Source organism: Miscanthus floridulus, chromosome 3 (genome assembly GCF_019320115.1).
Source record: "Miscanthus floridulus cultivar M001 chromosome 3, ASM1932011v1, whole genome shotgun sequence".
Lineage (NCBI taxonomy): Eukaryota > Viridiplantae > Streptophyta > Magnoliopsida > Poales > Poaceae > Miscanthus > Miscanthus floridulus.
The window spans coordinates 145,876,315-145,945,728 of NC_089582.1; the positions used below are offsets into that span (position 1 = coordinate 145,876,315).

Consider the following 69,414-nt stretch of genomic DNA (forward strand, 5'->3'; position numbering starts at 1 on the left):
TTTGCTAGCAATGTAAAGATCCTCTTGTTGGATAAGAGTCTCTTCTCTAGATTCTAGCTCGGCTTAGACACTCTCTAAATTCTCCATTAGCTTAGTGATGAATAATTTGGTCTTTTCATCCAAATTTTTAGTTATCATGTTTATTTCTTCATCACTAGATTCATCATTACTAGAGTTATCACTAATATCACTACTAGAGATATCACTAGGAGGTGGAGGAGATTTGGCCTTTGATCTGGATTTTACCTTCTCACGCTTTGCCATAAGACAAATGTGAGGGGAGTAGTAGTTACATCGAACATGTCATTGAAGAGCCTTTGTGTAGGGGATGACTTGTGAATAGTAATAGTTACAACCTTCTCATCCTCTTCACTTGTGCTCTCTTTAGTTGAGTCTCATTCATGCCCAATGTGAGTCTCTCCCATGTACTTCTTGCTATTTCTATGGCCAGCCTTCTCCTCTTTATTGTCATTCTTATATTTGTTGTCCTTAATCTCATATGGACACTTGGCAATAAAGTGATCAGTGCTTTCATAATTGTAGCATGCCCTCTTTTTCTTGTTTAAAAAGCTTCTCTTCACTACCTTGTAGTCTTGCTTCTTTAGACCCTTGTGATACCTCTTCATAAAGAGAGCAACATCATCAACTTTCTCATATTGATCATCATCATTTTTACTTTCACTTGAAGATGATGTGGTCTCAACTCTTTCTTGAACTTGCTTGCTTACTTTGGGCTTGCTAGTTGAAGCTTGTTGGTTGATCTTGGACTTGCTTGTAGAGCCTTGCTTGCTTGATTTATTGGCCTTGATCTTGATGCCCTCTAGCTTTGCTTGCAATTCTCCAAGTTTATTCCTCTCATTTGCTTCTTCCCTTTGCATGTCAAAAGGTCAAGATCCTCCCAAGTATATCATTTTATGTGAAGTACTCAAACTTCTTCTTGTCTCTAATTAGAGTGACTTCGGTCTCATTTTTAGATGAATAAGCTTCCAACATAATCTTGACAACTTTGTGGTCATCTAGCTCATCACAACTATAGCCTCTAATCTTGCCCACCATTGTTATCAACCTATTAAACATCTCTTGTGGTCCCTCTCCATCCAAAATCACAAACCGGTTGAGCTTTGATATCAACAAATCAATTCTTGCGTTTCTCACTTTGTCAACCCCTTCATGTGCTAGGTGCAAAGTGTCCCATATTTATTTGGCAACATCAACTTCAATCACTCTATTGTACTCATCACCATCCAAGGCACACTAAGCAACACACTTGCGGCTTGACCATTGAGGTGAATGATTCTCATCTCTTCTAGTGTTGGATTCTTGGGATCAACCGGTGGTTCAAATCCATTACAAACAATCTCCCAAATGCTGGTGTGAAGACCTATAAGATAGGCTCTCATCAAGTGCTTGCACTTGGCAAAGTTAGTCTCATTGAAATGAGGTAACTTGTCCGCGGGTACATTGATGAAAGACCTCCGATCATGGTTAGTCATAGAAATAGAAGAATAGTTAAAAGATACGACGGCATATTTGTTGTTGTCGGCATTGCCCTTTCCTTTCTTCTCCTTCTTGTTCTCCTTTGACACTTGGTATGACTCATCATCATCTGCATCTTTAGAACTACTTGATATGCTTGATGATGCACTTATTGCCTTCTCTTCTTTTTTTATCTTCTTCCTAGCTTCTCTTCTTTTTTTCTTGCTTCTCTCTTGAGCCTTCTTTCTTCTTTCCTTTGCTTCTTCTCCTCTAACCGTTGCTCCTCCTCCTTCTTCTTCTCTCTTGCTTCTCTTTTTAGCTTTCTTTCTTCTTTCCTTCTCTCATTCTCATTGAGAGCTTCTTCGGCATTGGTAGCCTCAAGATGTGGTAGCGTTGTGTTGCTTGTTGTCGACGTGCTCAGCTCGCTGCTGTCCATGTTGACATCCACCCGTTTCACGCCACTAGTTCCTCCTCCGGGCTCCATACCTCACGCGGTGAAGCGTATATGAGGTAACATGCTCTAACACCACTTATAGGATTTCTGGTTGGCCTAGAGGGGGTGAATAGGCTTATCAAAATAAACACTTAAACTTTTATCAAATTCACCCAGCGACACTACCGCTCTAGAGGACGGCACTGCCGAACTGCGGCACTACCGAGCCAAAATAGCGGCACTGCCGCACTTACAGATAACTTCGAATCATAGTTTAAAATCCGTGAACGAAACATTAGATCAGAGAAATTTCCTAGCTTACTGCAGGTATGACAATCATAGATCAAGAGCTAGAAGTGGTAGGAACACCACATACAAGTAGATTGACTAAAAACTCTAGAAATCACCTCAACCACAATATGTCATGTAACTAATATGAATCAAGCACAAGTGACACAAAGATTTATCTCGTAGTTCGGCTCGCCACCAAGGCTTGTCTACCTCTATGTTGTTGAGGTTAGCCACTAAGGCTTAGGGATTTCTAACCCTTCCTCATTCTCAAGTCAAGAGACTTAACCCTTGAGATGAGGGGTGAATTTACTAACTTCAATAGATGATTACAAACCCCCCTGGGGCTGCCACATAAGTTGGCAAGCTCCACGGGCGACGCTCTAACCGGCTAGGAGCCAAGCTCCAAGAGTAACAAACACAACCGCTGGCCAAAACGTGAACTAAATGCTCTTTAGAGTTGGAGAATCAATGGAGCTGCTCTCTAATCGAGTTTTGGACCCTTTTTCCTCAAGGATTGATGGGAAAATCAATGGATTTGCTTGAGAGCTTGAGGTCAACAATGAAGAGAGAGAGAGAGAGCTCCTGCTCTGTTTTAGATGTGCTGAAGTGAGGAAGAAGAGGCAGAGAGTCGTTGAAAGGTATATATACCCCCAGCCCCAACGATCACCGCACCCAAGGGGTCGGGCGAGACAGAGCCCGCAGCCTCGAGTTCGGGCGAGACAGGGCCCGCGACTTTGGGCGAGACAGAACCCGCGTCCTTGGGGTCGGGCGAGATAGAACCCGCGGCCTCGAGGTCGGGTGAGGCGGAGCCCGCGACCTTAGGATCGAGCGATACCTTTTAATACTTCTCGAGCCATCCGGGAAAGTCAGCGTGGACACTAACTTCCTTGTGCCGTGACTCAAGTGCGGCAGTGCCGCACCACGCAAGATAACAAGGGTAATAATGAAGTGTAGACTGTCTTGGTTGTGAATCTAAGGATGCATGTGGTTGTTTGAGCACTTGGTAGCACATATTAGCTTAAGCATTGTGTCCTCCTTTATAGTACGATTTTTCCTATACTCAAATTCAAAATATAAAAGAATTTAAACCTCCTTTGAGTTTGAAGCCATCTATATTTGTAATTGGGGGCTCCTCCGTTTCGTGTAGCATCCTCGAATATAAATTCTCTGCTTGTGATCTCGATAAATCTCATTAGTTCTATAATTACGTGGTTATTATCACCAAAACCCATAATTAGGGCTTGATTGCACTTTCAGCGGCCACGGTGGAGCACGTTGCGCAAGCACAGAGAACGTGCGGCGAGTGAAAATGACGTTTTTTGAAACTGCTCGAGACGACAGCCGAACTAATAGAGTTGAGACGAATGTGGACATTCTAGTTGGGCCATTCGAACCATCGTGGCCCACGGTAACATAAGCGTCTGGACACCCTGCGGAGAGCATTTCCGTAGTTTTATCTTTCTCATGGTGAGTATACTCTACTAGGAAGATACGTGCGCTCCGTTGCGCGTGCGTAGATGAGGGAAAACCGAAACCGAAAAAGAAAAGCAAAGAAAAAATGAAAAAGAGAAAAATGGAAAGAGGGAAAAATAAAATAAAATAAAAATAACAAAAAACAAAAACGTCGCATCAGCTACAGTATCAACAGTGCCGAAGCCCTGAGAGGCCAGGAATTCCTGGCTATTAAAGAAAGTAGTTATGACCTCGTGTAACTCTCTTGATCTTTTTTTTTTTGGGAATGTAACTCTCTTGATCCGTGAACAAGGGAATAGGAAAATCACTCGCCAGTCACCAACTATTGAGTCTCGATCAGTCTACCATCGTCCGACTCCATCATCATCGAGCAGAGAAAGAAAAGGCCGAGTTTTTTTTTTCTTCTCCAATTTTCACCAAGCTGGGGTTGGGACACGAGTCGCGCCGTAGCCCAGAACCACATCCCCTCCCCTCCCCTCCCCTCGAAAGCAACCTCGCTCGCTTCGTTCCCTTCCCTCCTGACTGAAGCCTCTGAGCCTGGCAGCTTCGCGATAAGACTATAAATCCAACGGGCTCTCGCGATAAGCCAATCCTCTCCCTTCCCAGGGCCATAGCGGCGACTGACTGGGGCGTGCGAGGCATTCCTTCCTCTGCGCTTCGCCGGCGACGGCGACGAATAGGTGCGCCGCCCCCCTTTCCTTTCCGTTCCTGCCGTACGGGGCTGGGCTGGGCGACGGGCGACGCCGGGCCGCGGCCGTGCGGGGGTGGCGCCGGAGCGGCAGGATGGGGATTCGTTTCCTGCCGTCAGGCAGCTGCGTCGTTTCTGTAGGCAGTGTGAGATGTTTTGTTTGTTCTTTGGTTGGGTAGCCATGTACATTTCGTCGGGAGTCCTGTTTGGCTCCAATATCACACCATGTTCATGCTCATTGTTCACAATTGCTAGCTTTCATTCATAGCAAGTCCTGTGTCATCAAACTTTCTAGGGCCTAGGGGTGAGGTGTAGATTGAATTCAGTTTGCGCTTTGCCTGTATGAACATATAAGCCGCTTCTCCCTGAGGCTGAACATAGACCAAGAGAGCCTTTTTTTGTTTGGTACCTATTCGACGTGTTATGCTTGAAATGCTACTCTTGTGCAGTGAAGCAATGATGCCTTATGCTTAAAGTTCCATGCAATAATTATTTTTCAATTTTTATTTGGTACTTGCTTTCGGCAATTGCTGTAGGTGGAATGGCCTATCTATCTATACAATCCCACAACATGATGGTGTTAAGAAGGACCTCCTTTGCATTATTTTCTCTAACGACTTGCCTCTGCTCCACAGGGTTCTGAAGGGACCAAGATTCTGGACACCTCACTCCCTTGATTCAGAATGACTCCAGTGAGTCATTGCTCCATTGGCAGTATCGGCCTGTTTCACATCAGAAGCTTCAGGACTAGCCGAGAAATCCAAATTAGAAAATTCCAGGGCACAGCGAGGTCTTCGAGAGTAGCATCGCCGTCGCCTCGGAGACTGCTGCAGCCGCAGACAGCGTTCCACCTGATCAGTATCTACAAGAGAAGAAGCTGGTCCTCTGCCCAGAGGCCAAGAACCTTGTCCGCAGCGACAGTGGGGACTGATATCACGGTGGAGGATCAGAATCCGTCTCCTTCGGGAGAAATCTCCGATGAAAACTCTGAGGCTGCACCTGACGCCGTTGAAGCGAGCGAGCAGGCCGAGGCTAGCATTGGACAAGCTTCTTCTCCTCGCAAGTTGGGACGCAACATTCGGAAGAGCGAGATGCCTCCGCTGAATGAGGAGGATCTGGTGCCTGGCGCATCTTTTACTGGGAAGGTGATGTCTATCAAGCCATTTGGAGTTTTCGTTGACATTGGAGCATACACAGAAGGCCTTGTTCATATCTCCAGAGTAAGTGATGGGTTCGTGAAAGATATATCTTCCCTCTTCACTGTTGGACAAGAGGTGTCAGTCAGGTTGCTTGAAGCAAATAAGGAAACGAAGCGTATCTCTCTGACGATGAGGGAAGATGATGACTACGTCAAGCCTAAAAAGGAAACACCTAAGGCTGCAAACGGTGGGCGCAGTGCCACCGCAACTCCAAGGCAAACAAGGGAAAGGCAGGAAGCCAAGGAGACGGTCGAGCCAAAATATTTACCTGGTCAGTCTCTGAATGGAACTGTGAAAAGTACGACGAGAGCAGGGACATTTGTGACATTGCCTGATGGGAGTGAAGGATTCCTTCCCAGAGAAGAGGAAGCATTAGCATTGTTTACCCTTATTGGACAATCTGCAATGGAAGTTGGTAAACAGATAAGGGTTAAAGTACTGAATGTAGCACAAGGTCAGGTCACTTTGACGATGAAAGGGGTGGAAGATGATGAAGACGATCTGAAGACGCTAAACATGGAGCTTAAGCGGGACTGGTCCAGAGGGACCAATGCGTTTGAGTTAGCTTTCCGTAGGAACAAGGAGATCTCTGCATTCTTGGATCAGAGGGAAAAGACAAAAGTGCCAGAAGCACAAGCAGCTGCTGAGGAAAGTAGCGAAGAATTGAGCTCTGTGTCAGAAGTAGCAACTGATGTTCCTGCTCCTGTATCTGATGCCTCTTCTCAGGTGGGAATCGAGGATTCTACTTCTGTGGCAAATGCTGCTGAGAACCAAACTGTAGAATCTGAAAGCTCACCTGTAATTAGTGTTGAACTGTCCTCCAACGGGGTCCCAGATAGCACTAGTGTGTCTTCAGTTTCAGAAACTGCAGAGAAACCTGCTGAACCTGAAGAATCTTCAGCAGTTGAAGAGGTCCTTGTAACTGCAAGTAGCGAGGTGGAGAAAGAACCAGCTGCTGCTGCTGCGGGAGTTGCACAAACAAGCACCACGACAGGTCTGTAGTAATTTTATCAGTGAGTCAGTGATGGTATCCCCTAAAGGCTTTGGCATGCAATATTCTGATAAGCCACGCCTTACCTGCGAAAGCCTCTTGAAGAAGCAACGCTGCCTAATTAGAATAGAATAGGGGGTGCTATAATAGATTACAAGAAACCTGTTCAAGCTACTGTTTTTTTTTTCCAGTTACTCTCATTTTAATTTTTTGTTACATGTGTTTCACCATTGGTACCAATCCTTGAGTTCTGCCCCTGGTAGCCAAAAGGGTTGATCTGGTTGTTATTTTTCATCTCACCTTCTAATGTATTCTGTAGATCAATCATTTCTCCACATTTGCAAAAAAAAAAATTGATTTATCTTTCTTGTGACATGTCAGCTGCATAGTTTTGCTCATACTACTTTTATAAGACAAAAAACATGTTACTTGTCTGCTAATGCTTTAAATGGAGACAAGACTGACTTCGCGATGGTATATGAAGCCCTATAGCTTGGCCAACCACTGTTTTTCTTGAAATAAGTAATTTCTTGGTTCAAAATTTTATTTCTGTCAATTTTTGTTATTTGGACAATGTAACCCTGAAACATAATTCTGTAACTTGTCTATTGAATTTGTGCCAATTAAGATGAATCTTGAGTTTTCATTTCTTATAATTACTCCATTCTCCTTTGTGGACATGCTGTACCCTGCATTTTCCTTAGGTAAAGTTCATCGCATATTGCAATTTGTTGACAAACCATTGCTGAGACAGCACAAGGAAGATTTTGATCATCTTTTCTGCACTTGAGCAGCCACTATTTCTCCTGCCCTTGTCAAGCAATTGCGTGAAGCAACTGGAGCAGGCATGATGGACTGCAAAAAGGCTCTTGCTGAAACGGCGGGTGACATTGATAAAGCTCAAGAATTCCTACGAAAGAAAGGGTTGGCGGCTGCTGACAAGAGGGCCGGCAGAGCAACAGCTGAGGGAAGAGTTGGCTCTTACATACATGACAGCAGAATCGGGGTCCTTATTGAAGTGAATTGTGAGACTGACTTTGTGTCCCGAGGCGACATCTTCAAAGAGTTAGTTGATGATCTTGCCATGCAAGTTGCTGCCTGCCCTCAAGTACAGTACATCTCTATTGATGACGTCCCTGAGGAGTTTGTGAAGAAGGAGACCGAGCTGGAGATGCAGAGGGAGGATCTTTTGTCAAAGCCCGAGCAGATACGGGCTAAGATCGTTGAAGGGCGTGTAAAGAAGAGGCTTGGAGAATTTGCATTGTTTGAACAGCCATTCATCAAGAATGATAAGGTCACAATAAGTGAGTGGCTGAAGCAAACTATAGCTACAACCGGAGAGAATATGAAGGTCAAGAGATTTGCCCGATACAACCTAGGTGAAGGGTTGGAGAAGAAAAGCCAAGATTTTGCTGCTGAAGTTGCAGCCCAGACAGCAGTGAAGGCGCCGCCATCTGCTCCTCCAAAGGATGACAAGCCTGCTGAAACAACAGAATCCGCTGAGAAGTAATCTCCCTCCTCATGCTTCTTCATTCCTGTGTGCTTCTGTTTAGGAGTGTGTGCACAAGATGTGCATCGGTGTGTGTTTAGGCGTTTCTCACTGAAAACTATACTGTTATGCCTCTTAGAGACAACACCACTTACATTTGACACACATGTTTCCAGGAAGCCGGCTGTTGCAGTTTCAGCTTCATTGGTAAAGCAACTCCGAGATGAAACCGGTGCTGGTATGATGGACTGCAAGAAAGCTTTGGCTGAGTCTGATGGTGACCTTCAGAAGGCTCAGGAATTCCTCAGGAAGAAGGGCCTCTCATCTGCAGACAAGAAATCTTCTCGGCTAGCTGCTGAAGGACTGATTGGCTCTTACATCCACGACAACCGCATCGGATGCATGATTGAGGTCAACTCCGAGACCGACTTTGTGGCTCGCAACGAGAAGTTCAAGGAGCTCGTGAATGACCTTGCAATGCAAGTGGTGGCATGCCCACAGGTCGACTATGTCTCAGTGGACGACATCCCAGAGAGCATCATCAGCAAAGAGAAGGAGATTGAGATGCAGAGGGACGACCTGCAGTCGAAACCAGAGAACATCAGGGAGAAGATCGTCGAAGGGCGGATAGCAAAGAGGCTCGGAGTGATGGCCCTCCTGGAGCAGCCCTATATCAAGGATGACAGCAAGACAGTGAAGGATCTCGTGAAGGAGATGATCGCGTCGCTCGGGGAGAACATCAAGGTGCGGAGGTTTGTCCGGTACACCCTGGGTGAGAACTGAATAATGTGAGGTGGCGATCTCCGTCAGTGTCACAGTCCTGACATGAGAAGTTGGGCACATTTTGGTTCAAGGAGGTGCATAGCTGTTGTTAGTCTGTACTCAATTCCATCTGTAATTCCGTATCACATGTTACTGCTGTTCCTCGTTAAAAAGAGTGAACTTTAGTACATACTTTGTAGATGATATAAGAGGGGTCAATATGTCCATCAAAGCATTTACAGCATTACGGCAAATTAAATTTTCTATCTTTTCTTGTCCTTCGTTCCAAAGTTCCTCGCAACCCTTTTATTTTACAACAGATGGGGTTCTCTTTGTAGTAAGTCAGTGGTCCGTGCCTGTGCATGCATCGGTTATACTATTTAGCAACTTGTAATGTAAATGCTGAATTCTGCTTTTCTCAATCATGTTGCCCTTTACTGACATTTTGTTGTGTTCCTCGTTCTGAAATAGGCCTAGGTTGATGTCAGGATATTATTATTCAGGCATCGCGCATTTCTGAATATTTCTGGAGATGGTCTTGGCCAATGTCAAGTCTTCCTCATGTGGTTCCATGAAGGCCACGTCATCGTCAGCATACAGTGACGTGCAGGCAGATATTCCTTCCCCGCGTGCCACCGAGGAGTATCTGGAATCATGTTTTTCAATTCAATGCCCTTGATTCAGTTCAATTTGTAACGACTGTTTTGGTCAAAATGCAAATCGAACATGGTTCAATTAAGTTTGTTTTTTAACGGGATTTGATAACGTCCGGACGTTTAATCGGGCGCTAGTGCCAGATGGTGCCCGCACGACGAGCGAGCGAGAGCCTCAACAACGGGCCTGTGCCGCCCCGGACGTTGCCCACGCCGTCCAGAACATCGTCCGCGCTGTCAGCCGCTTTCCACGCCACATTTCATGTGCTACACCCTATTTACTTTTGAAACACTCAGATGCAAGAGTTGCAACATATAAAAAAAGACAAATAAAATAGTTGAAACATGCGTCTAAAACACTTGCAAAAACACCTGAAAAACATTTGAAACTATTACAAACATATGCAACGTCTAGATAAAACACTTGCAACAGGCATATGAAACACTTGAAATACTTGAAACATACGTTTGCGACATGTATGTAAATGCAACATCTAGATCTACTTTTACAACATCTAGATGAAAACGCTTGCAACATATGTCTGATACAGATGAAACATTTGGAACATACACTCGAAACATACGTGCATAGCCATTGCAACATAGACAACATCCCGGTCTGCTTTTGCAACACCGATACGAAACACTTGCCTCTGAAACACCTAAACACATATATTTGTAACATGCGCTTTCAACAAATATCTCTTTGTTGATTCGGTATAGAGCTCGCGTGTCGGAGAGCAAATTCTCCAGTTTTAATTAGCTCAATAGACTTTGCTGCTTGTTCCAAGTTAGTTCAGCTGCTCTCAACTCTGATGGTCACATGTTTGAGTCAGTCGGTTAGCTCAACGTCTAGTACACAAGATGCTCCTTATTAGAGTTTATGAAAATCAAAATATTTCTTTGTTTGCGTCGTTTTTTTTCAAGAACTGCCAAATATGATCATTGCTTTTTCTGCAGTCCTGGGATCAATTCTGTGCCAAGATTACCAATTCTCTCGCTCAAAAATTTGAATCATGTTTCTGTAGGTCCAGCTCCTAGGGAGCCATAGATTTCTGGTTTCTTGAACTAGTGTTGTCCCCATTACAATGTGCATTCAGTACTATTCAGAACTAGTGTTGTCTACTTGTCCTGGTTTCCTCCTAAACACGAGCAAGCGCACAGATACAGGTAGCTTGGCCAAATTATGTCATATATGCATCTACATGTATCAATTCTATATGTGATTTTTTTTTTTCAAATTATTTCATATGCATCTACACAGTTACAGGTAGCTTGGCCAAATTATGTCAGAACCAGTGGTGCTTGATTTTTTTGTTTAACGAACCTGATGCTATATCGATTCGTGTGTTCTAGTTGACATCTCAATCTTGCATTTACTATCAATATATGATTTTTCCCTCTAGTGTGACTTTTTTTTTCTTTTTCTGTTTTTCATAATAGCGATTCAGGGAGATATTCATGAAAATAAAAAACAAAAATGTTTGCTTTATTTGGCTCAAGCGGCAGATTAGGCATGTCTCTTCCCCGTATTAATTAGCACTAGAGTAGTTTACTTTGGTATGTCTTAGCTGCTAATAGTGTTTTTTCTTGTGTTTACTTGTAGTGCACTTGGTGGAAGCAATGTTGATTAGAGGCACTTGAATTCAAGAGTGTTTCATTCAGGTTCGGCTACTTTATGTACCAATGCCAGCTATTACACTATGTACAGTTCCTTTGTTACTTCAATGTCTCCTTAACTAGTTGAATACTCAGCGCGTTGCCGCGGGATCTTAGAGACGCCAATTTGATAGAAGTTCATGTTGGATGGCCAGAAGAACTTGGTCTTTCATCTATTCTAATTAAAGAGACCAACATAAAAATAAGAGGTAAAAAAGGTGATTGGACATGAGGAATAGAAGAGGCCGATGGTTGTTGGCCTTTGCGTCAGAGGGAGGAGCAAAGGGACTCCATGTCAGGTGAAGAGGATGTTGGGGGATGGGACTCCATGTACATGGAGAATGGTCTGCTAAGTACATACACATACATGCGAGGGGTGGCGTCGTGGCAATAAACAGCTAGCTGCAGCTTGGTGTTAGAAGCCTGTTTGTTCAGGTACTCGTTGGCGATGGCGGCGTGGAGCGCGTGCGGTCACGTTGATGTCGAGGTTGTGGCGAGTCATGAGTGCACGTGGCAGATCTTCCCCGTCTTGGCGTTGTTGATGCCAATGCTGAAGAAGTCCACCGGAATCCGCTGCGAGTAAAAGCCGAACTCCTCAGCGTCCATGAACTGTGGACACAGCCTCACGTTGGCCTCCCTGATCTTCCTCCTGGCCACCGCCTTTGGCGTGGCCGTGCAGCGCCTTGCTATTGGAAGCTTCGTGGCGATGCAGTCGACGGTTGCCATGTGTACCGCTCCACGGCGACCTGTCCTTCTATCACCTACCATTGGAAGTTTCGTGGCGATCTGATGAAGGTCACGGACACCACCTGCAAGCGCAAGTAAGAAGATGCCATGCATTAGCATTACAACTCGATCGATCTGCTATCTGCACTACAGATGACCGGAAGCATGATCCTCATCTGCTCATGGAGCTCATGATCAGATCGTGCTAAATTGAAAGATGACTGACGTGGCTAGCTGAGAGAAATAGAAGTTAATGATACCTACTGGGTTCCATATATATATGTTATATAGATTCTGCTAAGCCTATATGACATATATATATAGATTCCATCTATATATGTTATATACATTCTGTTAATGATACCTAGTGGGTCTCCTAAATATTTTGTTAAAAAACTCAGAGGTTCAAGTTCCAATGCAAGAGAAGTACACTATAATGTGATGCTACTTTTTATGTTGATTCTAGCCTAACCATCGGTAACAGAAGCACACTTCACTGGTCTGCAGTCTATTTTAGTGCTTCATGTCATTTTAGTAGACTCACACAGTTTGAGGCAATGCACAATCCATTTGAGATGGCGCTTGTCTGAAATCCTGCTGTCTATTTTAGTAGCGTAACATACTAGCAGCAACAGCAGTTTGCACCTGCGTGGCTCTAGTTTAATTATGAGAAAATTTGATCAGTTCACTTTCCTTAGTGCAATTTGATCAGTTTGCACCTGTTGTCTATGTTATATGTATTTTGGCCATATAGAAGTGCATTTTCCAGAGGCAGACATGTCATGAGAGATCACCATTTTCATTAATTTGTGTTACTGCAGATGTTTCAGTAGAAGCAGTGCATGATTTGAAATAATTCTGGTAACTTTGGGCAGTACTTGGCTAGATGCCAGAAGACATTGGATGTAAGGATGGTCAATTTCGAGATGAGTGAAGTATATGATTATGACTTCACCATTTTCTATTAGATGTAAGGATGTAGAAGAATTTGTATGAATGCTACTAGTAGTTGGTTCGATATCAGATAATACTTTTGCATTAATTAGATTTGATTTAAGGTGTGAGATATGTCTGTATTTGTATGGTGTGAGAGACTTGTTCCTGAGATTTTTCATGATTTTGTGGCTCTGACATTGATATGTAGTGACTTTCTTATATTATTCACCTCCTTTTGTTTTTTTTTCCTGATTTTTAAGACGTAGTTTCTCAATTATCTGTATTGGAGTGGTCACTTAGCTTCAATTGTGCGAATTCTCAATAAAACAGCACTCCCTGACAGCAGCAGGGAAATTCCCCCAACGTGGATATGTACCCAGGATTGGAGGCGGGAATGAGAGAACCAAAAAAAAATCCACGTCGGGGGGCAATCATCCCTGGGCTAATTGGCCCCTGCTGCCAAAGTAGGCCTTATAGGGGGTCCACTAATTATATATATGGGATTATGAATGCTAGCTTGCTGCTTCGTTATGGGATTCAAGCTCAGCAGTCAGCACTATCTACGGTATCTGGTAAAAGGAAATAAACAGCAGCAATCCGCGATTACAGTAATCTGCAACGACGAATGGAAGGAAGAAGGAATAATCGGCAATGATCGGGGTGCACTAGCAGTCTCGCACGGCATCTCTTGGATCGTGTGGTGGTACGACGCCGTGGGATCGGAAGGAAGGTTATTATATGGAAAGAAAGAAGACAAAAAAAGAAAAGAAAAGAAACGGGACGATAACCGGGGTTATACGTTCTTCCTTGCCCATTCAACACGAAGCGTGTCTTTCTGATTCGTCTTTCCCATCTCATCCATGGTAATAATGTCAGCTGCAGCAGTAGGCTGTAGGCGCCATGCGGGTTGCAATGATCTGCAGCTTGGTGTTGTTTGCAGCCGCCACCATGAACGCCAGCCACCCAGCAGCAGCAGCAGCACCCGCATCAGCAGCAGCAGACTACAAGACGTACATCATCCTCCTAAGCCACGCCGGGACGGCGTGGTCACGGACGATGCCGCCCGCCTGGAGTGGTACGCGTCGTACCTCCCCGACGAGTTCACAGCCCATGGCGAGCCCCGTATCATCCTGACGCACAATTACTTGTTCGACGGCTTCGTCGCCAGGCTCACCAACGACGAGCTGCAAGCCATGTCTAGGAAGCCGGGATTCGGGCGCTCCTTCCCGGCGCAAAAGTTGTACCCGCAAAATGGAAAATTTTTAAATGAATAATTGGAAATCTGGTTGATGCTTAATAAAGGGAATTTGGTGTTCTGCCCCTGTTCTATGCTGTAACGGTGATTTTTTGTGATTTTACCCTCGCGATTTTGAAACGAAACCCCTGTAACAATAAAAACAAAATATACTCACGCGAAAAGATTAGAATGCCCTCGTCTTATAGCCTTTCCCATGGCTTTCACACCTGTTCGTTCGTCTTCTCGGTGCTCAAACACGGGGAGGCTACGGTTTCATTCATTCATCCGTGCCGTGAGCAGGCCGGCGGCCTCTGGCGGCGGACAGCAGGCACGGCACTCCGGCGGCGCTAGGGAGGCGCGTGGCCTGCCACCGGCGAGTGCGCTGGCGGCGCTCGGACAGTACGTGTTTAGAACTGTCGATTTTCCATTTTTTTTTTCGTGCATTCTGTTTGATGTTATTGAATTGCTGGCCCCGTTCGTTCCATTAATAGTTGCAAGCAATCCGCAAGGCAGTGGTGCTCTACTGCTCTCTCGTTCGAAGTGCAGCATTCAGAATTGATACATTGAGGAATTCTGGAGCTTTCAAACAGATGCGGTTTATACTGATGAACTTATTTGTGCATTCTAGATGCACTAGTGATTGTAGTGTGATTGCTGTTGCATTAATGCATTAGGATTGTTTCCCTTTCTACATTCAATGTTGTTGGATACTTCACCATGTTCGTTTGCTCGTATCTGACTTATAAGCCATGGCTTATCAGTCAATGAACGGTATTTTTCTCTTACACCAAATAAGTACTTTCAGCCATGGCTTATAAGTCAAACCAGCGCAAACGAACAGGACGATTGCGATTATTGTTGCATCGAATTGTTGGGGATAAGAACTTCTTTAGGCAAAACAAACTAATTCTATCTTGCCCCTTTTGGGAATACACTCATTTAGAAACTTATAATGTACTTTCTGTAGTTGGCGGTGTATTGTCCCTCGCTGTCAGGCATATTTGTATGGCATTGGACAGCCCTGTCGTCAAATAATATTAGCTAGGCAAAATATTGGCTTGGAGACTTTTCTTGTGAAGGTATTTCCAATATGAATACAGTAGGAGGCATAATCGTGTATTGCACCACAACCACATCATGTTCGAAATAATCGTTTACTGGTATATTCCTTTAATGCAGGGGCAATAATTTGATGTGGATCTTGAAGAAGTAATGCTTATGGAGGCAATTTGGCTCTCTATACAAGTACGTCAAAAAAAAATCACTCATCAGTTGTAAATTTAGTCTGTTCTGAGAGGATGTTTGCCATGTCACAGTAATGAGCTTTTCTCTTTCTTTCTAATGGTGATAGTTTTTCGATCTTCATTAGAATGATATCACTGTTTCATTTCTTTATCTGTATGCCTCTTCATGCTGCATTCATAATCAAATGATGCAACATCCTTTTTGAGGCCTGTTCTGTGCTTAGAATTTGGTTTCTCACTTAAACTTACATTGGTACCTATTTTCATGTTGGATACACCTCCATTTATGTAATGGGTAAAAGCAAGATTAATCACCTTGTCAAAATTATGAGTCCACTTGTCCATTTTGTGGATCTTTGTTTCTTTGAACAGGAAGTCTTCTAAATATTATCAACATAGTTCTGTACTGTAATTCTGAAGTCCAACCAAAAAAATATTTGCAACACTCCATTGATTATTTTAAGTGATCATTTTTTCTTGCTCATTTAAAGTAGTCTTTTTACATAATCCATTGTTCCACCTATTTTTTTTTTAGCATTGCATCTACTGTGCAGCACTCGATCTACTTTTGAAACATCCAGATGCAAGAGTTGCAACATATAAAAGAAGACAAATAAAACAGTTGAAACATGTGTCTGAAACACTTGCAAAAACACTTGAAAACTATTGCAAACATATGCAACATCTAGACAAAACACTTGCAACGGGCGTATGAAACACCAGAAACACTTGAAACATACGCTTGCAACATGCATGTAAATGCAACATCTAGATCTACTTTTGCAACATCCAGATGAAAACACTTGCAAATACAGATGAAACAATTGGAACATACACTCGAAACATATGTGCATAGCAATTGCAACATGGGCAACATCCTGATCTACTTTTATAACATCGATACGAAACACTTGCAATATACATCTGAAACACCTGAAACATATATTTGCAACATGCGCTTTCAGCAAACATCCCCTTGTTGCTTAGGAATGGAGACTCGTCGGCGTGTGGAGTTCACCGGTATCGAGCTCGCCGGTGGCGCGGAGCTCACCCCTCTAGTGGAGAAGGTTGCGACAGGTCCGGTGGAGAAGGTCGTGCGATGGTCGGTGAGCGCAGTGGAGAGGGAGGAAGGCGGGCGGCGGAGCTCGGGTGCAGCAGAGAGGGAGGATGGCGGTCGCCGGGCGCGTTTGAGAACTCACCCACCTCCCTCTAGTGGCTTAGCTGTGTTTTTGACTAATTATATTTTCTAAATGGAAGATTATGTGCTCATTAACTGTTAGCAACCGAGTAGCTGTGGTAGAGAAAGGAGGAGAATCAGAGAATCAGTAGGGTTGGGAGGAAGAGGAACAGTAGAGAATGGAGGAGTTCAGAGGAAGAAGATGACCTTGGTCACTGTATTCTGATGTTTTATGCCTTGTCTCGCTCCTGGTCTTGGCATTTGTAGTTTCCCATCCAAGCAATGTATGGACTGGCGCAAGGCCCGTGGCCCCATGTGAAGGCCCAACTGTAGTTGATCCCTAACATTCCCCTGTTCTTAAGCTTCGGCTTGCCCCAAGCCGATGGAAATTTTCGGTACCACCCGGATCCCATGGCACTTGCAAGTCCTTAATGCTGAATAGCGATCTGCCATCACACCAGACCTGGGTATCTGACATCCCTTTCTGTATTTTCCAGTCCACTGGATTGATGCGTGCTGCGACCAGCTTCAATAGAAGCTCATTCTTTTTGGCCGAGGAGACTGGAAATGAAGCCAGATGCCAGATGCCATAGATTAAACTATCATCATCACACTTGCCACAGCTGTGTCCATATGTATCAACATGTAGTAAGTGCAACTGAAACACCCTCCTGCAAGCTGCTACCCAATCCTGCCGAACCAAACCATCATAATCCTGCTGACCAGTATGCAAACCAACTAGTTTCTTTGTACTCTGTTGGGTCTCTCCAGCAGCTACCTTTTTACTGTATGCTTCAGTATAGAAGGAAAACGAGAAGTGATCTCTTTTTTCGAATCTAGCAAAAGCTTCAGCAGATGGATGAGAAGCATAGTCGTTGTTATTCTCACTCATAAAATCAATTGAAACCAAGGCTTCAATATCACTTCCGTCACCAGATTCACCACCATTCCCAGTACTTATCCGAATTATAAGACCATATGGATTGGACAAATTCCCAGAAATTCCAGACCACCACCCCAGCAGTCCTGCACCAGCATGATCTCTGATTGCTGCGACCTTGTAGCGCTCCTCATCCATAGCCATATTTAAGTCAGAGATAGCTCTGCCTACAGTGTCATTTTTTGTTGTAGCAGCAATAACCAGCCTCAGTTTATGAGCACTCATACAGTCTTCTCTACAAACAGCAGCCTGGAGTTGCAGCTGCATAAATATAAGATGGCACTGTGCCACTGTTTGTTGTAATTCCGACTTGAATCTCTTGGGTCATAGAGTTCCAGTCCATATGTCAAGCCCTGTCCAAGTGTAGATGATGATGGCCTTGCAAGCACGTATTCTATTCCACTTGGATAGTACTGAAAGAACAACTGTACACTTGTGGTGACTGTCATGATAGCAACAGCATAGCTCAGTAAACACATCGGAGGCTGTCTTTGTATGGTTCCCTGAATACTTCTACTATCAAGGAATAGGAGCAATGTATACGGTAATGAATCACCATTGGAACCATAGTGTGGCTTGAGCTTGAACAAAGGGCCTGGATCAAATGACATCCAAGGAAGTTGTGGCAAGATGCAGCATGTCACAATTCCAAACCTCTGTCCTACCACTTGGAGCATAGCAGCAATATGTTTCCACCAAAAGGACACCCAAGGAGGAACAACTGACCGTGATAGCTTCAAGAGTACAGGAGCTGCATAACCAGAGAAAGATGGCCAAGGAAGTGGCCGGAGTTGGACGCTATCACCGAGGATTGAAAGATGCAATGTATTCTGAGTGAGCAGTCCCTCAAACACCTTCCGAACAGCAGCTTTTTCAAATGCAAAAACATGATAGAACAACATCGACTGAGTATGCAGAGCTAGAGATGGTGGTGTACATGGGCATGGTGGAGTTAACTGCTTCCTTAGCTCCCACCAATAGGAGCACTAGCTGACTCAACAACACAACACTGATAGCAATGAAGAGCGGTATTTGAACAAATTGACCGTGGGCAGGTGGCAGCCATGGTTGAGATAACTCACAAGTGAGAATATGCATTCTGGTGCTCCCAACCCAAAGTAGAACCACAAGGAGATCAAGTTGACTTGAACCACCACACTTCCGTTGCATGAGAGAATTGTTTTGTGGCACTCAAAATTCAAAACTCGATACTCCACTAGCAACAGCACCAGAGGTACTTCCTCGGTCTTCTGATAATAATGGTGAACTGAAGATGATATCAGAAAGGACACCTCCTGCAGGGATATGAATTATATGACTGGTGCCACCACTATGGACTGCAGCAACAAGAGCTTCTAGCTTCTCAGGCTTTTCATCATCACATTCACCGAAATCAATTACATCAACATAGCAAGGACTGCAAACTGTACCAACACGAGCCATATGTTCAGATATTTCTAGATATGTCTTGGCGGCTCCAGAAATCCAGCATATAACCCTTTGATGTGAATGCCATGGCTGATAAGCTATACTGTGATGAACTAGAATGTGTACACTAAAAGCACCTCTGTCACTACATCTTCCATGATTAAATATTTTCAGCATGCTAAGAATAGATGCAGTCATCACCTCAGGATCAAGCAAGCATATACCAAGAGGTACAGGAATAACAACTAATCTCTCTGGTCTCATCAAGCATTTCCAAGACTCTACAAATGCAGCAAGCACACACCTGATTTGTTGTTGAATTGATACATACCATGGGGGCTTCCAGAGTCAGACAGAGAGACACATGACAGAGTACCTCTCAACCATGTCGAGCGACGGCCATGTTAGAGGACGCAGCCCAGCCTCACAGCTCACCAACCGGAGTTCTGAAGGTGGAGGCCATGGCCTGTGCTGCCTGCATAGCACTGCAGCCCAGCTGCAACTGAATGGAAGCGAGAAACAGCTCTGTGTGAGGATGAGGCAATTCATCAAACACCTGTTGGACAAGGTGCTGGGAACCTCATCCTCCTCCTCGGGCACCACCATCTGCAGGAGAGAGGAAGCCGGGGAGGGGACGCTGAGCTCGGCACGCCACTCACGGAGCATCCGGTGGACCTGCTCCTCGAGGACAGCTGCATAGCGGAGGGAAGGTTGGGCGCGGCCTTGACGTAGTGCTCCTCCGGGATGTGGTCGTCGTGAGCGGAGCCCGACCCGACGAAGGTGACCCCGGGGTCAGCGATGAACCGGTGCAGCGCCTCCGGGACGACGTCGGGGCGGACGAGGTGGAGGCGGGTGGCCGTGGCTCGGTGCGGCGGCGCCAGGTCGCGGTGGAAGACTGGGTGCACAATCACGGACGGGGTGCGGAACAAGGCGTACTCAGCACTGGGGCCGACCACGCAGGCGCGCTCGAGCCGGTCCACGGCGGCGCGGTCGCGGTCGATGGCGCCGTCGAACTCGAGGTCGCTGGCGACGAGCGGGTCGGAGTAGGACCTGAGCGTGGCGGTGGAAGGAATGGGCGCGGGCGTGGGCGAGGTGACGACCGAGGCAGCGGCGGTGGAAGGCGCGGGCGTGGTGGTGATCGAAGGGAGTGACGGTGGACGGTGCGGGTGCGACCGATGCGGCGGCAGAGGGCACGGGAGCTGGCGCGACCGAGGCGGCGGCGGAAGACGTGGGCGCGGTCGTGACCGAGGCGGCGGCGGCGGAAGACGTGGGCGCGGTCATGACCGAAGCGGCGGCAGACGGCGCGGCCGTGGGGCGCGACCGACGCGGCCAAGTCGGCGAATCGCCGATCCAAGTGCCGGTCTGCTCGGCGAGGAGGGGCTTTTTACATTTTTACCATTGCTAGATCGACGCTCATCTAATTATCACGGTTTAGGATGATACTTATAATTTTATCATATTAGATAAGTTTGAGTTCTTAATTCTACCACATTTACGCATGTGGCAAGCCACGCCAGTTCAACACGCCGGCGCCCAGTTAGCATGAGCATGTGAAATGTCGTTGCTACCCCTGTCCACGCGGCACCTGTCACTTCCAGGTGGACCCCACTCGTCGGCTTCGTCTTCCAGCTACGCGACCTCCCGTGCCCGGCGCAGTCGCCGCCCCTGGCTCCGGTACCGCGACCAGATCCCGGCTCCCTCACCACCCCTGGCCCTGACCCTGGCCAAGATCCCGACGCCCGCGTCGCCCTCGGACCTAGACCCGGCAGCCCCACCGTCATATCCGCTCACGCGCCTCGCGGCGTGGAGCTTCCTTAGCGGGCGGAGGAGCTTCCATGGCGGGCGGTGGAGCTCCATGGTGTGCGGTCAAGTTCCCGTGCGGCGCGATGGACCTTCCATGGCGGCGCGGAGGACCTTCCATGGCGTGCGGTGGAGGTCCCGTGCAGCACGACGGAGCTCCCTTAGCGGGTGGAGGACCTTCCATGGCGGGAGGAGTACCTTCCATGGCGTGGCGCGACGGAGCTTCCATGGCGGGCGGAGAGCTTCCAGGAGGTGGAGGTCATGTGCGGCGCGGCGGAGCTTCCATGGCGTACGGCAGGGGGTGCGTGGCGTGGTGCTGCTACCATGCTCGCCATTGCCGAGGTACCGAGGTGCTGCTGCCATGCGCGCGGAGAGGGAGGCCGAGGTGGTGGCTCACCCGCTGGGGAGCTTGCATGGGGAGCAGCTGCTCCGACGAGCTGGGCGTGAAGGTTGTGCCGAGCCTGTGGTGCGTGCCACATCCAGGCGCTGGGTGATGGAACTCTGGCCATGGCGAGCGGCGCCCGGTGGTGCTCCTGCACGCGGACGGAGGAGCGTGGCCTGTCTGGCTGTCTCCCATCCAGGTGCTAAAGCTGAAAGACGAAGCTAACGAGTGGGGTCCACCTGGAAGTGACAGGTGCTGTGGGACCCAGTTGTCGGGGTGGAGAGAGAGGAGCAAGGCAGGGGTAGCAACGACATTTCACATGCTCATGCTGACTGGGCGCCAGCGTGTCGAGCTGGCGTGGCTTGCCACATGCGCAAATGTGGTAAATTAAGAACTCAAACTTCTCTCATTTGGTAAAGTTGTAAGTGCCATTCTAAGAGTGATAATCGGATGTGCGTCAATCTTAATAATGGTAAAAATATAAAAGCCCCCGGCGAGGAGCCTTCGGAACTCGTCAAGGAAGAGCTTGGTGGAAGGATTCATGCTAGTGTACCAAAATCGACAGCTCCGGTAGTAAATGTGAGCAACCGAGTAGCTATGGTAGAAAAGGAGGAGAATAAGAGAATCAGTAGGGTTGAAAGGAAGAGGAACAGTAGAGAAAGGAGGAGTCCAGGGCAAGATGACCTTGGTCACGTTTTATGACTTGTCTCGGCGTTTGCAGTTTCCCATAGAGCAATGTATGGACTGGCGCAAGGCCCATGGCCCATATGAAGGCCCAATCGTAGTTGATCCCTAACATTAACATCTGTCATGACTTTGTTAACCTCAATTATTCTGACTTAGTCTTTTAAAGGTGTTTATTAATACTGTACGTGTGTGCGTTTATACTTTAAAAAAAGAACTTCAGCCAAAAATCTTCTCTTAACAAGCTGTGCGAGTTTGTACCGTGAGGCAAAAGATGAATTTTGGTCAAAATTCTGCTCTTCCAAAGCTGTCCTGTCGTGATGTTTGAAGGGCGAGACGGGTCTAACTCATCAGCTCAAATTCAAACTGGTACAAGGATTTGGATCAATTTCTATCCAAAGACACACCTATCGCCCTGAGCCCCTGGCACTGACTGAACCGAAGGCGGTCTTCAGCAAACTGAACGAGCAAGAGCAATCATAGAGGGGCACAGGGCGAAGCAAGAGCCAAGAGAGAGGAGAGGCCGCCGCCATGGACACTGAGACTGAGAGGAAATCGGCGTCGATCGAGGAGATGAGGGAGTGGTGCGTCGCTCTCCCCAAGGTGGAGCTCCACGCGCACCTCAACGGCTCCGTCCGCAATTCCACCCTTCTGTCAGTGCTCCGCTCCGCACCGCCCCCCCACCCATCTCCCCCTCTCTCCCCTGGCGTCCCGGTTCTTGATTTTTACCCACCGGTAGGGGTAGCTTAGCTCCTCCAGGTTCTTGATTTGATGCTAGAGCAGCGCCAATCCATGACTTCAGCCAATCCTTGGGCAACATCTGTAGTCTGTTCCATGACAATTATGATTTTGTGACAAAGTTTGGGAGAGGAACTTGCTAGAAAATTGGTGGCTCGAATCTGATCTTGTTTACCAGCAAGCAAATCTGGTTTGCTTGCAAACTGTGAGATTGTAGGCATTGTAGCTTTTTAGGAAGCAGGGCATACAGTAGCAGTGTGCAGACATGTGGACTCATTGCATTGTATTAACGTGAGGGCTCATGTAGGTGAGAACCTTTGCTTGTTTTGATGATAAAAGAAATTTTCTAATGGAGCTTTTGGTTCACACAAATCACAGATGACTTGGCCTCCTTGAAAATGACCCTATGAGTTATTACTTATATGAGATAATTGAAGATAGGTCTCAAAATTATGTTTGTCGTTGGAGTAAACAAATGTGCCATGTGTTACATGGTTGGCTAATTCAACTAAAGACATTACATGTTTACAGAGATGCTCTGTTTCCCCTTTTTTTTCTATTTCTTTTACAAAATATTCAGATCCTTTAGTGAGTGCAATGCTAGTTCACAGCTTGGTTCTTTTTGTTTGGATATGTAGTTCTAGGCTCTAGCTATTTATATTTGGACTAAACAGCTTACATACCATTTAAAACACCTATGCTTATTTTCTGGAGAATATATTGGCAATATTATGCTTAGCATATTATAAGTTTTACCAATGTTCTCTCCTTTCTGGACATCATATTATCATTATTAACATACAAAGTTGACCTTTCAAGTGGTAAATTTGAACAGAGAACTTGCAAAACAACTAGGTGACAAAGGAGTCATTGTCTTCGAAGATGTTAAGGATGTGATCATGAAGAGTTAGTGTCCGATTCCCTTGAAATTGTTTTCTAATACAGTTACTAATATAAATTGTATCAAAACTCTTATATGGAATGTTGGTACTTTTGCTTTACAATCGCAATATATATACGAGGCTTCTAACTGTGTCTTTAAGTGATAAACATTAAACAGGTGATAGGTCTCTTCCAGAGTGTTTCAAGCTTTTTGACCTGTTTCATATACTTACAACTGACCATGCCACAGTAACAAGGGTTGCTAAGGAGGTATCTGCCATTATGATTACAAGATTGCTTTTTTTTTGTATTACCATTGTACACTCAATTACTTATTAAATTAACCCAGACAAAATTAACAGGTTGTGGAAGATTTTGCTGCAGAGAATGTTGTATATTTGGAAATAAGAACAACACCTAAGGTGCTACTATTTGTTTTTTTTTTTTTTGCGTAATTTGTGCAATTTTCTAAGCAATACGACAATATTGTGAATCGTTTTATGATTTTTCTTTTGCTCACATATCGTCCAGAACAATGAAGCAAAGGGGATGACCAAGAGGTCTTACATGGATGCTGTTATTAAAGGTCTGAAAGAAGTTGAAGCTGTTGATGTCGCATTATTTGATTCTAATTTCAGAACAAATGAAACACTAAATTCTAAGCTGTTGGATGGTGATGCAAAGAAAAAGAAGATATATGTTAGGCTCCTTCTTAGTATTGATCGCCGTGAGACAACTTCGGCTGCAATGGATACCGTATGTTAATATTTTTCACACCAACCAATATTCTGAACTAATACAGGCGGGGCCTATTGAGAATCTGCACAAATCATTTATTTCTCTTGGTCAGGTTAATTTAGCCATGGAAATGAAGGACCAAGGTGTCATAGGCATCGATCTTTCTGGCAATCCAGTTGTGGGGGAATGGTAAAAGCATTTTTCATCTGGCTAAGACTAGTTGGATACATGCTAAATATCTATGTGCTTATATGCCTCGACATTTGCAACATTTTATGTAGGGAAACATACTTGCCTGCCCTACAACATGCTAAAAATCTGGGAATCCCCATTACAATTCACTGTGGAGAGGTTCGGGAAAACATGCCATCAACTCCGAAACCACTCTTTCCTTATAGATCTTTATTTGGTTGCAGCAACATTTGTAAATCTTTCCCTATACTATTTGACCAACAAAGCAAAGCTTAGTGACAATAGGTAGCAAATCGGAAGGAAATCCAAGCAGTGCTGGACTTCTTCCCTCAGAGGTTGGGTCATGTATGCTGTCTGAATGATGTAGAATGGGAGAAGCTCAAGTCTCTTATGATTCCGGTAAACTTATTTTTATCCATTGCATGTCTAATGGTCAATTAGGTGTGACTTGTAAATATGCTTAACTCAAAAGACAAAATGCAGGTCGAGATATGTTTAACTTCTAATGTTATGACAGGAGGTGCTCCTTCCCTAGAGCTTCATCACTTTGGTTGGTCCCTAGACTTACAGAACTCAAAAGTTCATATCAAGAATCATCATCTTCTCAGCTCTGAATTTAGCCATACTGAAATTGTGCAGCTGACCTCTATAATGCAAAGCACCCTCTGTCACTGTGCACAGATGATTCTGGACTGTTCTCAACAAGCCTCTCAAATGAGTATTACCTTGTTGCAACGACTTTCGGTATGCCCTCTACTACTTGCAAATAAGGATCCGTTTCTGATTCAGACCTGACTGACACGCATGCTTTTGGTAGGTCTCAGCAAGTCCGAGCTGTTTCAGCTAGCCCAGGATGCAGCACAGTTTGTTTTTGCTGATGATGTGGTGAAGAAGTCTCTGAAGGAGGTGTTCAAGCATGCTGAGAAGAGACTACTCATGCAGGATGAACTTGCTGCACCAAACTAACGTGTGTGCCCGTTATTAGATCAGTATGTATCAACCCAATTGTATGATTTATGGTGCAAAGAAATGTACTGGTTGTGTAACCTCGTTTATGTACCCTTTTTCAAGATCTTATTAGAAGAAGAATCATAGTAATGTTCCTTAAAAAAAAGGAATCACAGTAATGATTATTATTAACGTAATTCCATACATTTCTTTGCTATTTGCTATATAGAAGGAAACTTCGACTCTTCGACGGGCCGGCCCAATTATACATCTCAAACTAACATGGGCTATTCTGTCGAGGGGGGCGAACCAGACTAGGCCACCAACGGGCCCAAACAAGTTCCCTCCGTCCAGAATATCTGTCGTTCTCGCTTCCTGAGAAACAACTTTAACAAAAATATATATTAAAAAATATTATTATTTATGATACATAATTAGTATCATCGGAAAGATCTTTGAATCTAGTTTTTTAATAAATTTATTTGGAGATACAAATGTTACTAGTATTTTCTACAAATCGAGTCAAACTTGTGGCACGAAAACCAGAAACGACAATTAAATCAGGACAGAGGGAGTATGCGGCAACCGGCAATTCGCCGATTCATTTTTCGGCGCAAGATGATCGATATGACCGGATAAATAGACTTTCCTGTTCTCTATTGCAGTCCGATCTATCTGCACAGAATTAGATTTGAACATTTCTTCCACAATGACGTGTTGCTCGTTTTGTATCTGCACTGCACAAAAGAATTCGACTCGACTCAACTCGTTTTGAGTTCTGCGATGCATAGCCCATTTTTTGCACGCTTCCTTTCTGAAAGTTTAAATAGCTATTCCTTTCCTGTTTCCTCAAGAAATATAAAAAAAATTCTCAAAAACTATTCAAACTTCCTCTTCTTGTTTTTAGCCACAAATTGAGCATAACGTCTTTGCGGAACCATTGATCATTTTACTATTTATTTACTCATTTTTTTTCAGAGCGATGCCTATAGTGCCCCTTTTTTTCATTATGAGAACTCTGCTGATTTGTTGATATATCTAAGCACAGCACCATCATGTGTTGGTTACTCACACAAAGCACTTATAACTCAGCTGATTAGTTAGACAGTTGAACGTGTTCATCAGATGGTGCCATCTACAGTAATTCTGCTAGCATGTACACTGAATCACCTCCACAAATTGATGTGAAGGATAAGAACGGACTGCAATGAGAAGGAAATAAAAGATCATGTCTGAAGTTCTGGGCTCAATTGTAGGTGCACAAGGAGATCTACCAGACTGCAACTATGATGCAAGCCCGCGAAGATACGTGCACAGCACAGAGCTTAAAAGGAATAAAAAGAACTAGACAACCTGCGGCGCTCATCGAAATCTTCAAAGAAAAGTCGAATCAGTTGGTCTTCTTTGACGAATCATCCTCAGAGGATGTAGCGTCATTACTGCTGTTATCTCTGTTGCTGTCACTGTTATTTTCAAGGTCAGGAACTACTGCTGTAGACGGTTCCACATTAGATAGCCGAGCTGCGCCTATAACTTGCTCTGGGAGCTCCTCATATGTGTTTGCCTGAAAGTACACAAGTAATAGCATGGTAACAGCCAAAAGTGAGGACGTGGACAGGAAAAACCTCCTGGGTCGCTGGTAGTTTTTTTTTTATCCCAGCTAGAGTATACTTAAAAAGAGAGTGAATTGCATTTGCAGTCTTTAGAGAAAACAAAACCGTCAAGGTCACTTAAAAACAGAGTCCATCCATGTAGAGAAGAGACACCAACCTGTATTAGGAAAGCCATATCAACTACTAATGTTGTGACAACACCAAACACCAAGCCCAAAACTCCGTTTGCTACAGCAGAAGAACCAATGTCAACGTCCACCTGCAAAACACTACAGGCTCAGATGCATTGCCTTATTCACAAATGACATTTTTCGCATTTTTCATTCTCGAACATGCAGGAGAAGTGTGTATCATTATATTAATAAGTAGAGAAAAAAGGTCCCATTACAAGCCATGCGGACAGCAGAGTTAGACATTTTTCACTTCTATATCTGGCACTAATTGTAATAACCAGTCAAATTGTATTAGCCAAAACATATCATCTCAAGATAAATCTTTTTTTACACAAGACAAGGATGAAATCATAAGGGATGTGTTAGAAATATTTCAAGCACAACATTATTGGCCTCACCTCCAAATACCCAGGACTTCGTACATAGGTACAATCCAATGCCTTTCCCAACAAACAAGGGGAGCTGCCAACACTCTGCCGCACTATCCAAGAACCCTGAAGTTTTATTTTTTCCTTTTTTAAGTCAAAGTGAAGTGAAGGACACAAAACTGTTGTAACACCGTACATAGATATTGGGTGAAAAAAGACCTTTGGAACGGATGGTATGAGCTTCAGTCTGCTGTTGCGGAAGTCATCATCGCCATCAAAGAAGCGCTGCAGTAATGATCCCTTTTTCAAGGAACTTGTGACGAAATACATGACCATGCTGTAGTGAGTTGATCCGGGAATCTACAAGAGGATAAATTCACCAAAAAAATCAAACGGATGGATAAAGGTTCAAAACAGTTATATGGAATAGTGACTTACCTGTAAGTTGACAATAAATGTATGCATCCCTTTCTCAGCAGCAACCTATAATAGAAGTAAAAGAAAGAGGCATGAATAAAAGGTGAAGTTTTTTTTTGCTGGTCCTAGCTCCTTGATAAAAGCAACGCCATCTACTATCATGCTGTAGCTGAATCATGATTATATTGAAATAGTAAAAATTTAAAGTTAAATAAATAACAGCTGCAACATAGGAATAATGGAAGCAATTAGGCTAGTGTTTTGGTTACCTGAGCAACACAATTTTTTTGCCTGCCAACATTATCCATACGCTTGGTGTCCTTATACCAATCAATGGCTGCAAGCTCCATTAGATAACTTGCAGCAGGTATCTGTAACTTGGATATTAGTGTGTTAAGATTCTTTATATTATCCAACATGCTTCACAAGCAATAAAATACAAACTGGAAGATTCAGACCTTTGATTTGTCATTTGGGAAATTCTTGCTACGAACTTTGAAAAGCTTGCTATCAGGTACTGTCCAACAGTTGCGACTTTTCTCATCCGGATCATGATGAAGGATTCCAGAAAAGCAAGATAAATCATTTTTTTCTGGAGGCTCATCTATCATATTGAAAAAGTACTGCTGTTACAGAAATAGAGAACACCTTCCCTAGAACTTGATGACAACAGATATTAGAATGCAGGAATATAGAATAGAAAAGGGAAACAAACCCGTTTGTTTAGCTTCATTGTCAGATTTTTTAGGGCTTTCCTGTACATTGGTTTCGATCAAGGTTTAGTATCAAGTGAGGAAACATGCAAAATCTGTAGTAAGTTACGAATTCATGATGTTTTTGTTCATTGTTTGGTCTAGGATATTTGCACCTCTATATCAGCTTCAGGAACCTGATACTCCTCATCGTCATCCGATTCTTCATCAATCGTTCCCATGTTTTTATTTTCTACATGTTCTTGATCTGCTGGTTTAGTATTGGAGTCAATTTCTGTAAGCTTCTCATCCTTTTGTGCTGTATTCACATCAGCCATGCTCTCCATTGCAGGAATCCTTGGAGTTATATGGATATCATCTGTTTGGGAAAAATATTCACGCAGCCCTGGGAGTAAGTGTAGATTAGAGCCATAAGGACCAGAAATGAATTGGTGAGACAACAAGGCTGAGTGGTCAGTTTAACAAATTTCATTCGTTCTTTCATACTAAATATAAAGCTGTTAATGGTTGTGTCATAAGAAAAACAGTATTTCAGTACCGGCAACACAGTTCAGTATCTGCAGCAAAGAATGATACTGAAAGGAAGTAGAGTAATTCAAGAACCATCCCTTCAGGTCAATCTGCATAAGGTGCTGAACCTGAGTCCGGGGTCTTCCATTGCGACACTTAAGAGGACAAATCTTGAATCCTCCACCTGAATTTTTAGAAATATCAGGAAAACAAAAGAATAGAAGTTGACAATTTTGTTTATACATGGAGTTTCTAGTAAAGGTAGGCGCAGGACTTATTATGGGCCCAAGAAAATTACTTTCAATAAAAGCCCTTACAAATCCTCGTTGACGGCTGCAGTTTGGATGTTCTGTAGAACGAAATAACACAACTGCATGTGTAAACACACATTGTCAGAAAGAAGACACTAAAGAGAGTAAAGTGGGCTTGAATGATTATAGCTCAACAATTTACCATAACTACCATCGTCATTACGTCGCCAATACCTAACATAACACAGATCCCGAGGCCAGATCAACCTGCACGTTCACATAGATGGAAGTTACATTTAGAATAATCAGAGGCAAAAGATTATGACAGGAACTTGTCAATCTATGAGAATTGTAGTTACCTTGGACACCAATGCAATTGCAAACTATGATATAGTACTGCAGTGTGACCATCAACCTCTTCAACTAAACTACCCTGGCGAAAACTACAGTCCCACCTAAATAGAAAAGAAAGATCAACAAGGATGATATTAAACACTCCCTTCGGTTTCTTTTACAAGGCATTTTTTTTCTCGGACACGCAGGAGAGCTGTGTGCCTGTGGTGCATCATTATATTAAGAAGGAAAATAAAGGGAAAGACTATGTTTCCAAAAAAAAGGGAAAGACCACTTACAAATACACACATAAATAATTGTGTTTAAATATAAACTAATAGAGTACAAATTTGTGGCACTGAAATTATATACTAATAGAGTACTTGTTGGTCAAAGGCTTGTCACTAAGAAATAGGCCTCAAACGGGGGTATTTGTATTAGGGAAACCACTAAGTTAAAGGACCAGTTGCTTACTCGTATCTTGTTGCATCCATGCTCATCATCAGCCCAAAAATGGCTTCACTTGTGGCTTCCACTACACCAACAGCCCTCATAGCTCGGCTACAGCCTCTTGCCTACATGGCATGCAGTAGCATGTTGTCATCAGCTTTAGAGTTTCAGGTTGTACCCAGATTTATTTTGGAGAAGAAAAGGCACTACAATTGGAACATACAAGGTATTCAACTTCCAGAAGTTCTTCATAAATGCGCAACCCTGCCAATGCAAACCGGTAAGCGATCCCAACTTCAAACATCCTCCAAGGAAGGATTAACACCTAAGGAAAGAAACACAGACTTGCCATTTTGGCATCGAAGTAGTCGCCAATTCTTCTTAGAATAGAGTTGAGTGGGGTCATTCTGACTGGACATACCAAAATCAGCATCTTTGGTCCAATCATGTATTGATTCGGGGGGACCTAAGAACAGAAATGATATGGTGAATTATGAACACAAATGCTGCAAATCAGTACACAACTTCACAAAGATCAGTTAGCATGACTTCTTACCATTCCCTATAGTTGTCCTGCGAACTAAAGTGGGCCGTTCCTCTTCGTCTTCAGCTCTACATTAATATTAAGTTTCTAGCTAATTCAGTAAAATTCCTTACACAAGATACTCGAAGACATGTAATGCCACTTACGCACTGTCACGGTCTGACAAGGAGAACTGCCCTCCGAGTTCCATGTCAAAGTCCATTGTAGCAAATGCCTTATGGGTTTTAGCTGCAGAGTCTGGTTGCTGGAAGAAAAGAAAACGTTCTGCATTATAACATGTAAAATGTGTCCTTGATTTTGCAATGTTCATGCAAAACGAATTAAGATACAGTGCTGTCTAGCATCTGATTCAGCGGCTATTTAGTTTAATTAAGTTGCGAATTTTCTGAAGACAGTGACCAACTGGTCAAGTACTTTTGACGCAGTGAGAGCTATGGGATCTAAGAAGCTCATATCACATTCTAGCACTGTGATTTACTGTGAAACATTACTGCCTACTATTTAATTACCAAACTAATACGCAATCATCAACTTGTTAACCAACCTAAATAATATATGGAAAAGGGCATATGAAATCCAAGCTTTCTCAAGACATGCTTGTAGCAATTGTGCCATAGCTGTAAAAATGGGGCTGAAACAGAGACTTACTGCACCTGATCAATGAGGAGCTCTATTTTCTTTTTCCAGGCCAATGCATCTTCAATATCATGTGCACCCATCTGTGGATTGAATACTTGTCACTTGAAACTAGATAAATCAGGGAGGATTGTGGTTCTGTTTAATGGTTGAAGCTACTTCAACTAACCGTTATTTGATGCTCCTTCTCTTTCTGGTTATAAACGCAGAGAACATAAATCATCTGAAAAAGAACCCATGGGAGGGATGAGAATAAGCACAGGAAAATCCAACTGCGATTGCCAAGGAAAGTAGAAAAATCACATGCCATGGAACACTTAGTGCGGTGCATTATATAGTTTTAAAGTGCTTGGTTGTTGTTGCATCCTATACATCCGCATGTACTTAGTGAGGTGCATTATATAGTAGTTGAGATGGTAGTGGGCCCTTTTTCACAATCAGTTTGTCATACAAGAAGATGATCTCAGACACATATATGTTTATGGCGTATTTCATTTTCTTAGGAAGAAGGCATCTACCAAGCTTCTTGTAGCAGGATGTAGTACACATGAAGATTACTGACCACATAACATTCACAATTCAAGTTAGTAAACAAAACTGGAGGCCAAACTCACTTGCCCATGATGATTTTTGAGCCCCCTATCCTCCACCCTGCAATTCCCATCTATCAGCAGCGACTTGAGGGGCACCTGGATGAACAATGACAAATTTCACCGAAGTTATCAAACATCAGAAAGGATACTTTGGTGCTAATGCGATTCAGGTGGCAGGTAGGATGAATATATAATATATTGGGAAATCAAGCATAACTAAGAGAGTAGTTCATAGTACAGTATCAGAAACAGCACGAATGCAGATAACTAAAGGAAAAAATAATTAAAATCGAAAACTTAATGTTGACTAATCGGCGATTTTGATACATAATTAATTGCAACAATGAAAACATAATCATCGTGCTTAATGGATCACCACTTTGTTTTGGGTGATATAACAGCAGGCTCCCATGTTTGCAACAGGGAGCACCCAATGTTCTACCAGACTGTAATCCTAGGCAAAGACAAAGGCAACCCACATTGGGCACCCAAATAAAACCGACCGAACTGTTCAGAGGTTGGAGGCGCTAGCTCCAGTAAGAACAAACCCTAGCACCTATGGAAATGGCAATCGAATCGTACCATGTTGTCCTTGGGCTTCTTCTTGTAGTAGGCGAGCAGCCTGCTCTCGAGCACGAAGTAGCGCGTGTGGAAGAAGGACCTGCCGATCTTCCGGCGGCCGTAGCGCACCATCCATCCCTCGTGGTGCACGGCCGCGGCCTCCCTGACGGCGGCCACCGCCTTGGAGAGCTCGGCGCCAGCCACCGCCTTGGACAGCTCGCCGCTCCTGGCGGTGGCCGCGACGTCCTTCCAGGAGATGGCGGCCGACTTGGGGACCTCGCCGCTCTTGGTCGCCCTTGCCGCCGCGGCCTCCCGCCTCGACGCCGACGAGCTCAGCATCTTCCCCTTGGCGCGCGACGCTCTGGACTCTGGGCCTGGGGGGCGCGATCGGCGTGGAGAGGGAGGAAGGGGAGGGAGCGGTTGGTTGCAAGGGTGGCGGGGCGGGAGACGCGCAGTGGCCTCCCGTATTTGACATTGATTAAGCCTTCTAAAGATAGTAGCAGTAGCAGTTAATGGGCTAACACAACCCATTGTGTTTAGCATGATCAATGATGTCATCCTACTTATCTAGGATATGATAGTAGTCATTCATGGATCATGGAGGCATACATCCATCCATATATTGGCCCTGTTTGGATACTCTAGCTCGGCTAGAAGTTAGAGCTAGTTTATAGCTCTAGACTAGCCCTGAACTAACTTTAGTCCAAGAGGTGTTTGGATACAAGGATTAGATTAACAATAAATGTACTTTTCTAATTATTTGGCTCATTTAAACCATCTTTCCAGCCGGATTTGGTGTGGCAGGCTCTTGTGTGGCCTCCTCCCGCACACAAATGATACAAATACATTAGTTTTACAAATCAAGCATCCAAATCACAATAAATTTTAATTTATCCATAAATATGAGATGTGTCACTCAAACTTACAAGTCCTCAATCAAGCTAAACAAAAAAATTACATTCCATGAAACAAAGCATGAGCTAATTCATCACGGAAGGCATTCATGTTGACATCTTCAACCAGAGGTTCATCTTCTGGCCATGCTGATGCCAAAGAACTAGGCATTGGGTTATAATTTTCATCCGCATCACAGGCATCAAATTCTCTATCCGCAATTCTGCTCTCTCGAATAAAATTATGAAGAGCCATACAAGCAACAATAATTCTAGTTTGCTTCTCCTCTAGAAATCTTGGCATGTTCAACAAAATCCTAAACTTCATCTTCAACACTCCAAAAGTTCGCTCTATGACATTCCTAACTTTGGCATGTGCATGGTTAAAGGTTTCTTTCATACCTTGTGGCGGCGGGCCGTTTTGCCATTGCTCCACATGGTACCTTGTACATCTGTATGGTGAAAGGTAGCCCGGCCGGTTTGGGTACCCCGCATCAACCACATAATACTTCCCTACATATTTTCAAAGGCACACAATGAGACTTAGATGAACAAGTGTAATTGGATAAAAATTTTTGCAAGAAAGTTCAAGTAGCAAACCTCACTCTCACCTGCGAGCTCCACAAGTCGTCGAACCCGTCTCCGTCTATGGCGAACTTCTCTAGATCAGAGCACAACAGAGCGGGGTCGATCTGGAGGTACGGAGACGTGGCTCACTCTCACCTACGCAGCAAGTGGCCCGGTGGAGGCGACCTGTTGTGGCCGGAGCTTACGACGGCGGCGGCCTTGGAGACAGAGGGGAAGGGCACGGCGGGAGGGAGGGAGGCGGCGTGGGCGACCGAGATCCGCCTCAGGGGGGCCGCCGGCGCTGCTCCTTTGGCAGATTGAAGCGGCGGCGCGAGTCGCGATGGGGGGATGGGAGTCGCGAGGATCCGGTGCGGGTGGAGTAATAAAAAAATAAGAGTTTTCAGTGGGCCCCACCAGAACTAGACCAAATAATCACCTCTTTTGGGGATAGTTTTTTGGGGTGGGCTAGTTGCAAATAACCCACTCTGCCCTCCTGTTTAAATACTTTTGGGCTAGTTGAGCTCAAACTAGCACAAACTAGCTCTAGCCCCTGGATCCAAACAGGGCCATTGATCTTTGTTTTGGTGATGAAAAAAAGGCACCATTTTCCATCACATTAAACCATTTCGTGATCAGGCCAAACAAAAAAAAGAAGTCCCCATTTCGTGATCAGGCCAAACAAAAAAGAGAGATTAAGTGCCTCTTTGGCAGGGCTCCCGCGGCTCCGGCTCCCGCACCTGTCGGCCGCCCACGGGCCGATAGGTGCCAGGGGGAGCCGGAGCCGCGAAGCCCGAAAAACGAGCTTCTCCGGCTCCGGCGGTGTCTGTGAGAGAGAAAAGGAGGAGAGAGAAAAACGGCTCCGATAAACAGTAGCCCCCGTCAGCCCGTGGGCGGTCGACAGGTGAACAGGGGCCGAAGCCATCGGAGCCCTGCCAAAAAGGCCCTAAAATTCAAACTTTTCTTAGAATTCTCATATAGGTCTCTTTTAACTCTCAAAGCTAAAGTTTTCTCGTATTCTCATCTAGGTGTGTGATCTCTCAGAGTGATTATCTAGGTCCACGAGTGGACTTAGAGTTTATGGACCCAAATACGAATTCGAGAAAAGTTTAAGGACCTACAATACATTTTTCTCTTTCCAATTCCATCGTCCCACTCCTTAAACTAAACATGATATCAGGCAAGAATCAGGCTCTTGGTACACAAGTATACAGACTAGAGAGTTCAGGCGTGCAGCAAGCTTCCTTGAAGCCAAAGGCATTGTACATATATAGTTACAAAATTTTGGAAAATGTAGTTAGCACAAGTATAGGAAACGAATCCAAAACCTACTGCGTGAATACTACTGGAAATTTTGGGTGGTTAGTCGACGAAAACAACAGCCATCAGATGCAACTGATTTTTCAAACGAGCTGGGCGACAAGTTGGAGAGCCTTTCCCAGGTGATCACTTGTACCATCCGGTAAGCATGTATCTTAGCCAGAAGCAGAATACACAACATAGAGCCTGTTAGACATGAAGACGAAGGGTTATGATCGATCCCCAAACGAAATGTAAACACAATGCATTCACGTGATTGTACATCACAATGCAGATATATCAAGTTGTGACTTATAGCTATTGCCGTATAGCTATTGTCGTGCTATTGTACATCACAATGCAGATATATCAAGTTGTGACTTATAGCTATTGTCGTGCTACGTATCAGACAACTCTGCTGATTTACATTGACGCGCACTCTGAAAGGGTTGTTAATGCCAGGTCTGAGTTCAGATTTAACTGATGAAACTTTTACTTAGTTCAACATAAACATCTAACTAACTTAGTTCTTTCGTCTATTCTCTAGCTGTTAGAAAAGAGCTTATCCCCTGTTCAGAATAAGAATTTTGCAAATGTGAATAATTATGACTTCTTTGCAGCATAACCAAATAATAAAAACAGAGCCAGTTCACAAGATCTTCAGAAGTCAAGAAACAAGTTTGCAACATAGTACAATAGTAGTCTGCAGCAAGAGTGCATTTCAAGTCTACCTGGAAACTAAGGAGCCTTATGCAAAGGGCCTTCTCTGAGCACTTTCCAAATAACCTAAGGAATATGTTAACTAGATTCCCATCTTTTGTACCAGTCAAAAGACCCGTTTCAGGATCAAACCTGTGGACGGAAGCATATTTTAGAAACTCCATAAGAACTCATAGCGTAATAAGTTCTCTTCATGGTTTATAGATCAAAGCAACAGAAAAGTACCTCGGCAACCTATGTCTTGGGCAAGGAACAAAGTGAAAGAGCTGCAGGAAACAAAGACATAATTCTGAAGTTTAAGCATATCAAGTACCTACTCAGCTACAAAACACTCATATCTCAGAGAGTCAAAATAAAGAAATTAAATGAAAATTATTTCTCCTGACCTGTGGGACTGAACACAAGAAATTTAGAACTTGAGGTAAAAAGAAGAGCAATAACGTCTCACTGCAAACTCAAAACGGTCATTGATCAGATTCAGTTATTACAAATGATAATAGGTAAAATGAACTGCATGTCAGTATGTAAATCTAGCACACTAATGCTACAGATGTCAGGTGGATGAGCATAAACAGTGTCGATGGCACAAGTTTGGGCTCACAGCGAAGATAGCTTTTCCACCCTGACACATATCCACCCTATGAAATTCGTGATAAAAAATGGGAAAATGCAACACAAAAAAAAAGGAGATGCAGTAAAAGAATGAAAAGCCAGAAAAGAAAAATAGGGGAAATGCTTTTATGCACATGCATCCAAACAAGAAAACAACTGACAACATAGATCACACTGGCTGAGTATTCTTGACTGATAAATAATAAAGTACTAGTGAAATTTGTAGGAAACAATTAAAGATGTTTACCTGAAATGTCCCAAAATTCCTATCACAGCCAAAGCCATTCCAGCAAAATAGGTGTAGGTATCACCAACAAAAACAATTGAAGGGTACCTGATGCATAAATGTCATGATTTTTCTCCAAAGAAAAAAAAGAGACAAACAAAACTCCGATTTAAACAGATATAGTGTGTTTCTCAAGGTCCTTACCAGTTAAAAGCTAGCAAAGCTAATGAAATGATTAGGAAAGGCAGGACAAGATAAATAGAGAATTCATGAGCTTGCTGAGTTTCAATGTCTGTAGAAGATGCTATGCGCATTACATTATGTATCAAAACCTGGGAAAGGCCACACACCATCAGGACATGAGTGGTATGCAGAATTCATGTACAAAAGGAATATATTTTGTTTATACCGCAGCAGATATAACAACTGTCTGCCCAACTTCAAGTCCATTTAGGCCAGCATGTATATTTATCGAGTTTGTACAAAAGACTGCTAACAAGAGCATGAATAGCTTGTAAAATAAACCTGCATGCCAAAGGAAACAAAAGATCAGTGTATAGAATAGCTTCTGATTACAGAATCAGAAACAGGGTTCAGCAACAGAGGTGAAATTGGAAATAGGCTTCACAAGTAAACGCACACAAGTAATCATGCAATTGAGGAAATTTTTGCAAATAGTTCACGAAAACAGGCACTGAAGAGAGATTATTATCTAGTATGCTTACCAATCAACATCCACACACCAGGCATAAAGCATTGTCGCCAGTAATGAAGCAAAACATTACGCTATTACAGAATTATCATGCTCAGTCAATGCAAATATCAGATTCTATCAAAATGTGAACAAACAGGTTGTGAGTCTCTTAAAAATACAAGTGACAGAGTTGCACGAGATAGTAAGCATATGAATCTGTGATCCTGATGATCTAATAAAGTCAACTTCTAAAGTCCACAAATCTCCAAAAGACTGCATAATGTAAAACTATTCCACAAAAAAACTTTTTCAGTTTTCCAGAAACATGATAAGTTACTGTCACTGACCTATAAGGAGTGGCACATTTGGACAAAGATCCAAAGTGGAGGGCTTATTTGGACAATGGAAAAAAGCTAAAGATCAAAGACTAACAGGGAACCTAGGCCACAAAAATGAGGAACAAAATAAAACAGTATCAGCAGGCAAGACTTGATAGACACTATAGTAGATAAAATATGGTGTTGAAGAACATAGACACTGACAAACACATTCTATTTTATGAGTTATAATCAAGAGTGAATGACTAACAAGCTAAGGATTTCATAGTGAGGTCTGCTATGCCTGTGGATTTCTATAATTGTCTCCTGGTTGTATAACAGCAAAAAAACAAACACAAGTGCTGCAACCACCAAATAGTAAATATACACTTTCAACCTGCTTTAAGTGGATACACATACCTAGCTCCAAAACTGTTAGTCCAACATAAGGAGTTAAAGGCTTTGGAATGATAATGGAAGTGCCACCAGCATATGCCATCAGCAATGGGAGTGCTGCAAACGTTGGCAACGCCAGTTTCCTGTTTCAATGCAGGACATTTCGAAAATCAATTTATCAGCAACACAATAGTGGTAGCACATCACTATTTAAGTGAACAGAAAGACAGTCTGACAAGCAACATACACTCTCCATGGAACATCAAGAACATCATCAACAAATCCAAGAAGAATCATAAAGCAGACTGATGTCAACGCTGCATTATATTCAACAAGCCACTGCAACAAGAAGACATCAATAGCCATTGTGAAATATGTTTCAGGACATAAGACATAGTTTGTAAATGTCAAAACAATACTGCTAGTCACGGCATACAATGGAGTCTGGGGCATAGTGAAACTGCTGAAATATAATAGCAATAACCAAGTAGACAATCCCCACAACAAGACCTAGTGCCTCAGGCCTGCAAAAAAAAACAATGTTTAGACAAACAAGAATGGCCTTTAACATGACTATAGCTACAGGTCAGACCAGATCCTGCTAAAGTTTTTTACTGAATGGTGCATACAGTGGTATTCTTTAACTTATAACATTGTGTCTTCAGTTGTTAAATATGAATTCCTACATAATGATCTAAAATACTAATGTTACACCTTCAAGAGCTTGTCAAAAGTGTCTCCTACTGAGTTTATCACAACCTTAAGTCACATATATGTACTAGCATGCAACATCATAATTGGGGGAAAACATTAACAAGGCATCATAACAAGCAAAACTTTTTAGAATTTTCTAAATATATCTGTTATTCAGAGAACCAAGGACATTTGCCGAGTCATACAAAGAATTTGGTTTGCATACACACAGGGAGATGAGGCGGTACATGAAATCTACATATGTGAGTTAAAGGGAAAGCTTTTAGCAACCCATTGCTTTGCAGCTGGTTCATTAAGAGTTTATATAATGAAAAAAAAAGATAAGGGATATTATTGTGAAGCTTGTTCAAGATTGTAATTATATTGCCTCTTCAGTACATCAGCGAAGCTAGGCATCCAAATTAAAGCGTAAACAAAGCTTGGACTACTTATTTTAGAATTTATTTACTCCATTAAACAAAAGGGGATGAACTCTCTAAAGCACACAAATTTCATCTAAAGATTACTGAATCCATAAGATGATAAAAATCAAATTATTAAATTGTAACCCTTGAAGTAGGTTGGGAGTCCATAATCAACTACAAAGAAGCAGCCTAAGCCACCCCTACACAACTTCACCTAGTATCCAAAGAGCGGGCAATCTCTAATTTCCAACTTATGCACCATTTCTTAGCAATCTCTTTTTGAACGACAGTTTCCAAGCCATGCAGAGGAACCGAACAAATTCAACTCTCAAGGCTGCAGCTATGCAATTGACTTCAATCGAGCTGATATCAAGTATATTGACAGCACTGCTGCATCAATAAACCAGCAAAACGTGTTGTCCTGAAGGCAAACACTCGAATCTAGTATTAAGTCTACTCCTAGAGCAATGGCATCTGCAATAGGACAAGCAAATGTGCTAGCGCACTCACACTTTGATTTGGCCCGTGGGCAAGCCTTTCTTGTTGATGTCGTAGCCGAACATCCGGCGGCGGAGGTGGTAGCGGGCCGCGACAGGGATGAGCTTGAGCGCGACGCAGAAGCCAACGAGGCTCATGGCGCCGCATTTGAGGATGGATCGCTGCAGATCGGCGCCCAGCGGGTAGTGCACGAACGCGAGGTACGAGAAGGGCGCGAGGAAGAGCGCCGCCGCCACAGCGGCCACGCGCAGGTTCGGCGGCCGGAGAACCGGTTCGTCTGGCGCCGCTGCCGCATCTGCCGGTGGCGCCTGCGGAGGCGGGTCCCCGGCAGCGGCCGCCGCGGGCCTGCGGCGGACGGCCATGGGAGGGAGGGACGGTTCGGGGCTTCGCTGACTTGGTGTCTCTCGACGAGCTTGCCGCTCGAGGCCTCCTCGCGGTGCGTGCGGCGGTGGCGGGCTGCTGTCTGGTGGTCGCCGGCGGCGGGCACTGAGGTCAAGAGGTTTTATATGAGTGGCGATGGGGTGACGTGGTGCGCCCTCATTGGCTGGAGTCACGTGTTCGGCCGTCGGGCACTGGAGTATACGTTACATTTGTTTTTATATTTATGTCCAGATTTGGATTCAAATATGGATAATGTCAACTATGTTGGATAGGATACGATTGGATATCGACATCATAAATATGCGATTTGAGTATTCGGATACGGATACGATATCGGACGTTGGATATCCGAACTCGGATACGGATAGATCTCAACCCCTCTAAACGGATTTGGTTTTAAATACGGTCGGAAAATATCCGTACCGTTTTCATCCTAAGTATACGGAGAGAGGGTGGATCTAGCTCGTGTCTGCTGGGCCAACTTGTTCGCCGCAGTGAAGTGTCTCTCACTCTCTCTGTTAGGTGGGGTCGGCTCTGTAATTTGTGTCTCTGGCACGTTGGCCCCAAGGTGTCAGGGGCTCTTAACAGTAGCCTCGTTTAGATTTGGGAGACGTGATTTGAACTTACAAAGAATTTTGTTTAAAAAAAAGACTTACAAAGAATGTTTCAAATTTACAGTTTCAAGCATGTAAGAGTTCAATGTTCATTTAAAACAGTTGCAGCTGCCGGCCAGCACTCGCTACAGTACTCCGCTAGTGTATTGTTGAAGCTAGGCCATGTTCGGCTTACCGGCCAGCAACGGTGCGCGGGTGGGCAAGGCTCGGGCGACATAGGTGGGGCACATAGAGCAGGCGCGAGCGACACAAGACGGATGGGACAGACGTCCGTGGCGTATCATTATCGATTCCAAAGTGATACATCTTATCTCTGGTTCGAAATGATTTAGAAGACAGTTTCCTCAAAAAAAAATTAAAAATCTAGAAAATAATTGACAAGGTTTCTAGAAGCTTAGAGATACTTTCTCTGGTTTAATAATCTGATTAAGTATTTAGAGATTTTTTAGGAAAAAATAAAAATCTGTCTAGAAACCACAAACAGAATAGAGAGGTAATTTGTATGGTTTATTAATTTTTAAAAGTTCAGAAGCAAATCAGATTCATGGACTTTAAAATGGACCTTTTTTTAAGCACACGCTGCGAGTAGTCCAAAGCGAGTTCGTTCACCAACTGCAAAGAAAAGCGCGCGGTCAGGCCCGTGGCGCCGCACGTACAAGGTACAGCCCAAGCCCACGAATCGCCCGCCCGCATCGACAAATACCACCAACCCAAGCAAGCCTTCGTCAAATGCCCCCGTGCCGTCCTCCTTCCTCCCAAGACCCAGGCTTCCAGTTCCAACCCCACCTCGCCTCTCCCCTCCCCAAACCCTACACCTCGGCCCCCGGCCTTCGACGTCCCCGACTCACCGCCGCCCAACCCCACAGCGCAGCGCCGGCGCCGAACCGGACTCTGCCGTGCGGTCGGCCGCGCGGACGGCCACCCCCATCGGCGCCGCCGGCCGCCGCTGCCGCCTTTGATGTCTCCCACCTGCGACCTCGGCTTCCTCTGGCCCCGGTCGCAGAAGAGCTCTCAAGAGGTCGTCCCCCGAGCGGCCGCTTCCTGCGCCCAGCGATTGGCCTCACCACCGCAGCCGAGATGAGCGGTGGTGGCGGCGGCGGCGAGAAGGTACTGTCCGCGCGCTTGCATTGGCGTCGTCGTTTGGGCTTAATTGCGTGGTTTAACTGTGGGTTCTGCCTGTCCGGCTCCCATGGCGTGGCGCATTAAAGTGAGGCGGGGTGGTTGAAGGTTGGGGGTGCGGGCGAGTTAGATTGGATTGGGGGTTTTGTAGTACCTGGCAGGCACGATGATTCAATGCTGCTGCGCGTGTATGAATCGTTGTATCCCCGTTACTGGATGCATAAGCAATTAATTCATATGTATCGAACTATGGACTCTATTTGGATGTTCATTTGGATTATGATCATTGATAACTGCTATGCTATTCTGGCTCCCGACGATTGCTGTGTGATGCGCGTGGGAGTATAGCAGTATTCTGCTGTAATTCAAAGATACAGCCCCTTTCCAAAGGGCTCTCTGTACAATTATTTTGATATGCAGTAGATTTTTTTGCTGCGTAAGTTACTTGTTAACAATAAAAGTTGTGCTGTCTGTGATGCAGATGTTGCTGTTTGGGTCCTTTACGGAGGATGAGACTAAGTTGTTCCAGGGTCAGCCTCTCAAAAGTCCAACTAAAAGCGTCAGCAAAGAATGTGAGCGGACGGAGATCCAGTTTGGCACCCTGAACTTTTCAGTGCTGAATTTAGAGAAAATATCTATTTCAAGTGTTGTTCTTCCTGCAAAATCAGCAAACTGCGAGACCAGTGCCATCGCAAAGGAGAATGCATGCGGTAATGAAAAGAAAGCTGCAGGATCAAGCCTTCCAAATGGTGGACTAGTTCTGGCTAATGGATGCCCCCCTGTTAATGTTCCTGCTAACAATGGTGTATTTGAGAATGTGAAGAAGACAGAGACTGTTGTCCCACCAGTTGTGCCTGTCAAAAGCATCAGCAATCCAACACCACAAATGACGTTGGAGGTGCACAAGGATGGCATCGAACCCACTCAAAGTAGAAAGTTAGACACGGAAAGGGAAATTACTGAAAATGGTAGCCCAATTGTCGATACATCCATTGTTGCAGCTCCAGCAGAAGAGGCAGTCACTAGCCTAAATAAGAAGGCCTCTCAGAACATGCCCTTGCTTCCACATGGTTTGAGGAACACAGGAAATATCTGCTTTCTGAATGCAACTTTGCAGGCATTGCTTTCATGCTCGCCTTTTGTCCACCTATTGCAGGATTTGAGGAACCGCAGTATACCTAAGGTACTTGTACCTAATCAAATCAGTCTGATGCAATTTTGGCGCTTATTTGATTTCCTTTGTTTTAACCACTTCTTTCATTTTAGGTTGGCTACCCAACTCTGAGTGCATTTGTTGAGTTGATCTCTCAAGTCGATGTGGCTGAGGAGTCAGTTATCAAGAAAAATGAGAAGGCTATTACTGTTGCTGCAAAACCACTTAATCCTGCCATGTTTGATGCTGTTCTCAGAAACTTTACACCAGATGTGCCGGCTGGAGTAACTGCTCGGCCAAGGTAAGTGCTTGTGGTTCTGTTCTTTGGTATGTTTTTTCCTTGAGCAAAACTCCTCAAGTTGTGGATTCCGAATCGAATATAGCATTTAGGCCATAAAGGATTTATCTCATTGAGTAGCAAGTAGCAAAGACCTGGATGACTACATATTTATAGGGTTTTAGCTGATTCAAATCTTGTGTATCTATGTTGCAAGCTTTGCTTGCAATCATGGTCACACAATCATTTTCAGAGTCTCCCAAATGCCAAATTCACCTCCTAAATGGGCTGTGGGCCTTTCATGGTGACCATAGGCATCAATATCGAGTTTATTCTGATAAAGTTGTCTGTAAACACATTGAGCATGTTGTTATCTTTTTAATTTTGTTTGTTAATGTCCTTTATAAACTGTTGTCTCCCTTGCAATTAAGCTTTTGGCTTAGTTTGTGATGCTATATGCTGTTGGGGTCGCTACTACAACCGCGCAGGAAGTAATCGTGGTGTGTAGGAGGGCGAGGCTTGGGTTCCCGGCGGCGGCGGCGAGAATGCGACGCCGTCCTGTTGGCCGGTGTCATGAGCGAGAGAGCGAGGTTGAGTGCGCGCGTGAGAGAGAGAGATAGCGGGAGAGATTGCAATCAATCTCCAGCTGAGTTTCTCGTTAACCAAGTGTTTGGGCTTTATAGCCAAATCCTAACAAATCACAAACTGAATAACAATCATAGTTTTTAAGTCGTCGCCTAGGCGTCGCCTAGTCGTCCAGGCGCTGAAAAAAGTCTGGGTGTCCTCGACGCCACGACCAAAACCAGCAAAATGAGGGAGCAGGGGAGGGAGGAGACATAGGAAGAACTGGAGGAGGACCAGGCAAGGCTAACCACTAATCTCTGCTCCCATCCCCATCAGCTCTGCTCCCCAGCAGTTCTGGGAGGGGCTCTTGAAGGGCAACAGCAGGGGATCTCGCACAGGGATCTAGAAGGAGGGCGGCAGCGGCAGTTAGGAAGGGGAGGGGAGATCTAGAAGGGGGCGACAGCAGCAGTGAGGAAGGGGAGAGGAGATCTGGAAGGAGGCAGCTCCAGCAGTGGATACTGAGAAGGTGTTCGAGAGGGAGAAGAAGCACTTGGAGAGGAGCAGTGGCAGCCCTAGATAGTTCAGGATAGTCGGGGAGGGCTTTTATGGGCTGTCTGCTGGACTGGGCCTTTTATGTTCCTTGTCCTTCTTCTTTACTTTTTCATTTTTCATTTTTATCCCTTCTCCATTCTCCTGCCTTGAACATATGGCGTCGCCTTGCCTCGCCTTATGATCGCCTAGGCGATTGGAAGGGGGTGGCTCGCCACGTCTCGCCTTAGCGCCTTAATAACTATGATAACAATTCCAAATCTGAGATCCTATAATCTATGAACGGCGCCCACTCTGGACGCGATCACCATGCTGAGCCGCGCGCCGTGCGTGTCGCCTGCGCATTCCTCAGCCACGGCTCCGCTTACGGCGTTGATACACCTGGCCCACCATAACATATGCACTTTTGCGCTCTGCAGGCAGGAAGATGCTCAAGAGTTTTTAAGTTTTGCCATGGATAGAATGCATGATGAACTGCTGAAGCTTAATGGCAATGGATCGAATTCCAAGGAGGGTATGGTTGTTTCTTCTGTGGATGATGATGCTTGGGAGACAGTTGGACGAAAGAACAAATCTGCAATAGTTAGAACTCAGAGTTTTGTTCCCTCTGAGCTAAGTGCTATTTTTGGAGGGCAGCTACAGAGTGTTGTGAAAGCTGCAGGTAAATTTTGTCTTGTCCTGAGGGAGATGACTCAGTTTTTCTGTAAACAACTGTATATCTATCTAGCTATATCTCTTTGAAAGAACTTGGAAAGTTGTGCTTTTTCAGTTTTTCTTGATTTGTTATGCCCGCATCATGTTTCCATGAACACATTCCCTGTTTATCTGGTTGTAGTCACCTTTTGCCTCCTGCGGTGCATGCTGTCATTGCTTTTTTTCGTCTCTAACCAGCCCAATATCAGGCTCAATAGTTCATGTTTCAAGAGCATTCTACATGTTGTCGATTAATGAAGTGTCTGTCTATGTTAGCCCTTTGACATAATGAGAAAGGATCTAGGACTTTTCTGTGTCTTGTAAGGTAATTCTACGTTGTTGTCATTTCCCTTGAAGATAATAATGCACGAATGCATCTCAGCACTAACCCAGCTACCCTGCTAAGTTAAAACTGCCCCCACTTGTGCTGTTTCCTATCCGTCTTTTCTGCAATGGAATATGATAATATCATGATCGCATTAGTTATTCACCATAGGGATAGGCTCAAACTTATGTTTGAGTAGGCCCACTTGTGCTGTTTCCTATCCGTCTTTTCAGTGTTGTATACTGATGAATACACCTTCCAGGTAACAAACCATCAGCTACTGTTCAGCCCTTCCTACTGCTCCATCTTGATATATTCCCAGACGCTGTTCAGACACTTAATGATGCACTTCGTCTGTTCTATACTCCTGAATCTTTGGAAGGATACAGAACAGCTGCTGGAAAGGTATCTACCTTGTCACCTTTGTGTTTAGTATATCTTTAGCATCTAATTTCATCATCACACAATACAAGTGGTGTCGTGAAATGCATTTTGCTAGCGAGTGACTTGTAAAGACGAAACTGCAAAATATGCATCTTCTAGTTTGTTTTACCTTTAGATGCATTTCTAGAATGCTTTTTATGAGTTTTTTATTCGTGCCTCTATTTAAGGTGGGTTTATGACCTGTATGTTAACTTTTTTCTATTTATTAATGGGCTTTTCTCTTGAAATTGCTATAAGTTAAATTTAGCCTGACCTGTACTTTTCTCCATTTTATTTATTTTGGGTGCCATAGTGCAGCTCTTCTTTCATTAAACAGACACAGTAACTTATTGCAGTCAGCTACAGTTATAATGTAGTATCAAACTTGATCTTGCAGGCTGGTTTGGTGACAGCTAGAAAATCATTCAAGATACACGCACTTTCAAAGATAATGATACTGCACTTGAAGAGGTTTAGTTATGGAAATCATGGGAGCACTAAAGTCTATAAGCCACTACACTTCCCAAAAGAACTGGTTCTTAGTCGTGATCTGCTGAGCTCACCATCAACAGAGGTGATAATTTGCTCGACATGCATTTGTAAATGTGTTTTTTCCCCAACATATTTGTGACATCTTATATGGGTTTGTAGGTGCAGGCATGCTTTATGTCTCTAGTTGCATCTGATGTCCTGATTGTGTGACATTTAGTATCAGTATCTTTAAGCATGAATTGAGTTTGTACAGCGATCATGTGGTCGTAACACATTGAAATGACATTACAATTGATTGGTACTACTAAATCACTTGATCTAACTGTTCGTCTTTGTTGTGTACAGGGTCGAAATTATGAGCTTGTTGCAACCATCACTCATCATGGGAGGGACCCATACAGGGGGCCACTACACTGCTCACGCAAAGCATGCCAACGGGCAATGGCTTCGCTTCGACGATGACGCTGTTGTGCCCGTTGGCGAGAATGATGTCTTGCATGACCAAGCATATATGCCTCTTCTACAAACAAGTCTGAAAGCACTACGTAAGTTGATTAGTTGCTCTTTCGTATTGCTGCTGCTTCAACATCCAGATATACCATCTAACTATCGTCGTGTTAATGTAGCTGCCGAGTAACAGCAGAGTATTTATGTGAAGTACCTTGGTGCTGCCTGTGTTTATTATTATATATGCTTGGTCATATAGCGAGAGGGGGATTTGTCTTCAGCCCATTTTGAGGTTCTGTAAAATTCAACTGCTCATCATTGTAATGACCAGCGAAGTAATCATGGTATGTTTAATCATGGTCACCCCTGTCGCTGACAGCTGCTGAAATGGTGGTGTGATTGGTTGCATGTGGCATGCCATGGTTCTCTGAATTGGTTGTTGAGAAGAAGACATTGCCATCAGCGTGCCATGTGCCCTGTCTTTGGTAGTGTCATCAAGAGTTGCAGGACAATGTCAGCTGGTGTATGTACCTTGCAAGCATGATTAGCATGTTAGGAAAGCTTCAAATTATTTCATTTTGAAGGTGTCGTATCCCTTTCATGGATCCTGACGGCTGTAGGAAGGTGCCTGGCCGACATGAAGTTTTGTTGTGGCTTGCATAGTCTTTCATATCATTTATACACACTGCGCCAACAGAGACCTGGTTTCTAAATGCAGTTGGTTGTTGAAACAATATTCCAAGAGAGGACAAGTGTGACGAATGGACTGAAGTGGTTGCCACATAGGCAATCTGATGATATCGCAAATGTACAGCAAACTGAGCTAAATCTATGCGATATTGTTGCAATCTGTTGTTAAACTACCATCGGTTGCTTTGTGGTATCAGGCAAATTCTGTTTTAGAACCACCATCAGTTACACCTGTTGGCAGGCAGTGCAACTGGCCGGCCGTCCCAAGGTTGCTTGGTGGTATTGCCGAGCAGGCAAAATCAGTGGTCCATGTTCATCAGTGTTTCCTACGGCCTCTGTTTCAAGTACCGATTCTTTTCAGTGGATGCAGACGGCTTGACATCCCAAAGAGTCATCTGGAGAGTGGAGAGTAGCTTGGCACATGTAGGATCCTGAAGTCTCGACGACTGGTAGTAAATCAGCTAGTACAGTCATGGCTTATCACTTATCAGCCAAACCAACAGGGCATCAGTGCCATCTGAATCATTGGACAAACTGAAGGCAAGGTAGTACTGATGGAAAAGCAGAGCGAGGCAGAGACGGATATGAAGCGACCTTGATAAATAGACCGGGCAACGTTCGACAATTTCCGCCCCACAGATCAATTCCGAAGCAGTTTCGTGTAGCATTACTTCGTGTCACATTTCCGCAACAATTATTTGCTTGAAGTGTAGCAACCGAGCTTTCAATCCCATTTTCAACAGCTATACACACAGTAGTACTGTACTCTCTTGCACTCTTTGAGGGACTTGATGGTGCTCGTACCTCCTCCTGTACTGCCACTCACCATCCACCACCATTCCCCAAGAACCATAAACCAGTTGCCCCAATCTTCCTTCACCAACCGCTTGTAATCACCATGGAACTATGGATGATGGCATCGCCAAAGGCAGGGCCAGAAGTGAAGTCACCATCACCAAAGTTCAGCAGACAGAGAACACACCCTTTCCAGCTCCCAAATCAGAGAAGAGAACACACTGAAACACAGCAAAATCCAAAATGATTTCGAGGATAACGAACAAGAAGCAACTGGTGAAGAGACGTAAAGATCAGACTGCATTGCCATCATATATTCAACAACATGGACATGGGAGGAGGAGGAGCAGTACATCACTCCGTCTCTCTCTCTCTCTCTCTGGGCTTGTTTTGTTTTCTAACACGGCTGGATGAACAAGAACTGAGCTGAACAGGAGAAAAGCTAGCTACGAGGAGAGAGCACTTGCCGCCTTGGCCGAATCTCCCCTCTGTTTTTTAGTCGTATACACAGAAACAGACTACGCTTGCTTGAGGTTACACTAGGCACAGCAGCCATGGTGGACTGGTGGTGGTGGTGGCCCGCCATGAGAGCAGAAGTGCTCTTTTCTAGCGAGGCTGGTGGATGGCGCGGCGCGCGGCGCCCCTGGCGCCGGCGTCGTACGCCGGCTTGTCGGCGTGCCTCTGCTGCTGCTGCTGGGCGCGCGGCGACGGCGCGGCGACAGCGGCGGCGGCCCTGGGGGAGCTGAGGCTGAGCGCCCTGAGCACGTCGAGGTCGTACCCGGGCAGCAGCGCCGGCTTGGCGGCCTGGTGGACGTCGGGCGCGTAGAAGAGATCGTCGGTGTCGACCATGTCGAGGAGGTCGACGGAGTCGTCGGGGAGGAGCGCGGCGACGTCGAAGTCGTCGGCGCCAGCGCCGGCGGCGAAGGCGGCGTCGTGGAGCTGGTGCTGGCGGAACCAGTGGTCCCGGAACCAGGCGGTGGTCTCGACGAGCTCCCACCACTCGGGCGAGAAATCCTCCACCTGCCGGTACGCCGCCGGGATGAAGAGCGGCGCGTTCGGGTTCAGCGACGACGACGCCATGGCTGCCACGGTGCTCATCCTCCTCTCAGCTTAGGTCGCTCCTCGATCTGCTGCTCTTCTCTCCCTGGAACACAGACATCAATCAGCTCGATCTCCCGGCTGTTGGCTCAGATCCGGAACCGGAACGGGGATGGGGGATCGATCCCACCCGGTTCGTCAGCGCCACGGATCTGACTTCTGAGAGAGCTTGCGTAGCAGCAGGTAGTAGCTTGCCTTACCTTTTCCTCGCCTGGCGTTGCTTCGCTTCGGACGTGCGGACGGACGAGGGGGGTGGAGAGGAAAGGAAATATCTCGTGCGGAGCGGGCCGGGGTTTCTGGGCGGAAACGGGGGTGATTTCGGGTGGTTTCCTGGCTGCCTGCCGAGCCCGTGTGCGCCGTGCGGTGCCGCGGTGGGGAGGAGGCGGGTGTTTATAGCCACCCACGGCCAGTCAGCGGCCAGCTGAGCTGAACGGAGCGGAGCGGAGCCGAGTCGTGCGGGTGGTCCGGGCTCGGGCCGGAAGGTCCGAGGGTGGTGGGTGGGGCCGGCGAACGATGGATTGATTGATTGGGACTGGTGGGCTCGGCCTTTTTCTGGATCATCAAAAGAAAAACGCGGTGTGACCAGTGGGACCAAACACCTGGCTGGCCCGCGTCCGCCGGACGGATTTTCTATGGGCGCCGCGTTGTGTTGTGTGGGTGATTTGATTGGGCTACGAGTAAATTATGGGTTCCACCGGCACGGCATGGCCGCTGGCAGCCAGAGAGGAAGGTTCCGTCATTCCCGATAAGGACGAAACCGGGAGGAGAGGGACGCACAACGTGTAAACCGTGGCGCGCCAACAGTCTGTCGTTAAAATAAAATAATTTGACCTACCGTCGTACCCTGAATCGGCAAGGCCATTGGTTCTTAGCACGATGATCAATACGATGATTTGATTAAATGTAATGCCAGTTTTTTTTTTACAAAGAATGTAATACCAGGGTTGTTCCTCTTCTTATACTCCGTCCGTTATAGAATCCGTGCCGGTCAAAGTAATTCAAGTTTGATTAAGTTTATAACGAATAGTATAAATATTTATGTCTCCAAATAAATTTATTAGAAAAATATATTCTACGACTAATCTAATGATACTAATTTTACATTAGTAATGTTAGTATTTTTTTATATAATTTTGGTCAAAGGTCAAACTGATTGACTTCTCGGGAAGCGAGAATTGCATTCTTTTCTGGACGGATGGAGTATGATATAACAGCCCCCAACCAAGTTCTTCAAGAAAAAAATACATTAATACATTGCACAATATTTTATTTAATAGTTGTGCTGAAAGAGATCCTGTTCTTAGCAGGGAAAAATGGGAAAAAATGTCTGTTTCGAGGAACATAAAATGCTAGATATTCCAAAACAAGTAAAGGGGTAGAAATGCCAACTATTTGGAAATGGATACTAGTTTTCTTGAGAGAGAGAAAACACGATTCTCCGCCTCTTTGTTTTTGTTTGCTAGAGCCTAGAGGGCGCCATCGTCTTGGAGCACGCCGCTTGTCCGGACTGAGCCTCTAGAAGCACTCGTCATTCTTAAACGCAAGCTCCTGTCTTTTATCTGAACAAGAGCAACCATGTCGTCGTCTGTCAATGTGTCGAATAGAACAGATCTCTCCTCTCAGCACAGCAAGATATCATGGCTGAATGCCATGACTGCTAAAGATGTGGGTTAGTAGTCTTTGTTATGCAACGAGTTTAATTTGACCAAATAAGATCTGGATCAAATTAGTCCATCCAATTAATCAATACTATATGGTCGAGGACGACGTCTAGCATACGGCGGCATCATCAGGAACCTACAAGATCCAGTGAACCCAACCACGCTAACTATACTTAACTGCAAACTGGTTCGACGAAACGTCGCACTCTTTTTTTGGTCCTTTACTAAAAAATACAATTCTCATTTCTATATAAAAATTTACTAATATCTTATAATAAATTAGTATAATTAGATTAATTATAAAATATATTTTTATCATAAATCTGTTTATAGACATGTTGATATTTTTTCATAGACTAAATTTAAGAAAGTTTGACTAGTCGTCTTAGACCTAGAATTACATTTTTTTTAATGGAGGGAGTACGTTCTTTCTCTTTAGCTAGTGGGGCGTGGTGACATCCAGAGAAAGTTTATTAGGGCCATGCCACTCTGATTTTCTACGCAACGCGTCACCTGATTGATTTCTAGTGGCTTGGACTGGACATGCAGCGTTCAGCCATTTTGAATTGACAGTACAGCACAGTGGAGTGGTCTCCTTTTGTTTTCCCCGTCCAAAAGTCATCATCAATCAAAATTTTAAAACAGGGGCTAGGCTCTACCTGACCTTCTTCGCCGGTCAAAATTTGGAATTCCTCTTGGTGACGGTGGAAGCTTTATATTCAATACCCGCATGTGGACCACAGTGTTTGGTCGTCAAGACCTCAAGATTGGAGTTCGGCTGTGAAGCAGCTCTGCTGATTGGGCTAAACCATTTTTTTAAAATGTTTGGTAAAATAGTTTCTCCTTGCTGTTAAAAAAGATAAAATGTGTATAATATCCTCTATCTTATTCTCTACTTATTGTACATTTTTTCCTCTGCTCTCCACCTTGTCTTCTCCACTGCACGCCTAGTCATTGGCTCCGTCCTCCACTTCATCTTTCATCTTCCCTCGCCTCTGACGTGTCTATGCGAATCCACGGCCGTGAGTCCCGGGTGCGCTCATCCACATAGAGCCACGGATGAGGCCCTCCAAGCCATGCATCGCTGCCTGGGGGCACGCCGGGCTACGGGCCGCTACCGGCTGCAACACCGCTCCTGCTCTCGCATCGCCACCTGTAGCACTAGCGAGGAGGGCAAAAGTGTATCTTGACTTGTAGGTGAGTCTAGCAAACTGGTGTGAGCAGTTTTTTTGGCTTCATCAGATGCTAAACAATTGTTTCATAGGGTTTTCTAGAGATTCACACGAGGAGCTGCGATACTCTGAGCTGTTTCGTAAGTTAATAGGCAAAACAGCTTTGCGAGCGCTTGTTGAATTTCTACCAAACGATCCCTTACTCTCAATTTTCCTCGGTAAGCCTCGGGAGCCAGGCCATTTTAGTACCATCACTTGACAACGAGTCTTTAAAAAATTTAAGGCTAAAGTGCACACAAACCCGAGAGAAAACAAGGTGAAAGGATCAAGATATAAAAAATATTATAGGTACATGATAGAAAAGAAGATATATGATTAGATAAAAAATAATTTTGAAAAAACTATTCATTGAGAATATGATTTCTAATGTCTATGTTATTTGACAAGTATAGAAAAACTATCTTGTTAAGACTATCCTAATAGAATCAGAAATGGTGTGCTGAGGGCGTCCGATCATCCATACGCACCAGTTTGCAGGCCGCGGTCAGCCCAACGGCCCAACAGTTGTATCATCTCCAACACTCAGACACTTCCGTTCTCCAGAAGACTTCCAACATTCAGACACTTTCGTTTCACAGCGCCGTGACCTCACTCCGCCACGCCGCCTCGGCATTCTCCCCGACATCTAAATGCCCGCCGACCGGCATCTCCACCGCGCTCGAGCGCGGCTGCCCGCCTTCCTCCATCTCCATCGCGCCTCTAGCCCACCGTGGTCGCCTGCCTTCCTCCATCTCCACCGCGTCTCCCGTCCGCCGCAGCCTTCTCTAGCACGCGGATGGCCTTCTCCACCTGAGCGGTGACAGCTCGTGCCAGATCCGTCGCGGCCTTCTCCACCGGAGCGACGAGCTCCACCACCGGCGAGCTCTACACCGGTGAACTCTACACGCCAACGAGCTTCCATTCCCAAGCAGCCAGGAGATGTTGGGCTGAAACCGCATGTTGCAAACATATGTTTTATGTGTTCCAGATATTTCAGAGGTATGTTGCGAGTGTTTCGTATTGGTGTTACAAAAGTAGATCTGGATGTTGCACCGTAGATCGAAATGTTGCACATGTTGCAATAGCTATGCACATATGTTTCAAGCGTATGTTCTAAATGTTTCATCTGTATCAGACGTATGTTGCAAGTGTTTTTATCTGGATGTTGCATATACATGTACGTTGCAAGCGTATGTTTCAGGTATCTCATACGTCTTGTTGCAAGTGTTTCATCTGGATGTTGCATATGTTTCAATGGTTTTCAAGTCTTTTCTAAGTGTTTTTGCAAGTGTTTCAGACACACGTTTTAAATGCCTGTCTTATTTTTGTATGTTGCAACTGTTGTATCTGGATGTTTTAAAAGTAGATCGAGTGTTGCACATAGGATACGCGTACAAAGTGGCTGGCGGTGCGGGCGAGGTCCAGGGCAACGCATGTGGGCCTGCTACTGGGGCACTCGCTAGCAAGCTCGATACGCTAGCTAGGGTGCTCGCAGAGCGGGTACAGTTTGACGCTAGCACCCTGAATCGATCGTCCGGACGAGCGCTCTAGGAAGTCCTAGAATATAAATTGTGCTAGGACCGTACCGTCCAACTGAGTATATCTACACCGGACAGGTTCGATTAAAATTTTTATTTTCCAGCTCGTATGACGGCGTTTTGACGAATCGAGAGTCTTGGTGAGGCCACCACGCCTGGCCGGGCGACGACTTGGGCACGGTCAGTCCGCAGCGGAACGTGGAATGAAAGCGCGAGGCGACCGGCGATCGAGGGCGAGACTGACTCGTTCGCCGTAGCAGCCGGCGGCGCCCGTTCCCACGGGAAAAAGAAAAACACCCGTCCCATCCGCCGGTGCGCGGTCGTCGTCGCAGGCGCCGCCGACCTCTGCATGCATGTACAGTCAGAGTTTGGCATGCATATGCTTGGGGCCGTTGCCAAAAAATTTGGCAAAATGCTACTGTAGCGTTTTGTTGTTATTTGATAATTAGTGTCCAATCATAGTCTAATTAGGCTTAAAAGATTCGTTTCGTGGATTTCGTCTAAACTGTGTAATTAGTTTTATTTTTTATTTAGATTTAATGCTTCATGCATGCGTCTAAAGATTCGATGTGATGAGGAATCTTGAAAAATTTAGCGTTTTGGAGCGAAACTAAACAGGGCCTTGTAGCAGACTGATGCCGCACTAGTGCTGTGCTGTGCTTCAGCTAGCTAGCTAGGCTCTCTCTCTTTTGTTTCTCTGACAGTGCAAGGCCGCCGGATCAGCTACCGCACCAGAAGCCACTGCCAGGTCTTATCTACGGCCGGCCGGTCCCGCAGGGAAAAGGAGGCGTCGCGATCGCGGGTGCCCTTTTTTTTTCTTGAGTTGTCGTTGTACACGTCGATCGTGGAGTGACGCTAATCGACCGATTGACCAGTTAATAGCATAGTAGCATGGAGGAGTGAAGTGCTGCCAGTCTCTCTCATTTCAAGCCGGCAGGCACGAGCACGAGCACGAGCTGGTGCAACTTGTGAACAAGGTATAAACCACCTGCAATGCAGTGCAATTACACGATGCTTCCTCTACTCTCCATCGACAGTGACACCGTCCTACTGTCGTTGAGTGGCAGCGGATGCATGCATTTGACTGACAGGCGCCGGCCGACCACGTCGAATTGGGGTCTTGGAAAATTAAGCCGGCGGTGACACACTGATACTGACACCTACGGATGTTCTTACTCTAATGTTTACTTCCTATCTCATCAAACATTTGATACATACATGTAGTATTAAATATAGATTAAAAAAATAACTAATTGTACGGTTTATGACTAATTTACAAGACAAATCTTTAAAACCTAATTAGTCCATGATTTGACAATGTGGTGCTACATTAACACATGTGCTAATGATGAATTAATTATGATTAATAAATTCGTCTCGTGGATTACCGACGGATTCTGTAATTTATTTTTTATTAGTATCCGAACACCGCATGCATATGTAACAATCTGATATGACACTTCAAAACTTTACACTCTAGATTTAAACCAGCCTTAAACAAGCCTTAATTTCCTCGAAACCTTCTCAATTTTTTACCACAGCCTACACATGCCATAACATGACACCTCGACAAGTTTCGTGATTTTCGGACTTCGTATGGATTTTATATAATTTAAAAACACTTTTTCGACAAGTTCCTCGTCATGTTACGTGGAGAAGATGCCCGAAATTTGATGCGAGTTCGTGGATAGGGACTCAACATACACTAAATACCATGAATAACATTTTTCGAATCACTAAATTGCATTATTCCATCCAACCGCAGTTCAAATTTAAAATATTCGAAAAAAATCAACGAAAAGAAATAAATTAGGGAAATATATCAAAAAAGTCAAAATTGGCCCAAATTTTAAAATTGAGTTATCAATAATGTATTATAGCACCACAAAAAAACTGGGTTCAAAAAACCAAAAAAAAATCTTTGCCGAGGGCCTAGCCTGGCCCTCGGTAAAGAAAATTAAAAAAAATAAAAAATCTTTGCCGAGGGCCCTGGATCTGGGCCCTCGGCAAAGGGCCCAACCCTAAATCGGCCAGCGGCTTGGCCCAAAATCCCCGCCCACATTTCATACGCCGCTGCTGCGCGCCGCCGTCGCTGCTCGCCCCGCCGCCGCCCCGCGCCCCGCCGCCCTGCGCGCCCGGCCACCCCACGCGGCCCGCCGCCGCTGCACGCCCCGCCGCAGCGCGCCCGGACGCCTCGCCGCCCTACCACCGCGCCGCCCGACCGTGTCGCCCCACCGCCCCAGAGCCGCCCCGGGGGCGCGCCCTGCCTCCCCTCCCCGTCTCGGTCGAGCAAGGGGAGCTCGGCCGCCCCGACCGGCCCTCCAACGGCCCCCCGCGCCGGCCTTCCCGCCGCCCCGGCGGCCCTCCGGTGGCCCCCCGCGCCGGCCTCCCGCCCTGACACCAGCCCCCAGCCGCCCCCGTCGCCGGCTGCTGTTGGAGGGGAGGAGGCAGAGGGTGAAGTAGGAGGAAGAAGAAAAAGGAGAAGAGGAGAAGGAGGAAGAGGAAGAGAAGGAGAAGAAGAGGAAAAGGAGAGAAGAAGGGGAAGAAAGGAGAGGAGGAGGAGAAAGAGAAGAAGGGAAGAGGAGAAGCGGAGAAGAGAGAAGGAAGAGGGGGAGAGGAGTACTCCGACGCCGCTTGACCTCGCCGGAGAAGCAAGTGACCCCCGCACCGCGACGCCCGACTCCACCGCAACCTAGGTAAAACTATCGTTGTCGGCCTTCGTGCCGTATGTGGTTGTGTGGGCCCTTCGTGCCATAAATTGATATGAGGGCCTTCGTGCCGTTGTGGTTGTCGGCCTTCGTGCCGTTGTGAATGTTGGCCATCCTGTCGTTTTTTGCAGGTTTTGGAAACCTCCCCGTGCAGGGGAGGTGCTGCTGAAATTTTGAACAAACAATAACCTATTGCCTTTTTATGCAGGAGAAGAGCACGTCGGAGGGGACCCGGAGGACCCCGATCGTCTTCGTCGGCGTCGCGGTTCTGCCTGCACTGTGTTGCCTCGCCACTGCGTCGATTCACCATTGCCCCGCTAGCCTGACTTCATCGGCACCCTAGGTATAAATAACCTCTTTTTCCGCATGTCTGTCGTAGCCCGCGCGTAACCCAGTTAGGCGTCTCCCGTCCGAAAGAGATACGGTCGTAGGTATGCGGATCTTTGCATATCTGCGACCGTATCTGTTTCGGATTGTCCATGTTTTTTGGACAGCCCGTGGATGCGTAGATGGGTTAGTTTCCATGGTCTGCTCCGGTCCGAGACGGCGTTTCGTCATCACCTCCCTGTTGTTCTCCGGATACACACTCTCCCTTGCAGGACGTGTATCGGGAGAACAACGGGGAGGTGCTGCCGAAATTCTATCTCGGAGAGGAGCGGAGTTTCGAGGCCACGCATAAGCAGATAGCGGAGATGATGACTGAAAGCATCTAGGCCCCTAGTTGGATTTCGGTGATTAATGTCAATACAAAGTTACTATGACTAACGTGTGTTTTGCAGAGGCAATTAAGTTAGGTCATGGTAATGGAGATCGATTGGGCAATCGAGGTTGTCATGCCCCTACGATGGAAATCGTTTCGGTTTTCAAAGGACGGACGACAAGGTTAAGGATAACTAGTTCTAAGTGTCAATTGGAGTTGGAGAGACACTTAGAGTAGTTTAGGACTTTGTTTTTCCTTTGGCCGTACTATGAAGGGGGGTATGAACGGGTAGCTTGACCTAGTTGAGTCTAGTGAGTTAGGTGTGGTGCACACTTGTTAAAACTAGCTCTAGGTAGCTCCTATGAATGCCTAAGATCCTTTGGAGCAAACTTCATTCACATATGCTCGAAAGTTGGAAGTGAATGGAGGGTCAAACACTGACCGGACGCTGGCTCCGGTGCAACCAGACGCTGGCCGCAGGGTCCGGTCAGTTCATTTGACTGAGGTGAACAAGTCTGGTGTGACCGGACGCTGGAAGGTCATGTGACCGGACGCTGAGGGCCAGCGTCCGGTCGACTCCAGTAAGGGTCCAGACTTGGGAAAGAGTGACCGGACGCGTCCGGTCAGTGCTGACCGGACCCTGAGGGCTCAGCGTCCGGTCGAGTCTAGTAAGGGTTTTATGCGACCGGACGCGTCCGGTTAGTGCTGACCGGACCCTGCCAGCGTCCGGTCGACTCTTTAATACTGGTTCGCGGGTTGAACTGACCGGAGCGTCCGGTCATCACGATCGGAGCGTCCGGTCGTCCCGCAGAAGCTCATAACGGTTCGTTTTTCAGGCTGGCTTATAAATAGAAGGTCCACTCATGAGTGGAGTATCTTTTGCTCATTCCAACAGCTGAGAAACACGTTTGTGAGTGCCAAGAAGAGCAAGGTCCTAGTGAGGTGTTTGTGATTTGAGAATCCAAGAGAGTAGCCTCACTAGCAAATCAAGAGTAGCAAAAGTGTGCATCCATCTTCTCATTAGGCTTCGCGTGGTCAAGTGAGAGTTCGTGCTTATTACTCTTGGTGATCGCCATCACCTAGACGGCTTGGTGGTGATTGGGAGTTTGGTGTTCACCCGGCGGAGCTTGTGGGTGACCCAACTCAAGTTGTGAGCGGCTTTGGGTGATTCGCCGCGATGGAGTGTCGAAGAATCGACCCGTAAAGAGCACTTGATCCTTGCGCGGATCAAGGGGGAGCTACACCCTTGCGCTGGTGCTCCAACGAGGACTAGTGGGGAGTGGCGACTCTCCGATACCTCGGCAAAACATCGTCGCGTTCCTTTCTCTCTCTATTTACTTTGAGCACTTACTTTGAGCATTTACTTTGAGCAATTCAATACTTGTTTTTACATCCATAGAATTACTTGCTAGAGTAAGTTTGGAACTTAGGTTGCGAGGTTGTTGTGCATTAGTTTGATATAAACACTTTTCTAGGCACAAGGGGTTAATTGGGCTATCCGTAGGATTTGATTATTGCAAGAAAATTTAGAATTAGCCCAATTCACCCCCCCTCTTGGGCATCTTGATCCTTTCAATTGGTATCAGAGCCTCGTGCTCACGTTTTTAAGCTTAATCGCTTAGAGCAAGATGTCTCACGGGGATGGACCTCCTCCTATCTTTGAGGGAGATGATTTTCCATATTGGAAAATCCGCATGGAGGCATACTTAGAAGCTCTAGATGTTGGAATTCTTAGAGCCGCCTCTCAAGGGTTCCCCGCACCTAGGAATGCCGCACAACTTCAAGGCGATGAAGTGAATTATGAGAAATGGAATGCAAAGGCTCGCAACACCATTTTTAGAAGCCTTTGCAAAGAGGTGTTCAATCGTGTAAGGAACCATAAAGACGCCCATGCTCTATGGTCGGACATTTGTGCGCTCCATGAGGGAACCAAGAGTGAGCGTGAGGAACGCTATCATCTTGTGATTAAAAAGCTAAATTCTTTTGAGATGTTTCCCAAAGAAAGTGCTAATGAGATGTATTCTCGATTAAATGTTCTTGTAGAGGAAGTCAATGGGCTTGGACTTACTCAAATGTCACCATCCGATGTTGTGAGAAAAATCTTGAGTGTCCTCCCCATTGATAAATATGGGCACATTGTGACCGTGCTACATCAAGGTGATCTTTCCGCCGCTACACCGACACAAATCTTGGGAAAGATCAATGCTCATGAGATGTACATGCACATCACAGCACAAGATGGCTCATCCTCTACAAAGAAGAAAGAGAAGGACTTAGCATTCAAAGCTAGCCAAGACAAGGGCAAAGCAAGACTTGAGTATGAGAGCTCAAGTGATGAAGATGATGAAGAAAGCCTTGCCCTCATGGTAAAGAAAACCACCAAGATGCTAAAAAGGCTAAACAAGAGTGGCATCAAGTTCGACGGCAAGAAGAAGAAGTTCTTCACAAGCTCAAGAAGAAAGCCAATCTCCGAGATGGATTGCTACAATTATGGCGAACTTGGCCACCTAGCTCATCAATGCACAAAGCCCAAGAAAGACAAGTTCAAGAACAAGGGCAAGAAAGATAATTCAAGTGATGAAGGTGAAAAGAAAAAGAACAAGCCATACAAGAAGAGAGATGGCAAAAAGAGGGACTTCTACAAGAAGAAGAAGAGTGGCAAGGCCTACATTGTCGGTGATTGGCTCACGGACATTGATTCATCAAGTGGATCATTCGATGATGATATTGACGATGAAAAGGTGGCCGCCATTGCTATTGATCTTGCATCTTCATCTCCACCATCGCCATCATCCTCTACACACCTATGCCTTATGGCCAAAGGTGAACGCAAGGTAACTAAGAGTGATGATAGTAGTGATGATGAACATGCTAGTGATGATGATAGTGATAGCGATGATGATGACTCACCTACATATGATGATCTTGTCAAAATACTAAGAAAATATACTAAGATCATTAGAAAGAGTAGAGCTACAAATGAAAAACTTGATGCTAAAAATGATTCACTCTTAGCCAAGTGTGATACATTAGAAAAGGCTAATGATGAGCTCAAAGAAACAAATAATTCTATATCATCCAAACTCAAGGAGCTCAAATCTTCTAAGAAAGAGCTTAAAGATAAAAATGATAAACTTGAGTGGGTGCACAATGAGCTTGTCACTAGTCACCATAAGCTAAAAGATGAATATACAACTCTAAAGATCAATTATGATACCCTTATTATTGCACAAGAATTCTTACCAAATGAGCCACATGATGCTACTAACCATGTTGTTAAGATTGATATAGCTACCTCATGTGATGATTTAATTGATGAAAGCATTGAGCATGGATCTAGTAGCAAGGGCAAGCAAGTGGTTGAGTGCAATGACTATGATGAGTTTGTCAAGCTCAAGAGTGACAATGAGAAGCTCATGAAAGATCTTGAAGAGATGAAAAGTCACAACACCATTGTGCTAGAAACTCTTGATCATGACAAAGAGGTGATCCTTGAGAATGAGAAGCTAAAAGAAGAAATCAAGAAACTCAAGGAGGAGAAGAACAATGATATTCTCAAGGAAGAGAATAAGAAGCTCAAGATGGAGAAAGAGCATCTCAAGGTGGGATTGAGCAAGTTTGCTAGAGGCAAGCATCTCCAAAGTGAGCTACTCATGAATACCGTCATGAAGATGGATAGAAGTGGCATTGGATATATGGCAAGTGTAGAGAAGAAGAAGGCTCAAGCTTAACACCAACAATCAAAGCCAAAGCCAAAGCCAAAAAGATGTTTTGAGTGTGGACAAGAAGGCCACTTTGCTCATGAGTGTCCAACTCCACCACCACAACCCTTGCCCAAGCATGCTAGACCCTTTGCTTTCAATGCTCACTACATGCTTAGAAAAGATTCGAGTGGAAAGATGAAAGTCATGTTCTTAGGTCCCCCCCAACAAGAGTAGGCCTAAGAAAATTTGGGTGGCTAAGTCACTTGTTGAGAAGGTGAAGGGCCCTCAACAAGCTTGGATCCCTAAAGCTTGAATCTCTTATGTGTAGGTGAACTACAAGACCGATGAAAGTCATTGGGTTATTGATAGTGGTTGCACTCAACATATGACCGGTGATCCTCGTATGTTTACCTCACTAGATGAAGAGGTAGATGGTCAAGAGAAAATAATATTTGGAGATAACTCAAAGGGCAAGGTCAAAGGATTGGGCAAAGTGGCAATATCAAATGATCATTCCATCTCTAATGTGCTCTATGTTGCTTCATTGAGCTTCAACTTGCTATCCATTGGGCAATTGTGTGATCTTGGCTTTCAATGTTTATTCACCGAGAAGGAGGTTGTTGTATCCAAGGTAGATGACAAGCAAGTGATATTCAAAGGATTTAGATACAACAACTTATATCTAGTTGACTTCACCTCCGAAGATACAAACTTGAAGACTTGCCTATTCACCAAAACAACACTTGAGTGGCTATGGCATAGAAGACTTGCTCATGTTGGGATGAGCTCACTCAAGAAGCTTATGAAGAATGATTTGGTGAGAGGATTGAAGGATGTGAAGTTTGAGAAGGACAAGCTTTGTAGTGCATGTCAAGCCGGCAAGCAAGTTGCAAACACTCATCCAACCAAAGCTTTCATATCAACCATAAGAGTGCTAGAACTCCTACACATGGATTTATTTGGACCAACAACATACAAGAGTTTGGGAGGAAATCTCTATTGTCTTGTGATTGTGGATGACTATTCAAGATATACATGGGTGTTCTTCCTTCATGACAAATCCGAAGTTGCATCTTGTTTTAAGAAGTTTGCCAAGAGAGCTCAAAATGAATTTGAAGTGAAGCTCAAGAAGATAAGAAGTGACAATGGCAAAGAGTTTGACAACACAAACATAGAAGCTTATTGTGATGAAGTTGGAATCAAACATGAAGTCTCCGCAACCTATACTCCTCAATAAAATGGTGTAGTTGAAAGGAAGAACCAGACTTTGATCACTCTTGCAAGGACAATGCTAGATGAGTACAACACCCCCGAAGCTCTATGGGCGGAAGCAATCAACACCGCATGTTATGCATCCAACCGCCTATTTCTTCAAAAGTTCCTTGTCAAGACACCATATGAGTTGCTCAATGGGAAGAAGCCGGACGTCTCCTTCTTTAGGATGTTTGGTTGCAAGTGCTACATCTACAAGAAGCGGCAACACCTAGGGAAGTTTCAAAGGCGTTGTGATATAGGTTTTCTTGTTGGTTACTCATTGAAGTCCAAAGCATATAGAGTATTTAATCATGCCACCGGCTTGGTTGAAGAAACATATGATGTGGAATTTGATGAATCTAACGGCTTCCAAGGAGCACATGAGAATCTTGATGATGTAGGTGATGAACCATTGAGGGAGGCTATGAAGAATATTCCGGTGGGAGACATCAAGCTAAAAGATGATGAAGATGATGTACAAGTCATTAACCAACCTTCTTCATCAAATGTACCACAAGATGGTGAAAAAGTTGGGAGAGTAGAAAATGAAGATACTCATATCTCCCATGAGCAAATGGTGGTACAAGCACAAGATGTTGATGCTCCACAACCTCCTCCTCAAGTGGTCAATAGAAGAAATACACCTCTCCTACAAGATCATCCATAAGATCTCATCATAGGGAGTCCAACAAAGGGGGGTGATGACTCGATCTCAAAAACTTACCTCATTTATTGCTCATCACTCTTTTGTCTCTTGCTATGAGCCTACCAAGGTAGAAGAAGCTCTCAAAGATCCGGATTGGATCAATGCCATGCATGAAGAGTTGAACAACTTCACTCGCAATGAAGTTTGGAATCTTGAAGAGCGACCAAAAGGTGCAAGAGTCATTGGAACGAAGTGGGTGTTCCGCAACAAGCAAGATGATCAAGGTGTTGTTGTGAGGAATAAGGCAAGACTAGTAGCAAAGGGGTTCTCTCAAGTTGAAGGTTTAGATTTTGGAGAAACCTTTGCACCGGTTGCAAGATTAGAAGCCATCCGTATCCTTCTTGCATATGCATCACATCATGAAATGAAACTATATCAAATGGATGTGAAAAGTGCATTCTTAAATGGCTTTATTAATGAACTAGTCTATGTTGATCAACCTCCTGGGTTTGAAGACCCTAGATATCCTAATCATGTTTATAGGTTGTCCAAGGCACTATATGGGCTTAAGCAAGCCCCAAGAGCTTGGTATGAGCGCCTTCGGGATTTCCTTATTGAGAAGGGCTTCATCATTGGAAAGGTTGACACCACACTATTCACCAAGAAGCTTGATAGGCATATCTTCATTTGTCAAGTATATGTTGATGATATCATCTTTGGATCATCAAATGAAGACTCATGCAAAGAATTTAGTGAATTGATGTCTAAGGAGTTCGAGATATCAATGATTGGTGAGCTTACATTCTTTCTTGGCTTTCAAGTCAAGCAAATGAAAGAAGGCATCTTCATCTCTCAAGAGAAATACACAAAAGATCTTCTCAAGAGATTCAAGATGGATGAATGTAAGCCAATCAAGACCCCAATGCCTACCAATGGACATCTCGACCTAGATGAGGGAGGTAACTCGGTTGATCAAACTCTCTACCGTTCTATGATTGATAGCTTGTTATATTTAACCGCATCTAGGCCCGACATCATGTTTAGTGTGTGTATGTGTGCTAGATTTCAAGCTAGTCCTAAGGAAACACATTTAATTGCCGTAAAAAGAATCCTTAGGTATCTTAAGCACACACCAAGCATTGGCCTTTGGTATCCCAAAGGAGCTTTATTTAAATTAATTGGCTATTCCGATTCGGACTACGCCGGATGCAAAGTTAATAGAAAAAGCACATCCGGAGGGTGCCATTTGCTTGGTAGATCACTTGTGTCTTGGTCCTCCAAGAAACAAAATAGTGTGGCTTTGTCCACCGCCGAAGCGGAATACATTGCCGCGGGTGCTTGTTGTGCACAAATATTATACATGAAACAAACTTTACTAGACTATGGAGTAGTTCTAGAGAAAGTACCTCTTTTGTGCGACAATGAAAGTGCGGTAAAACTTGCAAATAATCCGGTTCAACACTCTCGCACCAAGCATATAGATATCCGCCATCACTTTCTAAGAGATCATGTAGCTAAAAATGATATATCACTAGAAGGTGTAAGATCCGAAGATCTATTAGCGGATATCTTCACTAAACCGCTAGATGAGGCTACATTTTGTAGATTGCGGAACGAGCTCAATGTACTTGATTTTAGTAACTTCACTAAAAATTGAGCTTGTGTTGTCCCTTGCATTCATTGTAATATACAACATGTTTAATTTGTGGCAATGCATATAGAGCTTGTCTAACATGGTTAAGATAACTGCCGAAAAGCGTGTGAAGAAGCTTAACCTTGGATCAAACTTGACAAGCAACTAGATTTACTTACAAGTATTACATATGCATGAATGTTGTTTTGTCATTTTGTTCCATTTGCCCTCTTGTTGCCTATTTTCTTAAAAAGAATTATAGCCTAAGGCAAAATATTTTGAAAAATATGAGGGTTTGAGAGAGGTCACTCACATCAGTCCCAATTGGTGTTTATTTGGATCTTATTCAAGTTGGGACTTGATTGGGAACAGGTAGCGCGAAGGAATGTTGAAGGATTGCTGGAAAAGGTGCACCGTACGCTGCACCGGACGCTGCTGTCCAGCGTCCGGTCAGTTCACAGGAGGTGAACTGCTGTTGAAGGAGTGACCGGACGCTGCGTCTGTGCGTCCGGTCAGGAAGGGTTCAGCGTCCGGTCGATCGAAGAATGATCAAGTTGTACTGACCGGACCCTGCCTGCGTCCGGTCATGGACCACCGGACGCGTCCGGTCGTGATTTCAGAGGATTTGGACCTCTCTGGAATCGACCGGGCGCTGGGTGGTAGCGTCCGGTCGCTACCACCGGAGCGTCCGGTCAGTGGATCTCGCGCGACTTCTGGTCTCTTTTCCCCGTTTCCTTTTCTGTCACGATTTGGGGGATTATTTATCCGGACCTTCGGTTCTTCTTCCTTGACCTAACCAGCGCCGCCGTGACCTAGCCCAAGCCACCGCCGCAGCCTAGCCGCGCGCCACTTGCTCCGGTCACCTCGTGTCCGCGCCGTCGTGCCCCTGCCTAGCCGCGCCGCCCCAGCCTCCCCGAGCCCGCAGCCGAGCCTCGCGCCCCGGCCTCGCGCGCCACCGAGCCCCGCGCCAGCTCATCTCGGAGCACCACCGTCCTGCGCGCCACCACGCCTGCTCAGCACCTCGCCGGCCTCCTCACGCCCAAGCTCTGCCGGTCAATCGTTGCCAAGGCTGCCGGTCTTCGCCAAGTGCTCTTGCCCTTTCTTCCCATTGATTGGTATGGCAAGTTTTGTGTTTCAATCTTGATCTACAATGGTGACCTAGATCGATTTGAAGTCTCTAATTCACCATTACATTCAGGACTTTCACCCAAACCCTAGCCTGGTTCCGAGGATCCCCCGCGTGACATCTTATCTCTTCTCGGTTCGCTGATCGTCAGGTAGAAAGCCATTCGATTCAATTTCGCATCTACATTGCTTTCTCTGCTAGGGTTTCGCATCTATTAGCAATATGGTATTTATTTGTATATCTATCTATTCTATCGTGCAGCGAGTCGGTTCCGTTGTGTTTGGTCTGGCAGTTGGCAGTCAACTCGGAGCCAAGCTCGCGAGTAAGGATCGAGGCCAAGCCTCGAAAGCGGCAGTTTGACAGTTGATCTTCATCAGCGACAGTTCACCATCTTGTCAGTTCAGATGGCTCGCACCAAGAATGTTGGTGGTGGCCCAGGTGATGATGATCGGAGGCCCCCGCCTTGCCAGCTAGCCGGATCTAAGGGCAAGTCAACCAAGCAGCTGACATCCAAGAAGCGAAAGTACCCTGACGCCGAGACAGCGAGAGCAGCAGCTGTTGCAGAGGCCACAGAGCGTGCCGAGAGGGGTGGTACCCGCAGCGGAGTTGTCATTGCAGATCAGCTAGTTTCACCCACAGTCAGAGCTGCGATTGAGGAGGTTAAGCGTTGTCACGGTAGTCCAGCTGGGACTGCCACGTTTGCAGAACGACGGGTCGCCATTGAGGAGGGTCCGTCAGCACAGCAGCAGCCCCCACCAGTAGAGCCTCAGCCAGCCCAGGAGACTCAGGAGAGTCAGGAGACCGAGCCGACACCTCAGCTACGCCGCTCGAGTCGTACTAGTGCTGCAGTTCCACCAAGGCCAGTTACACAGCGCAGGGGTTCACGCCCTCCGCCCAGACCACAGGGTCCGCCTCCAGTGGTTCACCTCGACTTGAGGGCCGCTACAGCCAGGCAGGTTCAGCAGCTGCGGTTTGTTGAGTTTGAGGTTTGGTTTCCTCTGAGGAGGGATGAGAGAGCAGCTGAGGGGTTCTACACGCCACTGCATGAGGATTTCTACAATGCATATCTTAACAGTGGGGCAGTGTTCAGATCACAGAGGGTCTGTCAGATAGAGTCCATTGTGGCAGCAGCCGGAGAGAGCATTCGGCAATACTTATCATATTTGCCAGGACTGACAGATTTGATTGGACGGACGGGCATATATATACCATCTTGGGTCCGTCAGTTTTATGCCTCGCTCTACATTGATCCTCATCACAGATTCATTCACTTTGCTTTCAAAGGCAAAGACTACAGAGTGACTAGTGGCAGAGCCAGGGAGATACTGAGGCTACAGGAGCAGCCTGTAAAGATGCATGAGGTGTGCTATGGACATCAGGAGCCTCCCAGGCATCCTCATGGAGGGCAGGTGCCCCCTACAGATTTAGTGCGGCATTGCTTCAAGGAGCCGTTTGGAGAGGGGTCGAGCAGGAACCCCAGTGACCTGACTCCTACAGCGAGGATACTAGAGGCCATCATCAGGAGGACACTGCTTCCCAGGTTGGGATACAGGGAGGGCCTGACTCGCTTACAGCTCTGGCTTCTCAATGCCATCATGCAGATGACAGTGTTTGACATCTGGGACCTCCTTCTTTCAGAGATGGAGGATACTATAGCTGAGGGATTCAAGGGTCGCAGGCAGCTTCCCTATGCTCACTGGATCACGTTCCTTATCCGCAGGGTTGTGCTTGATAAACCCCCTGGCATGATGGATGAGTATACAGGTGCCACTACAGAGTTCCTGGCTTACAACCTATCACAGAGGATCAGACACGCCACTCCTCAGGCACCCAGTCAGCCTAGTAGTCGCCCCGACGTGCCAGAGTCTGCAGCTCAGCAGGATGAGATCATCAGAGGGATTGCAGCCACTAAGGAGGAGGAGCTAGAGGCACAGCAGGAGGTAAGTGAGTACAGTGACAGCTCTGACGACGACTACCAGCCTATACCTCAGATGCCTCCATGCAGACACGATGCAGAGACAGGTAGCTCCAGTTCTGCTCCACCTGCTCCACAGACAGACCCCGCTCTCATTGCTATTCTTAAGCGGATGCAGCAGGATCAGACACGACAGGCACAGGAGACAGCTGCAAACTTCGCACAGTTTCAGGCTCGACAGGACGAGTTCCAGCGTCAGCAGCAGCTCATGGGATTCATGCAGCATGTAGTGACAGCTATTGGGGTCCCACTGCCACAGCCTTCGCCCCAGCTTGCACAGCCTCCTACCACTTCGACGACTCCAGCAGTACAGCCCATCGGGCTCCAGAGTCAGGGACAGCCTCCAGCTCAGTTTACTTCACCTCCTGTACAGGTGTCCCAGTGGTTAGCTTCACCTGGTGTAGCCCCGCAGTTCAGTCCTTATCACATGGGTTTCTCACCAGAGCAGTCTTCCTCGCTATTCGTGCCTGAGACGTCAGTCTCCAGGAGTCTTGGAGCATCATTCAGCGAGTTGACCGGCATGCCTACTCCACCTCACATGCATACTGCCGGTCCATCTACAGCAGCTCCAGCTATCATGACTACTCAGAGGCTCCCCTCGTCTGTCGCCTCGTCAGATCCTACGACAGACATACTTGCAGCTTCATAGGCAGCACCAGCCCTAGCTCAGACCCAGACCGCTTCAGCGACACTTCCTGCTTCAGAGGGTCAGTCAGTTCAGAGCTCAGGGTCAGATGATGATGGCGCCTAGTTCCATCTTGCTCCACGTACTTCAGCGCCCGACTCGTCCGCTGCAGCCCCGCCGACCGACCCTTAGGTTTTGGTGTTTGACGCCAAAGGGGGAGAGGGTTTTGAGTATGTAGACTCAGGGGGAGCAAGCTTTAGGGGGAGCTAGTTATCTAGTATTAGCTTATTATATACATTTGGAGTCTTATTTGTGTGATACACTATTACTTATGCATTCGTGTGTTTACTTTTATGCATACTATTATATATATGTGATAGTGCTATCTACGTGGTTGTGATATTTGACATGTGTGACTTCTACTTTGCTTTATCTATATGTCATATCACTTGGGTAATGCTCATTTGCTATTGCTTCCGCGTTTATATTTCGAAGCAAATGAGCTTTGTTTTTTGTACTCATGCTTAATTCATATCCTTTGAGTACATTGTGTTGGCTTGGGTCATATAAGCTTGACTAACTCTTTTGTTCTTATTGACAAAAGCTTATATGAACCAAGCTCGTCAAAAACCTCACTCCATAACATACTCGAGGTGGTATTGTCATCAATCACCAAAAAGGGGGAGATTGAAAGCATCTAGGCCCCTAGTTGGATTTTGGTGATTAATGTCAATACAAAGTTACTATGACTAACGTGTGTTTTGCAGAGGCAATTAAGTTAGGTCATGGTAATGGAGATCGATTGGGCAATCGAGGTTGTCATGCCCCTACGATGGAAATCGTTTCGGTTTTCAAAGGACGGACGACAAGGTTAAGGATAACTAGTTCTAAGTGTCAATTGGAGTTGGAGAGACACTTAGAGTAGTTTAGGACTTTGTTTTTCCTTTGGCCGTACTATGAAGGGGGGTATGAACGGGTAGCTTGACCTAGTTGAGTTTAGTGAGTTAGGTGTGGTGCACACTTGTTAAAACTAGCTCTAGGTAGCTCCTATGAATGCCTAAGATCCTTTGGAGCAAACTTCATTCACATATGCTCGAAAGTTGGAAGTGAATGGAGGGTCAAACACTGACCGGACGCTGGCTCCGGTGCAACCGGACGCTGGCCGCAGGGTCCGGTCAGTTCATTTGACTGAGGTGAACAAGTCTGGTGTGACCGGACGCTGGAAGGTCATGTGACCGGACGCTGAGGGCCAGCGTCCGGTCGACTCCAGTAAGGGTCCAGACTTGGGAAAGAGTGACCGGACGCGTCCGGTCAGTGCTGACCGGACCCTGAGGGCTCAGCGTCCGGT

General features: G+C 45.4%; 5 protein-coding genes and 1 pseudogene across 11 annotated transcripts; 3 read left to right on the forward strand and 3 right to left on the reverse strand.

The window, feature by feature from the left end:
• Positions 1–4,198: 4,198 nt before the first annotated feature.
• On the forward strand, positions 4,199–9,080 carry LOC136542753 (polyprotein of EF-Ts, chloroplastic-like). The gene is made up of 4 exons (XM_066535332.1): positions 4,199–4,353; positions 4,997–6,554; positions 7,346–8,057; positions 8,217–9,080. Exons 2-4 carry the CDS (start codon positions 5,045–5,047, stop codon positions 8,821–8,823), a joined length of 2,829 nt encoding a protein of 942 aa, XP_066391429.1. The 5' UTR covers positions 4,199–4,353; positions 4,997–5,044; the 3' UTR covers positions 8,824–9,080.
• Positions 9,081–22,086: 13,006 nt separating this feature from the next.
• Positions 22,087–25,512, forward strand: LOC136547403 (N6-mAMP deaminase-like). The gene is made up of 11 exons (XM_066539354.1): positions 22,087–22,321; positions 23,242–23,312; positions 23,467–23,558; positions 23,651–23,710; positions 23,820–24,044; positions 24,139–24,215; positions 24,308–24,377; positions 24,504–24,617; positions 24,702–24,768; positions 24,858–24,962; positions 25,036–25,512. Exons 1-11 carry the CDS (start codon positions 22,200–22,202, stop codon positions 25,182–25,184), a joined length of 1,152 nt encoding a protein of 383 aa, XP_066395451.1. The 5' UTR covers positions 22,087–22,199; the 3' UTR covers positions 25,185–25,512.
• A 750-nt stretch (positions 25,513–26,262) lies between these two features.
• On the reverse strand, positions 26,263–32,947 carry LOC136542754 (protein ENHANCED DISEASE RESISTANCE 2-like). Of its 6 annotated transcripts, none has more exons than XM_066535334.1 (22): positions 32,350–32,947; positions 31,789–31,863; positions 31,344–31,397; positions 31,192–31,257; positions 30,685–30,782; positions 30,551–30,606; positions 30,344–30,460; positions 30,218–30,258; positions 30,019–30,119; positions 29,571–29,666; positions 29,414–29,478; positions 29,259–29,330; positions 28,989–29,144; positions 28,606–28,808; positions 28,453–28,492; positions 28,196–28,341; positions 28,007–28,108; positions 27,759–27,803; positions 27,540–27,680; positions 27,351–27,446; positions 26,937–27,038; positions 26,263–26,730 (listed from the first exon to the last, which is right to left on the reverse strand). In XM_066535334.1, the coding sequence occupies exons 1-22, from the start codon at positions 32,884–32,886 to the stop codon at positions 26,557–26,559; spliced, it is 2,583 nt and encodes an 860-aa protein (XP_066391431.1). In that variant the 5' UTR covers positions 32,887–32,947; the 3' UTR covers positions 26,263–26,556. The 6 variants fall into 6 exon arrangements, with proteins under 6 accessions (XP_066391431.1, XP_066391430.1, XP_066391432.1 ...); XM_066535333.1 differs by having other exon boundaries at positions 28,606–28,835; XM_066535335.1 differs by lacking the exon at positions 27,351–27,446 and having other exon boundaries at positions 28,606–28,835.
• A 2,061-nt stretch (positions 32,948–35,008) lies between these two features.
• Positions 35,009–40,243, reverse strand: LOC136547404 (uncharacterized). Its single transcript, XM_066539355.1, has 11 exons — positions 39,678–40,243; positions 38,486–38,573; positions 38,297–38,388; positions 38,074–38,192; positions 37,052–37,167; positions 36,847–36,974; positions 36,664–36,750; positions 36,191–36,251; positions 36,030–36,070; positions 35,816–35,936; positions 35,009–35,291 (listed from the first exon to the last, which is right to left on the reverse strand). Exons 1-11 carry the CDS (start codon positions 40,025–40,027, stop codon positions 35,232–35,234), a joined length of 1,263 nt encoding a protein of 420 aa, XP_066395452.1. The 5' UTR covers positions 40,028–40,243; the 3' UTR covers positions 35,009–35,231.
• A 693-nt stretch (positions 40,244–40,936) lies between these two features.
• On the forward strand, positions 40,937–47,059 carry LOC136542756 (ubiquitin carboxyl-terminal hydrolase 24-like; annotated as a pseudogene).
• A 1,411-nt stretch (positions 47,060–48,470) lies between these two features.
• Positions 48,471–49,654, reverse strand: LOC136542757 (protein EARLY RESPONSIVE TO DEHYDRATION 15-like). 2 transcript variants are annotated; one of them, XM_066535339.1, is made up of 2 exons: positions 49,486–49,654; positions 48,471–49,331 (listed from the first exon to the last, which is right to left on the reverse strand). In XM_066535339.1, exon 2 carries the CDS (start codon positions 49,283–49,285, stop codon positions 48,794–48,796), a length of 492 nt encoding a protein of 163 aa, XP_066391436.1. In that variant the 5' UTR covers positions 49,286–49,331; positions 49,486–49,654; the 3' UTR covers positions 48,471–48,793. The 2 variants fall into 2 exon arrangements, with proteins under 2 accessions (XP_066391436.1, XP_066391438.1); XM_066535341.1 differs by having other exon boundaries at positions 49,481–49,654.
• Between the last annotated feature and the right edge of the window lie 19,760 nt (positions 49,655–69,414).

What these genes read in the sequence shown, in the direction of transcription:
- LOC136542753 (XM_066535332.1), top strand. Translation starts at nt 5,045, where the DNA reads ATGACTCCAGTGAGTCATTGCTCCATTGGCAGTATCGGCCTGTTTCAC. An exon ending in ACAAACAAGCACCACGACAG is followed by an intron (nt 6,555 to 7,345) that starts GTCTGTAGTAAT and finishes GCACTTGAGCAG; the next exon opens with CCACTATTTCTCCTGCCCTT. An exon ending in ACAACAGAATCCGCTGAGAA is followed by an intron (nt 8,058 to 8,216) that starts GTAATCTCCCTC and finishes ACATGTTTCCAG; the next exon opens with GAAGCCGGCTGTTGCAGTTT.
- LOC136547403 (XM_066539354.1), top strand. Translation starts at nt 22,200, where the DNA reads ATGGACACTGAGACTGAGAGGAAATCGGCGTCGATCGAGGAGATGAGG. An exon ending in GTCCGCAATTCCACCCTTCT is followed by an intron (nt 22,322 to 23,241) that starts GTCAGTGCTCCG and finishes AAATTTGAACAG; the next exon opens with AGAACTTGCAAAACAACTAG. An exon ending in AATCCAGTTGTGGGGGAATG is followed by an intron (nt 24,216 to 24,307) that starts GTAAAAGCATTT and finishes CATTTTATGTAG; the next exon opens with GGAAACATACTTGCCTGCCC.
- LOC136542754 (XM_066535333.1), bottom strand. Translation starts at nt 32,886, where the DNA reads ATGACATCATTGATCATGCTAAACACAATGGGTTGTGTTAGCCCATTA. An exon ending in TTCTGGAAGTTGAATACCTT is followed by an intron (nt 30,120 to 30,217) that starts GTATGTTCCAAT and finishes CATGCCATGTAG; the next exon opens with GCAAGAGGCTGTAGCCGAGC. An exon ending in ATGGATGCAACAAGATACGA is followed by an intron (nt 29,667 to 30,018) that starts GTAAGCAACTGG and finishes TTTTCTATTTAG; the next exon opens with GTGGGACTGTAGTTTTCGCC.
- LOC136547404 (XM_066539355.1), bottom strand. Translation starts at nt 40,027, where the DNA reads ATGGCCGTCCGCCGCAGGCCCGCGGCGGCCGCTGCCGGGGACCCGCCT. An exon ending in CAGTTGTTATATCTGCTGCG is followed by an intron (nt 36,975 to 37,051) that starts GTATAAACAAAA and finishes GGCCTTTCCCAG; the next exon opens with GTTTTGATACATAATGTAAT. An exon ending in TAAGGCTCCTTAGTTTCCAG is followed by an intron (nt 35,292 to 35,815) that starts GTAGACTTGAAA and finishes CATGTCTAACAG; the next exon opens with GCTCTATGTTGTGTATTCTG.
- LOC136542757 (XM_066535339.1), bottom strand. Translation starts at nt 49,285, where the DNA reads ATGAGCACCGTGGCAGCCATGGCGTCGTCGTCGCTGAACCCGAACGCG.